The sequence below is a fragment of the Emys orbicularis genome, chromosome 5, assembly GCF_028017835.1.
Source record: "Emys orbicularis isolate rEmyOrb1 chromosome 5, rEmyOrb1.hap1, whole genome shotgun sequence".
NCBI classification, from domain to species: Eukaryota; Metazoa; Chordata; order Testudines; family Emydidae; genus Emys; species Emys orbicularis.
Genome location: NC_088687.1, coordinates 76,192,045 through 76,264,133, shown reverse-complemented (window position 1 = coordinate 76,264,133; position 72,089 = coordinate 76,192,045). Strand labels below are relative to the sequence as shown.

The following is a 72,089-nucleotide window of genomic DNA, read 5'->3' as shown; positions in this document are numbered from 1 at the left end:
CAAAGGTACACTCACCAGAGGTCCCTTGTGTGCCCTCAGGGTCTGGGAGCACACCTTGGGTGAGTTCGGGGGTTACTGGTTCCAGGTCCAGGGTGATAAACATATCCTGGCTGTTGGGGAAACCGGTTTCTCCGCTTCCTTGCTGTGAGCTATCTTCATTGTCTTCATCATCATCATCTTCCGCGTACCCCGAACCCGCTTCCCGGTTGCGTGTTTCTCCATTGACGGAGTCAAAGCACACGGTTGGGGTAGTGGTAACTGCACCCCCTAGAATGGCATGCAGCTCTGCGTAGAAGTGGCATGTTTGCGGCTCTGCCCCAGACCTTCTGTTTGCCTCTCTGGCTTTGTGGTAGGCTTGCCTTAGCTCCTTAATTTTCATGCGGCACTGCTGTGCGTCCCTGTTATGGCCTCTGTCCTTCATGGCCTTTGAGACCTTTTCTAATATTTTGCCATTTCGTTTACTGCTACGGAGTTCAGCTAGCACTGATTCGTCTCCCCATATGGCGAGCAGATCCCGTACCTCTCGTTCTGTCCATGCTGGAGCTCTTTTGCGATCCTGGGACTCCATCATGGTTATCTGTGCTGATGAGCTCTGCATGGTCACCTGTGCTCTCCACGCTGGGCAAACAGGAAATGAAATTCAAAAGTTCGCGGGGCTTTTCCTGTCTACCTGGTCAGTGCATCTGAGTTGAGAGTGCTGTCCAGAGCAGTCACAATGAAGCACTGTGGGATAGCTCCCGGAGGCCAATAACGTCGAATTCCGTCCACACTACCCCAAATCCGACCCGCAAAGGCCGATTTTAGCGCTAATCCCCTCGTCGGAGGTGGAGTAAAGAAACCGGTTTAAAGGGCCATTTAAGTCAAAAGAAAGGGCTTCGTCATGTGGACGTGTCCAGGCTTAATTCGATTTAATGCTGCTAAAGTCGACCTAAACTCGTAGTGTAGGCCAGGCCTAAGAGCTTGGAGCTCAGGCCCATAAACCCTCCCGTGGGATTCTACAAAACAATAAACAATACCCCAACACAGAAACCTTTCTCCTATTGCTCTGATACAGCAGATGTCACGTACAGGTGTGATGCCCAGGACCTACAACTCTTGGACTGATTTAGAGTCCTTGAGGAGGAACACTGGGGAGTCCAGACGACTGATGGTTCTCGTCGCTGGCGAGGAGACCCTCTGGGATGATGGACACCAGCAAATGCAGGATATAGGAATGACGATGACAGGATTCCTCTTCCTCAAACACACTGCGGGATAGATGTTGTTCTTCGATCTCAGCTCTGGAGCTCTGCGAAGACCCGACCGTGTACGAGCTGTCGCTGGAATGGACAGCCCCGCGCAGGCGCTGAACAAGTCCTTATAAAGCCTTTTTGGCGGGAAGAGTTCTGAGGTGATGGAACGCTTCTGAGGTGATGGAACACTGAGGGTTGGACTTGGCGGGAAAAACCGGTTCTGACTGGTTTGAGCTAGAGTCTTTGTGGTAAACAAGTCCCCTTTCAAAGATGGAGTTCAAAGTCAGAGTTCATATACTCCATTTTGAATTTCAGTTTAAAATCAGTGATTCACTTCAGTATTTTAAAAACATCTTATTAATAGCTAATTGAAACAGTACATTCCATCTAACAGTTTCAAGCATTTTTTTTCAATTTTTATCAATTCAAATGTTCACAGTTACAGGAATTCATGGTAACATTCAGATAACGGGAAAGGTCAGATAATTATTTGATGGCAGTAGACATTTAGATTCAAAATGTTAAATCTTTATAACCATTAAAACACAAGTTTTCAACACTACATATCAAAATATACAACATGAATATCCTTAAATCAAACTCTAAAGTTCTCAAGCAGCATTTTTCTTACTTTGCCATCTGCAAATTTCTGTTCTTATTGATGGAGTGTGTGTGGTTGCAATTGGCTTTTACTGACATTTCCCAATAAAAAAAAAAAAAATCCTTCCAAGCTATAAATAATCAATACTCAGGGTTGGCCCCCTCCAGCTTAACCCCTAAGATTTAGCCCACCTCTAGTAAGTATTATGCAAGATCAAACATTAGATTGTAAACAGGGTTAGGGACCCCATTTTACTTTTGTAAGGTGCCGTGCACATCTGTGGTTTTACAAAAGTAATAAATAAGATCCCAAGAATCATCACTGGCATGTTAGTCCAGGCAAAGTGGGGAATCACAAGGATTTTACCTTCCTGTTTGTTAACAGAAAGCATTTTCATGTTCTTTATTTTACTGTACTCCCCTCAATACAGCTTGTATCTTGGCACTTTTGTTACTTTATTTTTCATTCAGCAGATAATTCTCATTGTCAGCAGGACAAAGGCTTTACATATAAGGGCAAGATAAGGTCAGCACATGTCACTCTCTGCCATATTTAAACTCACATTATCATATTACATAGAAATCTGGTACTCAACTTCATAACAATAACAATCTTCACATATATCATTTAGCAAGAGGCATAAATCTGTCATCAGTGAGCAGCCAAAAGTAAACCTGCATAATCTATTGTAAAGGATCTAGCCTTAAAGAGCTCCCATACTTTCCCTCTGTAAACATCAATACCATATTCAATGGTTGTTTTCATAACTTAGTGAATTTTGGGAACAGAAATTCTGTGTGTTTATTTTTTTAAAATGTGCCTGCTACATATCAATAGAGGGTTCAGGCCTGATCCAAAGCTCATTGAAGTCAATGGAAAGGTTCCCATTGACTTCAAAAGGGACTTTGATTAATAGATTTTAAGGTCAGAAGGGATCATCTAGTCTGATTTGTTGCACAACACAGGCCATAGAACTTCACCAAGTACTTTCTGCATCAAACCCATAACTCCTGGTTGAGCCAGAGCATATCTGTTAGAAAGACATCCAGTCTTGATTTAAACTCTTCACATGGCAGAATTCAGCTTCTATCAGCTACAGCTAACACTTAATCATATTCAAAATATAATCAGAATTTAAGCTATGAAAAAAGATTTCACCACAAACTAAGGTAATTAACTCTTACCATTTTGAGGGAAGATTAACTGTACTTCTCTCAGACAAAGGCCCTGATCCTGCAGTCTGATCTATGCAGGTGGACTCGTGCACCCATGAGTCCCAGTGGTGGGCAGACAACTGCGCAGACAGATCCTACAGCAAGATTGTGTGTTCATGTGCAGGGATGATAAAGGTGAGAGAGTAATGCAAGTTTGCTGAATCCTCTGGCCTTAACCACAGTAGCATTATCAGCAATGCTTGTTCATACAATAATAAACACTTGGAAGGAAACAAAGACTTGGCAGCATCCAAGAATAACAACAAATATTATAAATCCACCTATAGTAGTCAAAGTACCCATTCTTTTTTTAGTGCCATTTAGAAAGATTGTGTGCCAGTTTTTTAAATTGATTTATTTATTATTATGATGTAAATTCTGAAATATGAAAGAGTGTGAGAAGTATAAAGGGGCTATTTCCATACACTGGAAACGGGCAAAGGAGGAGCAGACATAAACTAATCAGGTTCCCAAACACTGTCATATACATATGCATATATTGCAGTTTTAAATTATTATTGTTTATTGTTAAAAGCAGCCAGCTCAAAGAAGGTTGCCTTGACAAGAAAACAACTAAGACTATGTCTTCACTTCATACTAGCCGCAGGGCAAACAACTGAGGGGTTACTAACCCATGGTAGCATAATCCGTAAGAGCACAACCACATGTACTATGCCGTAATTCCCTATGGTCTGCACTGGCACCATATCAGGGTGTGACAAACAATACAGCTATCTGGGAGTGTATCCCAAGATGAATAGTGCCACACCTCACTGCGTCACCCCATGCTCACATTTGCAGGGTGTTATGGGACAACTTGTCTGCCTACTCTGAGGATTGTGGGAGGCTGTTTAATGGAGAGAACACTTGAGTAGATTCCTTGTGTGGGTATATAGCAAATACCAATCAAAAGAAGAATGGAAGTGAACTCAAATAACACAAAATAGAAGGATATGAGTCAAAGGAAAACAAAAATTAATTATAAGGTATTCTCTTAATGATCTGTATGGTAAGAAAAGTATGAGAAGAAAGTTCTTTTAAAACCTTGCACTTTCCTATATTTACCTAGCTTTAAATTTTTGAATGAGTCAGCCTTGAGAACATACTAACAAGGGGTCACTAGCTCCCACTAAAAATTCATCTGCAGACACTAATGTAATGTCAGAGAGGGGGAGAAACGTTTTGGATTGGAAGGTTTTAAAGAAGTAAGAGTTTCACTGTTCCAAGAGTTTCACTGTATCAAACAGCAGAGATGGATGAAGCTGGAGAAACACAAGCAGGCAAACTGCAAGCTGAACAGGGGTAAATAGATAATCCACGTCTGGTGAAAGCACAAATAGATGGCCAGATAGTACACAGGAATGGGTGCCTAGAGGACTTATGGAAAGGGATTGGAGAACAATCACATCTCAATTATTTTGATTGCCCATGGCTGCACATTTTTATCGCAGTTACTTTGGGGTAGCAATACACATTAACAGCCACTGTGAGCTGCCGATGGCTCAGGGAGTGGTGGCTACCTTGCTGTGTCATACAGATACAGGCAAGTTCATGTGTTAATGCAGAGCCTGTTGAGGAAAAAAATGCAGTTGAGCCTGAGGTAAGTCTGCAGTGAAGGCAAAGCCTAAGAACTTGTTTTCACTGCAGTTAGCTCAAGGTATAACTTGGCACTTGAGCGTGTTACTAGGGTCCCAGGAGGACACGACTTGCCAGTGCCACTGACTGTGCTGCCCCATCAGCGGCTTCACTGCTATCCTTACTTGAGCTATTTTTAATACAGCTAGATTCTAGCTAGCTCAGGTGTGTCTACATGTGCTGCAACCACACTTCCCGACTCCAGTGTGGACAAACCCTTGTTCTCCATATTGCCAAAACTTAGTTATGTGCTAAACTCTAAGCACGTGACTAGTGTTTTTAACTAGAGCTGGTTGGAATATTTGACTAAACGTATTCTTGTCTAAATATGCTGTTTTGTCAAAGCTGAAATGTTTTGAAGAGACTTATTGGGTTTTATGAAATTTTCAAGGAAAGGTTTCAGGTCATTTCCACTGTGTAAGAGCGAGACCTAAATCCAAAACCTCCCCTTTTTGCTCCAAAAACAGATGCTTTCACACAGTTCTGTCTCACAAAAACATTCCAAATAGTTTAATTTTGTTCCAATGTGGAATGAAAACAAATTTTGAAACCTCAAATGTTGCTGTGAAATGGAATTGTTGTCCTCCAGCTGGCCTCTATGTTTAACGTCAGTGTGACTAATAACGTTCTTCACTTTAAGCACATACATAAGTGTTTGCAGGATCCTATTCCTGTGTGGTTATGGGTGCCTTTAACAAGAACTGAAGGCAATGGTTAGCTCGGTGTATAGCAGGGGCTACCCAGTAGAGTTTAAGGTGTTTCAGTTTTAACATATGACGCCCTAAAAGGACTGGGACCATGCTGAGCCAGAGAGTCTCTCTTTCTTCAAGCAATACTGGAGCAGCTGAGGTGACTGAAATGCAGCTCCTTTGGTATAAGCAAGTAGCAGCTGCTGGCAAGCATTCTCTGTGAAGGCCTCTAAGCTTAGTATTCACCTTCCCCTGGCTCATCAAAGCCTGGATTTGTTGGCTTTCTACACACACTGGCAAAGAAAATGCACCTGACATATATATGGGGAGATGACAGGTTGAGGCTGGTCAGGCATGAGTGAGGCATTTATATTGTATTAATATTTCTCAGCGTGTGACTAGTTAGGAGATATGTATGGTTTATTGTATTTTGTTTTATTTGTAAATGTGCCGTAAGTTTTCATTATTGTTAAAGCACCTAGAACAACTGGAATGGCTGTTATTGACTAGCTATTATTAACTGGAATTAAAAATGAAACAAAGCAGTTAGTCATATACACACAATCCAGTTAATCAAAACGATGTAAATTGGAGGTGATTTTAAAATGAATGAAGCATATTTTCCTCTATTGAAAACATGTGGGGCAGAGTGGGAGGACTGAAATTAGTTGGTAAATTTAATCCAGTTCATTGTAGGTAGGTTGTAAAGACCAGAAACACCAAATATAGACTATCATTACAAAACTGAAACTGCCAAGTAGTCAGCCAGTCTCATAAGACAAATAGTTCCTAAAAAGGATTTCTATTAAACTTATCATCACCTTTTGTTCCTTACATGCAATTTCCAAGTGTAGTCATTTGGCATTTACCCTGAATCCTGACGATTGTCCTGCAAGTGATACAGTATATTGGTGACAACTTCTTACTACCAAGAATCCTGAACAGCCTGGTATCCTTTAAGTATTTTGTTACCTCTTCTTTCAGTATGTCTACACTGACAGCGGTGTGCTGAGCACAGACACTGCATGCCCAGCTATCATAGATATAAATCAGACATGCCAAACCCGTGAAAAAAAATGCAGAAATTGAGCTTGTTTTTGGCTTAATTGGCTTGTGAGTTGCTTGTTGGCTAATTTTTTTTTGCTTGTAGCTTGTTGCTTGTTTGGCTTGTTGCTTTTTTTGTTTGGTTGGTTGGTTTTTTTTGATTGGCTCCCGGCAAGCAGGAGCAAGGGGCAAGTGGGGGAGAGAGTCAGGGGTGCACAGCGGGCCCACCACAGTCCCAGACTGCATGCCCGGGGGGATCTAGTCACATAGAGTGTTGGGGTTCTTAGGGATTGGCTTGTTTTGAAATGGGATTAGCTTGATTTTTGGCTTATTGTGAAAGTCAGGGTGCTTATTTACTGTGTGAAATTTGGTAACTGTGATATAAATAGCGGTGTAGATGGTGAGGCACTGCTTAGGCAAGTAGAGTAGAGCTAGAGTGCCCTACATAGCTGAATCCTAGGGTATGCACGCTATATGGGCTCCCTACACACCCAAGAAGTGCATCCCACATCTACACTGTTATTTTTAACAGCAAAGTGTCCCACTGCCATCCCCCTGCTGGAGCCTTTCCCTGCTGCGTCCCTCCTGCCAGAACCTTTCAGTGTCTCAGGTAGCTACCCACTCTCAGGTGAGTGTGGATGCAGCCGGACTTTCACTGTGACATGTAGCTACATGTTCCCTGCGCACCACCACAAATGTAGACAGTTCTTAACCTCTCCCAGTTGGTCTGCATGAAATTCCCAAACAAGTGTAATTAGAACAGACTAGCTTCTCTGTTACCGTATGTCATTTACACCAGTGTAAAGTGAATACGTGGGTATAAAATTTTACCTAATCAGAATGACAGCGTTTGACAATTTAAACCAGCTGAGGATCTGCTCCATGGTTTGCCTAACAGCGCTAATCTTCTGCTCAGCAAAAGCTATACTAAATAGGCACAAGTCATGTCATTACACTTTCAAAACAAAATGTTATGACTTTCCATTTTGAAACTATATTTTGTTTTGAAATGTATTTAACCAAAAATAAAACAAAGGATAAAAAAACATTTTGTTTTATTTTGGGTTGAATGAAACATTTTGTTTTCAGTCAAAAACAACATTTCATTCAACCCAAAACATATTTTTTTTGGTTCAGCCACCAAATCGAAAAACCAGTTATTCACCCAGCTCCAATTCACATTTATAAAGAATGCATCCTCTGTGCTGCACGTGTCTCTTTCTCCCTGACTTTTTTGGCAAGCAGCTTGTCAGTCACTATCTTTGGTTTATTGGGTAGATAGTGTAGCCCCCTTTTTCCCATATCCATCAGTTATAATCTGTGCTCCATTCGGTCTTAAAAGTGTGACCCTGGATATTCTAACATTAGGCATCCTACAGATAACCCCCTCAGAGCTGACATGGCCATCTTATGAGGTGTCCCTTGCATATGTCTTCCACCAATTCAGAACTGTGTTCCTTATTTTCGACAGCTTCGTTCCTGTTTTTTCTCAACAGCTTTACAAATTCAAAAGGTCATCTGCTCTTTGTGCTATCTTAATGAATGTGCTTTTGCAAGCTAACGGTCTTGACTGGAGCTGTCTGCCTGAAGTCAGTTCAGTCTGTTTTTTAAGGATACAGAGTATATATATTTTTCATTCTCAGCATTAATCTACTCTATATCAAGCATGAATTCTGGACAGATTAATGCCGACCAGTAACAATTGTGATTGACTGTGCTTTACAGGCAAGTTTGAATACTCAAATCTAATTTGTTCCACATGATTGACCTTTTCCAGCCCCAATCCTTTTTGGATCTGTTTTGTGTGATGGGTTAGTGCAGAGCTATTTTAATCATAGCCATCATTTTTTAGTTGTTTTTGAAGGACATTTTCGTTTATTGGGATTTTTTTCTTTTAAAATAGATTTTTTTTAATGATATCTTCTTCTTCTTGTTCTCCCAAGTTGAGGTGGTGTGAGGATGTAAGTTCTGACTTGGCAGGATGGAATTTTATGTGATGCCAAGGAGACAATACAAATATGTCAGTACTAAAATAAGAAGCACAAGATATATATATACCGAGAGAGGGAGAGATCTTTGCTAATTATTCTCCCAATTCCCACCCTCATTAGTCTAGAAAAAGGGCAGATTTATTATAGCATTGTTTTCCTTACATCCAACATCTGTCCTTTTCCAGCCTGGGGTCACTAGCAAAAATAACGACTAATTCTGAGAATAACTGAACATTTCTTTCAAGGTGCTGAATGTATTTAATACACATGGAAACTCAACAACTTGCTGGATTGGGCCTTTAGAATATTCTGTGCAGAACTGTTCAGTTACTGAGAACACATTGATAAAGGCTGAATGTGGACTGAAAAAGTATTTTTCTATTTGGGAATGATGCACTTCCCTCACAGGAATATAAAATTTAGGGGTCGTATTTGATAAACAAAAATGAGTGAGTAATCAGGTGATTTTAAATGTAGTGCAATAAAAGGATCTGTATAGCAACTGTTGGTATACAGAGTGAGCACAGCTAAGCAAGCTGCTAGTAATGAACCAATTCAATAAACTGAGATGAATGATAAACTAAAATGTGCCAGAGGCAACAAAGACTATTTTTGGTAAACCTTCCATCTTCCAATTCCAAATGAAATATCTTGTTGGATTCATCCTGAGCTAATCATTTATCTCGGACTGTGTAGCTGTAAACAACCTGGTGTATTAGGCAACATATTTACATTATATTATTTTAGATTAATCACATTGTATTACGTCAGGATGACTATTAGGTTTAATTTCGAACTATTTTGCAACAGATTCACCGTGACTTTAACATGGTCTCATGCATTTTATATCATCATGCCCTAAATGATTCCCAACTATCAACCTATGGTAGGTAGAATTTATGTATGTCATATATATATATAAAAGCTGGGTTGCTCTGCTGTCCTAATCCAAATGATGTGCCTGATTATCAAGGGTGCCTGAAGGAGGGGAGAATAAGTGGTTTACCTCCCACCCTTGGTGTTAGGGGGCAAATTAGAATAGCTGCAAGGCTGCTATAACTTGCATCAGCTGAACCATCACCTTAGGTATGTTCAACTAATCCAGAATAGCCACAGTATTATACAATCTGATCCATGCTCCCACTAAACACTGGCGTGCTCATAATGCCCAGAAACCAGACACAGATGGAGTAGAATAGATACAACCATCTGTCACAGGGTGGCTGGGCCCTGTAAATCAAGTAGATCCAGTGTCCCTGTGCCAGGACAGGTGGGCTCATTTGGCAAATTAAGAGAGCAGAGCAGCTGCTGGGGGCTATAAAAGGTTAGAGAGTGAGCTAATTGAATGATAGAGACCTGGTGAATCAGTCAGAAAGAGCTGTCTGGGGAAAGCTGTGGAAAATAGAAAACTCTCTACAGGCCTTGGCTGGGAAGAGGATGTAATGGGTTAAGAGAAAGCATGTTTGGGATGTGGGAGAAGGTAGAAGGCAGGAGAACAGCAAGAGGGGTTTGCTGGCTAGCATCCCCATGCCCAAGAGTCAGGTCTTGAGAGGGCTGAAGGGCCAGGGCAGCAACAGAGCAAGGTATCTGATGGCTATAAGCAGCGAGTTGGAACAAGGACCAGAGAGGGCTGAAGACAGGGGAGCAGCAAAGGAGCTTTGCCACTGACATCTCAGGGGAAAACCAGGGGAACTGTGAGAGGGCCAAAGGGAGCGAGGGATTTTCCCCTTGTGAGTTTAGTCTCTAGCAGAGGCTGTGGAGGGTCCCTCAGGGAAGAGTGGGGTTATACCTAGATGAAAGGGCTGGAGTGACTGTCCTGGCAGAGGGACAGAGGAGGACTGACAGAGTGTCTGGGACACTGGAATGTAGTATGTGTTGCATAGGATGACCAGATCACGAGAGTGAAATATCAGGACACATTGGGCGAGCCGGGGGGACAGACACAGGTGCACAGCCCTGACTGGAGCCAAAGGCACACTGGTCCGCCTGGCCCTGTGCTACCAGCGTGCCCCTTCCTGTTGGGGGGGGGCCATGCTGCGCCACACAGCTCCCCTGCCCAGCACCCCCTGGATCCACTATGCCCAGAGCCCCCCTACAGCCCTTCTACCACATATGAACAGTGCTGTGCACACACACCCCGTCCAGCACCCCCCTGCCCACAGCTCCACCACAGCTGCCCAGCACCCCACACATAATCCCCCACTCGCTAGTTTCCCAATACACACAGATTTCCCCTCCCTCCCTTCCTCCCTCCCAGTGCCCTTCCCCACAACCCCACCACCACAACTACACAATGCCCCACAAAGACCCGCACTGCCCAGTGCCCTGAAACATACAGATCTCCCCCACTGCTCTGCACCCCTCAATAGGCCCCCACTGTCTAGCACCCCAAAACACACAAACCTCCCCCACTGCCCAGCTCCTTCCACACCCTCACAGCCCAGCGCCCCACACACACCTCGCAGACACTCCCTCCATCACACCCTGCCCCCTTCCCTGGCCGCACTCACCAGCCCTGCTGGGAGGTCTCTGGCTCCTAGGTTGAGAACAGCGAGGGGAGTCTCCAGACTCTCCACATGCTGCGCCCTCCACAAGCACGAGCTCCGTGGCTCCCATTGGCCGGGAAAAGCGCCAATGGGAGCTGCTGGAGCCGCGGAGTGGGGCTTGCAGGCGCCAGCAGCACGCAGAGCTCCCCCCCCCCACTAAGAGCCAGAGGGACCTGCCAGGGGACGAGGTACGGAGTCCCAGCGGTGCTTACCTGGGGCGACTCCTGTCCCAGGAAGCATCTAGGCTGACCAGATAGCAAGTGTCAAAAATCGGGACGGAGGTGGGGGGTAATAGGTGCCTATGTGAGAAAAAGACCCAAAAATCGTGCTGTCCCTATAAAATCAGGACATCTGGTCACCCTAGAAGACAGGGAAGATATTATATGGTCATGACTTGTTTATGAAACCCCCTGGCTCACTGCTGAGTCGGAGTAAGGAGTCAGCCAACATCCTGACAGCAAATTAGTGATGGTTCATGGCTCTGAATTCTGACTGGAGGAAGATCCATCCCTCCAAACTGGAGTTAGGCACAAGCTCCCTAAGAGACATCACAGAGACTCAGGATATTTCCTCATTTCATTTGTTTTCCTTTCTATACACACATACTAGAAGGGCAAAAAAAAAAAGAACTAATAGTTTAGTTGCTGAAAAATGCACTTTTGGTTGATCTAAATTTATTTGTAAATTTGTGTCAAGTTCAGAGAGTAGTTTTGATTGAACTGAAAAATCAAAACGTTTCAGTAATGTCATGCCAATTTACAGTCATTCACATGGATGGGGAATGCCAAGGTGCTGATGTGCAATCCACCATTGGCGGATACACGCTACTACCCAGGGCTTGTAATAACTTTTGCATTTGTTCATAAAACTGAAATCCCTCCATAGCAATATTAATAGACACAAAAATGGGTCCAGAAACTTACCCAACTCCAAGGTGACTTCTGCTTCTTCAGTTTCTGCTGCCGATTCTGCAGAAGGCCACTCTTCCATGGGTTGGGGAGGGCAACCATAAAACTCCTCTAAGTATGACCCCAGGATGTGCTACAACTGCTCCTGCAGCAAAACCTTCTCGGGGACTGGTTTCATCACCAGAATCACTGGCTCCCATCTATTTCCAGGATAGATTCTGGGGTCACCATCCTTGCTGACCAGGTCATTGTGCACAACTGTTGGCTCCATGCTAGGTGCAGTACCCAGCACCAGTCAAAGTACTCGTAAAATAGGCATGTTGATGGCAAATTCCCAGAGATGGAGTTCTAGTTTCTGTCTTTGCCACTTAATCCACTCACTGCATTGGTCACCAGCCCAGTAAATTTCCAGTGCTACCAGCTTCTTTGCTATTTGCTGTCAGGTGTAGTCATTCCCAGTACTCTTACTAAAATCTAATGTTTTACTTGCCTCTCACCAGAGATTGACCAAAAATTGACTGTGTTCCTGCAACCAGAAAGCAGCGTACTTAGGAAAGGACTTCTTCAAGTGAGTAGCCATTGCAAACACAGTGTGTGGGCTGAGTCCAGCATGACTGCATCCACACTGCAAAATGCTAGGGCTTGAACACTGGGTCCCAGCTAGTGTTGGGATTTTGTGGTTCCCAATGAGTCAGATGCTGGGCAGAATCAAGGGACTTCAATTCGATGCGATGCGATTCAATTCGATGCGATTCAATGTGATGCGATGCGATTCGATTCAATTCAACAAGGCTTTATTCAATGTGCACAAAGGGAGAGCCCCGGTACAAAAATCAGGCAGAGTCCCTCCAGCAAGGAGCCCCTCCCATTGTTATTTTATAGCACATGGCACTTACATAACAAGTTACATAACACAAACCTCTAACCAATCAGATTTAACCTTTCCATATTTGGATTTGTTCATCACATGCTTATACTTCGCCACTCCACATGTTGAGCTCACCCCCCTCCCCTTGGCCTTCTCTAGAATGTTCCTAGGCTGGTGAGCCACAGCATGCTTCCCTATGCATAAGCACCCTGCAAACCACATTTTATCCAAAATGAACACAAGCAAACCCTTCACTAGACTCAGACTTAGAGCCTCAGCCTCCGAGGGATCCTAGGACACGGAGTCTGAGTTTGAGAGATAAGTGTATAGACAGAAGGAGGGAGGTTAGGGTTTGAATCTGAGGCCAAGCTTACACTGCAGGGTAGAGATACTCAAAGATCAAGTGATTGGCCTAAGGTCACACGGTAAGTCTGTGTTTGAACTAGGAATAGGATAGAGAATAGGGAATAGATTATTTTTTAAAATCCATGGAATAAGTTTATAATAAAAGTAATAATTTTAAAAATTATCTTTACCTAGAGAAATACTTTAAAAAGCTAAAACATCAAAGAAATTGTCTTAATTTACCAGAGCTGGCTCCCAGCACAAGGATAACTTTAACACGCCTAACTGTGTGTAGCAATGTGTGTGCCTGTTTGAGTGTGTTTATCTTCCTCTGTGCAACCACTGCCTCAGTCAGGATGTTGGCTGATTCCTTACTCCAACTCACCAGTGAGCCAGACGCTGTTGAGCCGTACATTGAGTCTCACTATCTTAAACGGTACTTCTACAATTCCTTCCACCTCACTGAGTTTATGAAAACTTAGTTTCCTCATCTCCCTAGGTGTTAATCTTTGGTATTTATATATTTTCTTGGCCAATATTCCAAAGCAAGCCTACATCAGCATTTTTCTAAATGTAATTGCTCAACACACTAAATTTGATATAATGGAACACGAAACATCACTTTTTAAATTCTGCTTACATCACACAATTTTGTTCCAAAAGCAGTGTTTGCTGATGGAGGTGGTATTTTTAAATGAGAAAGCCAGTCTGCAAAATGCAAGTTGAAATTATGAATTTAGCAACGTTGGTGAAATAAAATGGAAACATTCGTACAGGTTCTTATTGGTTCTGGGGACTGAATCCAGATTTCAGAGTTCTGATTACAATAGAATCAGTTCTAACCTATTCAGATTTCTCCATGTTATAATGAAATAATAGAACAATGTAAAAAATAAAAATGGAAAGAGAATATACAATACCCCACACTAGAAAATAAAATGCTTTTATGATAACACTAAATAGAAATTGCAAACTTTTAGGATTAACTGTCATGAAGAGTACCATGGTACTATAAAACAATAGTCTGAGGCATTATAAAATGTTGCCTTAGGGCTCTTCTCCTCGCATCTTACTTGGATAAGCAGAATTGTAAGTGAAGCTTTTGAGACAGGCAGCTATTTCAAGGCCCTCCTCCCAGAATATTATTTATCTATTAGCTTTTATCCTATTATATACACAAACCTAAATTAAAATAATGTTAAGGTTGCAAAATAAACCCATGCAACTTTAATTTGGTCCCCTTGTGCATATTATGATAGTCTTTAATTATGTGGTCACATGCTACTTTTTCCAACAAACCCTGCAGTGACTATAGAATGTGTTACATTTTCTCAATGGATAGTGTATGGCATTCATTACTGCAGCAGTTGAATGCTTCAAAAACATAATCAATATATCTTCGCAACACCCCTGTGAGGTCAAGTGGTATTACTCTCCTCATTTTACACATGGGAAATGGAGACCAGTTCTTCAGGTTGGCACTGAACTGCCATAACCAAAATGCCTATGTTTCCCTAATCTCATTTTTGTCCTCACTAAACCATTAGCTGCAACTTTCAAAAAACAATTCAGCCTCAGGCTCGCCCATCGTGGAAAACTATACCCCGAAGGGATAAAGATGTTAAAGTTACAAGAAATTGAAAACAGGGTAACTTATAATGGGAAGTGTCAAGCAACCTTAATCCTAGGCATCACTACCAGCTCCACATAAACACTTCTAAACATATATGCTTTGTGTCTGCTTTAATAAGGATTTATACTTATAATACAAAAAACACTGTAAACATAAAGAAAACAGTTTGTATAAATAAAATTCAAGCTATTCAAGCCAATCCATTCATTGGTATTACTTCCTAGTAGTGGTTTTCTACAACCTTAGCCTACTTCTACCTCCTTTTTCTCTGTATGTACATTACACCCTCTATGTAAGATTTAAACACTTTGACTGCATCAGCTGCTCCTTGACTTGCCTCAGAATGTACTCATACAATAATAAGCCTGTGTTCATATTTTTTCTTTGAATTCAAGACAATGCTATTGATGAGAAAATGTATAAATATTTAAAAAATTATAGGTCAGGTCCTTAGGGTATAAATTGGCAAAGCTCAGCTGACTTCCATGGAGTTATACTGACAAACAAGCTGAATATCTGACCTAATATCTTTATAGTGAGACAAGGCAACATTTTAATGGTTACATGGAAAACTCATATAATCCAGCAAACCTTGCTGGTTTTCTTACTAATATATTTTTTTCCAATAGAAGTTTTATTACATTTCTAGTTTTTATATGGGTTGCCTCTCTGGACATTTTATAACTCTGAATTACCTGGATACATAATTCAAAATTTTCATTGCTAACCTGTACTTACATCAATAAAAATAATTTCCCAAAAGAACCGGAAAACTGCTCTGCCTTTTTTGTTTGTTTCCGCAATGTGGTCTAAGGCTGCCCTGTAAAGGTAAGTGCATAACATTATAACATAATATCTCAGTCAATCAGTTTTCTCTAGAAGGAAGTTATTCCTTTCATGTATGAACATATTCATTACCTCAACTTCTGTTCATTATAGAAGCATTTGCAGCCAAACCCCATATTTAACTCTAAACTAACATTGAAACGTTAAAATATCACTATAGCAAAAGCCATTGAGATAAAATTTACTTGTAAGCCATTTATAACTAAAAGACCACTCAGTCCAATCAGCCTACAAAATGGAGTAGTAATCACTACATCTTTTAAATCATTTTTTTTATCTGTTGCATAATAACTACAATAACAGGGCCTCAACCACCTCCCCTGATAATTAATTACAAAATGCGTCAGAGGGAATGAACAGAATAGGCAGGGCAATCTATCAAGGGATCCATCCTGTTCCCCAGGCCCAATTTCTGGCAGTCAGAGATTTAGGGACATCCAAAGCATGGCTAATACCCATCGATGGATCTATCCTCCATTAATTTATCTAATTTTTTTAACCCAGTTATACTTTTGACATTCACAACATCCTCTGGCAACAAGTTCCACAAGTTGACTGTGCATTGTATGAAGTACTTCCTTTTGTTTGTTTTAAACCCGCTGCATATTAATTTCATCCTCTACTCATTGGTTGTTCCGGGCTTTAAACTCAAATTATGCAGACCTATGGCTTCTAGCTCTAGTATTTCTCTTGGCTAGAGGAGCCTCTCTTAGACTTTGTGGATCATTTTCTTACTAATTTTACAGAGTTTATTGTGGCCCTAGATCCACATTTTTGTGGGGGGTAGGGAGTTCCGAAGGACCTTGGGAAGCCAGTTTTAATGGCACTGTATAGAAGTTTTTTGTATTGCATTACAAAGTCACTATGCCGGCATTGCTATGTCAGTGAGATTTTAGTTTTTATAATTTAGGGTTAAAAGATATCACTTCTCCACCAGAGAAAGACCCTTTCAGAAGTCTTTAATTCTATGAAGAAGTGACACCACCTGGTATGTTTTAGAATAATAGAAGTTTGAGTTGGAAAAGATCTATTAAGTCATAGTCTGTTGTCCAAAGAATATTGCTATTCTTATAATTTACTGGTATCTTATAGTTCAGTACAAGTAATTAAATCAGCTAGAAATCTCAGTCTATTCCTAATGTTCACATCACAAATGTCTCCACTGCCACATCTGGCAATTAATTAGTACCTTTTTGATAGTCACAACAGCTTACCATTTGTAAGTAAGGCCTGATCTATACACAGATTTTTGTTCCATTGTAATTATTTGAATTAGGGATATAATTGTATTGAAATAGTTGTACCAGTACAATCCCTAATGTGGATACAGTTATACCATTATAAAAGTGTTTATACCTGTATAGCCTATTCCTCTTCCCATAAGAGAGTTACCTTAGTTAAGCTGTACAACTTGTGTATGTAGATAAGGTCTATAGGGTGAAACGAAGTATTTCTTCATGGAGCTTAAAGTCTGGGACAACCAGTGAGTAGAGGATGGAAGTTTATCTTGTGTTTTAACAAAAAAAATAGTTGATTTGAGAACTTGTACTAGAAGTTCATAATTCAGTAAATGATTTGCTATTAGTCATTCTTTATTCACTAGTTTTAAAAGACCCAATCAACCAGAGAGCAGAAACAATACCACAAGTGATCTAGTACAAATTGTTAATTGTTGATGTAACAAGTTCACAAGCAATTTGTCTAAAATTGTTTATAAGTATTTGGCAATAATCAATTATTTTTGGCTTCTGATTTCACAGCATTCTGTAATAATCCTTTTTATAACAATTGTTCTCCTGAATCCCAGACATTTTTGGCTACATTTTATTGGGGCATTTGTAACAGAGATGCCAGTGAGTCTTCATTTTACCCTTGGTAATATAAGGAGTTATACTTCTTTAAGGTATGTAGAACTTAATTGATCTACACTGTTACATGAATCTGTGTTTAATTACTTACTAAAATGTACCTATTTCATAATTCTGTACAAATAACTAAGGAATTAACTGATTAAAAATACAACTTGAATCAGAAGGGTGCAGCCTATGAGTTGTTATGATGACACTTCAGGTTTCCAAGTTATTTACTAATTTCCTCTTAATCTTTAGGGTCTGCACTGATAGCAATACATTAAGTAACATTCACGTTAGGTCTTTAATCTTTAAACTGGTATTAGATATCTTTTGTTTTTAGTTTATTTATGTAGACACTAATTTTTGGAAATTCTCTGCATAATGAACACCTAGTGAACATTCTAGTTCCCAGTATCATTCTATGTTCTCTTTAGCAAACTTATATATTATAATTATACAACTAATCTATATTAAAGTACGTAAATAACTGTAGGAAAGAAATTTCTGGCCAGCCACAAACTTTTTGGTTTAACCAGGCAAAGCTTATAGTCAATATGTTAATATAATTTGCTTCATCCCCCATGCTTCTAAACATCCCTTGGAAGAGGTGTACAGAATAAAATAAAGGTACAGTCATATAAATAAATTCCATTCTAGCCAAATTGTCTTAAAGATTGGATAGCCACATTTAGCCAAATCCCTCCTGGTTGGTATAGGAGTCACATATAGTCACCATTTCATATACAGAGAACTTATAAAGTTCAACAGCAGGTCCACAACCAACTACACAAAGGGAACAACTCTGCATGCATGTGCTCCATACAGTTCCTTCCCTTCCCTACTTCCTTGCCCTTGTATTGTATCCAGACACAAGGTGGCAGGACCTGCTGCCTCCATCTGAGGGTAAAGATCCCTGGTGGGGAAGCCTGTATTCAGCCTCCATTCTATGGCCTTCCAGGATATCGTTAGTAGCTACTCAATGGAGCCATAATCATGGGCACATTGTTGTCATGTTTCACAACTTTCTCTAACACTTGCCCTCCGTGTGATGAAAGAAAGACTCTGACACATACCTACCTCCAGTGTACCAATCTGCAGCCCCTTTTCTGCATCTTGCAGAACCTGCTCCTCTATTTTGGATTCACTTTTCCCTTCATCTTTTTATTTTTGGACATGGCTCCACTAAGCCATCTCTAAGTCCAGGAAGTGGAAGCTTGACTATTGCTGGGCTTTCTCTGACTTTGGGGTCACTTTCCTCAGAATCAAATTTGCTCACATTTTGTGTGGAGATCCATTGTATGGCATCCACTGACTCTCTTGATATCTCCTCAGAGCAGGGGGCACTGTGCAGAGTTTTCTACTTGCTGGCCCCATTGAACCCTTTTGCTGCCCCTTTGACTCCCTTCCCATTCCTGTACTTTTTGAATTGTTCCAAGTTATTAGTTAACTCCCGTTCTTCTGACTGGCAAAACAGGAATTGTAAGAGTCATTAGCATGCAAATAGCCTTTGGCATTTCGAGTTGTGTGTAGGCCAGGATTTTTAAGCACGAAAAGTGTCAGAGTTCTCTATTTTACCCAAGACATATTTACAATGATAATATTATAAAATACATGTTTACATCTCATAGACACTACGCCACAAAGATTAGGTTGACAACCACAACTAAATTCATTTTTCAATTTCAATGGAAAAAACAGGATAGATACAGATTCTTAGACATAAATTTGTAAGTTAAAATCATGGTCTATGGTGAAATCCTAACATTACCATGAACAATGGAATGCATATATATATATATTTCAGAATATTTTTGTTTGGCATGGACGTTTAATTTGTAAATTTGTTAAATCAGTAAAACGTGTAACTACGATGAAAACTATCAGATCTTGGAAATCATATTTCTATCATTTGTAATATTTAATTATTCTGAGTGAATGTTCTGAGACATGAATAACCATGTAACATTCTTCTGCACCTTTAGCTCATAAATATTGTAATTATCAAACATTGTAAAACACTGCTTATGTTGGGGCTTTTAATTATATGCCGGATAGAGGATACTTTCTTTCATGACTTAATTCTTCCTTTGCTACATATGTAAGGAACCTCAATCCTGATCTTCCAGCTCCCATACAGCTATCTACTATTTTGTAAGACCTCTATTAACTAGTTATTCTGAGTGCCCAAACTGAGAGAGATACCTGCCATTTGGGCATCAGTGATGGGGTCTAAAACCCCCCTACTGGACATAGAGGCGGAAGTGGAGTCTCTCCTGTTTTCAAGAAAGCAGCTTGATCGTAACCCCACACAGCTGCCAGAACTGCCAGTCCTGGAGGTAGGCACCCACTGCTACAACCAATAGATGAAACAAGACCTGCTATAAAGGGGAGAGCACAAAGTAAAGGAAGGCAAAAAGGCCTGAGATAGCAAAGGGGTGACAGCCCTGCATCAGGCTCCCTCCAAGAAAACAGCCAAGAGACTGCAAGGCTTAAAATTGCAGTGCAGATAGACTTAATTGGAGGCGAGAGTCCAGGTACTGACCTGCACAAACAAAGAGGGCTAGTCAGGAGAAGCTGAGATCCCTAGAAAGGCTGCACCAAGAGGAAGTGACAACATCTTTCTAGAGTTATCTACCATCTTTTCTTACTGCCCACATTGTTGTGGCTGTTGACATGGACCCATATACTGCAGTGATTTAAGTGCCATGCAACCCCGCTGATTTTACTAAGGCTGCTTATGGTGAAAAACAGTTTGGAATTTGGCCTAGTCTCCATAGCCAAGCACACACTGCAGCAACTGTGTTGCAGCCTTTCCTTAGACATTGCTGGACCATCAATCCACTTGAATGTTGATTAAACAGAGATGTCACATTCTGAAGAGGTGACAGCAGAAAGGTGACTTAGGCTGTTTTATTGAGAATGCACTCACCACAACCTGAATGCAGGGTGGAGGGCTTTGGCTGGAAGAAAAGAGATTGTGGCTCTTTTAAGATTCCCCACTGCTTTTGAATTATGAGGAGTGGGAAAAGGGGGTATTTACCCAAGCCAAGGGTGGACTGGAAGAGGCTGGCTCAGGTGAGACAGTGACCCACCACACACAGAGGAAGGGAAGTTATTTATACCTTGTTCCCTACAGACAGAATCCTCTTTCATCACAGACCAGCAGCAGGTACTCATTCCAGGGTGGGTCCAGGTCCCTGATAAACTGTAGTTGGAAGTGGATTTAGGGGAAAGCATCCTTAAAGGAAGCTGGGAAAAGAGGATTGAGGTTCCTAGTGTCTGGTACAGAGGGGAATCAGCCCCCCTTTTCCCACCCTCCTTAGCCCCATACAAGGAGAGAGTGGTGGGGTGCCAGCAATGGGCAGGGATCAGGTTGGGAAGGGGGAGGTCTGATAGCAGCCATCCCAAATACATGGGAATGATTAAGGAAAGGATGATGATCTGCATGACTTATTGCTGGGTATTTCCCAGGTGAGTTAATAAAGTCACAGCTTGATTATAGCACATCCTCTTGCATCTTGTCTTTCTTGCTGCATGTTCAGGACAATGTACCGTTGAGTGGGGAGAGATGAATGTTTCAGAGACTGATTATAAAATAAACTTTCTCCTCTTTCCCCCACCACCTCTCCCCACACTTTGGACAAGAATTAAAACATGTGACACTCTGATGTCTGGTTCCTTGCATCCTACTAAAGCTGCAATGTGGAATTCAAAGCCACAGGAAAATGAAGAGGGGAAAAGATGATTGGAAGGAGTGAAAAAGGAGGTATTGGGGCAAAGAAAGGCAGGGAGGAAAGGAGATGTATAGTGCTAATGAAAATTTACAATGGGATCATGTGAAGGCAATAAAGAAAAATTATGTTCCTCGTTGTGGATGGTTTCTGTGTCCTGCTTTGCAGAAGGAGGCTAAAAGTCTTAATCTGATAACAAGAATATCTAAAAACATTCTTTTATTCTATTAAGCAACAGAGGGTCCTGTGGCACCTTTAAGACTAACAGAAGTATTGGAGCATAAGCTTTCGTGGGTGAATGCCCACTTCATCAGACCATGCTTTTGTGGGCATTCACCCACAAAAGCTTATGCTCCAATACTTCTGTTAGTCTTAAAGCTGCCACAGGACCCTCTGTTGCTTTTTACAGATTCAGACTAACATGGTTACCCCTCTGTTCTTTGAGTATTGTAATTATAAATATGTTTGAATGAAAGCTGCAGATTAACCATAAGGAATTACGTGCCTCTCAAAACATCCTGCCAAAATGTTTAATTATCAAAACAGTATAGGAATATCTTAATACCTTTCCATACTTGTGATTTTTGATAATAGTTCTTTGTGGTAGTTGCATGTTTAACTGACACATAATATGTAATGAATTTGCAAATGATGGTGTACATTCCAATAGAGATAAAGGTATGTGTGTGTGTCTGTATACATCCTTTGTTCATGCCAATGTTACCATTAAACTATGGAATGTGACTAACTTACATTAACTCATTCCTTTTTGAAAATTAAATGTTTGAGCTCCTTTCCCACAACAAATAAATAAAATTAGGAATATAAACCCTCATGCTTTAGGGCATAACTGGTGGGTGTCTATTACAGCTTTCCCCCTATTCCATTTTGTTTCTTACAGCTGTCCCCTTACTCCATTTTGTTTTTGTTCTCCTCCTGTGGCCGCCCCTCCCTGGCTGTTAAGTTGTTTACCAGGGCCACTGCCCTTCTCAAAGGGAGGGCCCCTTAAGTTGTTTACCAAGAGCCATTGCCCTTCTCAAAGGGATGGCAACTTGTGCTGCGTGCTAAGTGGGACTACTGCCCTGTTCAAAGGGTTGGTCCTGTTATCACCTTGTTAAACCTGGGCTCGGTGTAGGGTAGGCAATGTCCAGAGCTGCAAGACCTAATGTGTTTTTAAGATCCTGGGCATGAGTCATAGGCCTCATGTGCTTTTGAGTCCTGAGTGGGAACTCACGCCTATGGTCCAGGACTCTGCCCAGGCATGTCTCTATGCTCACCTGCAGTTTTTCCCTGTATCTCCTCCCCTGTGACAGAAGGAGCCTATCAGGATTACTGGTGGGGAAACTGCCTGAGATTGCCTTTAAGAACAGGCATTTTTGAAACAAAGATCAGAAAGGTTCCTGCATTGCTACCTGGTCTGATCAGTCAGGAGTTCTGGGGGGTCCTTTCTCCGCTCTCGTTTTATTTTTGAGCGTACCCCCGTTTTTAACCCCCCCCCCCCCCACGAAGAACGAATTGCTGCCTGAGAGACCTCCTGATTATCAATACTGTACCGAGACCTCCTTGCTTCTTCTGATGTTGTTGCTGCTTCTGCCTTTGCTGCTGCCTTGGGGACTGGTAAGAATCCCTCTGTGAAACTTTCTATACTTTTATTACTTTAGCTGCTGGCTCTGTTTCCCCAGCACACAGACTCAAGCTAAACCTTGGTCTGTGTCTTAAAACCTCTCTTAAACTCCTTGGTCTGTATCTATAATCTGTTTCTTGCTTTGCAGCGCCTTTGCTGCTAGAAATAAGCCTGTGCCTTCCTGGACTGTATCCTGGGCTGCCAGCTTGCAGCCACCACTAGTTAAATCCCCCTCCCCCCTTGGAGCTGTATCCTGGGCACACACCACTCTGCCCTCTGGAACTACCCCTAGTATAAGGTGCACCCATTAGGTTAGATTTTGTCCTTTAGTCTAGATAAGTTGTAATTTCATTTTGCATAGCTGTAGTTAAGTTAGGTTTAGAAAATTGCTTGCATTGTACCCTGTAAGTTAGGCTTAAAGAACTGTTGCATTGTGTTTTGTTACTTGCTAATTTGTGTAGTTTGGGTTAAGTTAAATCATAGATAAGATTTTGCTGTGTTTTGTATAATTGTCTCTCTGCTGTTTAAACTTGCAGCCTGTCTGCTCTCTGTGTCTCCCTGAGTTTAAATCTCCCTCTGCCTTTGGCCTCTGCTCCACCACATGCTCCTCTTCCCCCAACCTCACTTCTCTACCACTTTCTTCCCCTCTCTCTCTCTCTTTCTCTCTGCTGTTTAAACTTGCAGCCTGTCTGCTCTCTCTCTTTCTAGCATAAAACCCCATTGATTACCCCTTTTCTCTCTAACACACCTCACATTTTACATTTACACCACTGTGACACATTTTTTACCTAAAGTTGTTGGTTATTTAACACATTTTACCCATACTGTTAGTTGGTTATATGCTGCTGTGACACACTCTTTACATAGAAATTGTTAGCTACCTGTTACATTTATACTTCAGTGTTAATTGGTTACCAACTGTATTGTACCCCACTATTGAAACCCCCTATCCCATTTACTAAACGAAACCCCTCCCCAATTGTCTACTTTAACAAACCCCATACCCCTCACTATTGAATTTTCCCTGTTTTTGCATTTTCTTAATAAAGAAATTAATTGGCACCCCACCTGTGTGGTAATTGCTCCCCAAGATCCCATATACCTGCTGGCAGGGACATGGCATCACGAATAGGATCTTGGGGTAACAATTACTGCCCTCCCTGTCCCTGGAAAGAGGCCAAGACCTCTGGGACAGAGGAAGATCAGACCAATCACCTACAATACCACTTGCTGCAAAGTAAACAGCAGCCTGAGGCCCTAGAATGGGTCTGTACTATTGGCAAAGGCCAGAGCTCCAGGGTGTATACCACCCACCTGGGGCTCACGGATGTGGGGTGCCTCTTAACCTGCCACCCCACATTCAGGGCCAGCCCTGCTGATTCCAGCCTCCGGCCAGTCTGCACTAAGGCAGGAGAGCCAGCCACAGATTCAGATCCCACCCGCCTCTGGAGAGAGGTGGGAAGGGTCATGAAAGCCTGCGGGGGGGCCCCATCTAAGCTCGCCCCTGAACCTCGAATTTTGCAGGGGTCCCCCACCCACCAGATATTAACCGAACTGGTGCAGAAGCTGGATGAAATTCGAAAGCCCAAGAAACTGTGGCATGATGTATATAAGCCCCAAAAGGTAGCCACAGTTACCTATGAGATCCTGGCTCAGGCCCTTGATAAACTAATTGTTTTCCATGGGGCCCTAATGACCTTGGCCAAGGAGGCCACCAGCCAGCCTAACCAGGAGGGACCACCACTGACCCCTAGCCTGCCCAGTCCCAATGAATCCCCTGAAAAACCACCCCCATATACCCACCCAGAGGCCTCATCTCCCCTCAAGACAACCCCACTATACCCAGCCCTACCTTCAGCCCCTCCAGAGGCCCAAGCCCATGAACCTGCACCCACTGTCACCTCTGGTGAAGCCCTGCCAGTATCCATCAGTCGTATAAAGATTGATGACCAGGGCAACACCACACAGGTGACAGAACTCCGACCCCGCTCCAAAGCAGAGATGAAGGAGTTCATCTCAGAACCGCTAGGGGGGCCAATGAGCCACCACTACTGTGGCTAGGCCGCCTGGCTCTGGAAAATGGACAGGAGTTAGTGGATAGGGAAGAGGGCATAGTATTAGCCAGGACCAGTAGCTGGTCCAGGGGTCTCTCAGGGAGCCTGGTGATATCTAACACTGCATGGCCCCTGACTGCCCCAGCCCTGGCCTTCCTCCATTCACTGCACTCCCTTCAAGGGGTCCAAGTCCCCAGAGGAAGCGTCAAGGACATCTCTTCCCTGAGATGTGCCATCGCAGGGGGGTCCATCATGCTATGGTCCCCTACCCAACACCCTCTCGGACTTACTCAGGCCCAGATTAACCAGGTCAATGCCTTTAGGCATGTTATTGACCCCACCGAGATACCCATAGACGAAGCTGCCATTGACTTAGCCATGGATAACAGTACCACCCCTGACACTGGGGCAGTTCTGTGGCTAAGGGGGTATGCTGGGCGCCCCATTGGGTGACTCTATGAAGCCCTCGAGAAAATAAGATGGCCCTCAGCCCAAGCTCTACCCATCAGTCCACCCCCACCACACATCAGTCCACCCCCACCACACGCCAGTCCACCCCCACCACATACCAGTTCACAACCCAGGTCCCAATACTCACAGCATTCATTTACAGAACGCAAAATCTTTGGGTTCTTATTGTACAAGGGCCTCACTAAGGAGGTTGTACGTAAGCTCAATAGCGAGCAGCAAAGAGCCTTGGCCATAACTCTGGGATGGGAAGAGCGCCCAGAACCTTCCCAGCCAAAAAACGGGTAATGGCTGGGTGCTCGGAGGCGGCCAGCACCCGGCAAGGGGACCCCCGCCCCTATTATCCGCTAGTTTTTGACAAGGGTCTCGTCATCCCCTTTTTGCTGGACACGGGGGCACAGGTGTCCATTGTTCCTCCTCACGTCCCTCACACTCCCACAGGACACACCATTTATGTGCAAGGCCTCAACAGCACAGAACCCCGCCCAGAAGTAAAGGTACACGCATCCATAGGCCGCACACCAGTAACGTTCCGGGCCCTAGTGGGACCCATGCCACTCCTTGGGGTTCAGGAGCTACGGCGTTTTAAACTGGCCAAAGCCGTGCTCGATGCACTACCAGTCACCCTATTGGGTGCCAGTGCCCCCCACGAGCCTGAACTGCTCAACCCCACACCCTGGAAATACAGACCCATACCCACAGCCCCAGAAGGTCAACCACACATTGCCCAGCTCATTGAGACACTGCTTAAAGATAATAAGATTCGGCGTGTGTCAGCGAGCAAATACTTCTCCAGTGCATGGGGAATCCCAAAACCACACAAGACCAATGAGTATAGGATGGTTATAGATTATCGTGCTGCTAACAAACACATACGGTCGGTAGCATTCGCTGCCAAATGGGATATCCCCACTATAGAACGCATCCTACTGGATGACACTAACCAATGGGCCTGTACAATAGACCTAAAAGACATGTTTTACCAGATCCCCCTCTATGACCCCAAGGGACTGTTAAACTTCACTTACCAGGGAGCCCAGTATCAATGGCAAGCATGTCCCCAAGGGTACAAAAACTCACCTGCCTATGCCAGCGAAGCCCTAACCCGCACATTAGAGAAGGTACCATCCCTCCCCAACATTCACGTTATCTATTACGTGGATGACATTCTTATAACTGGCACCACACCAACTGAAGTACAAAAGGTCACTGAACAGGTTCAGGCCACTTTATCCACCGATGGGTGGAACCTCAGTTTGCCTAAAAGTGTCCTCACTGCTACTTCTACCTTTCAGTTTTTAGGTTTTACTGTAGAGAAGGGACAGCTACGCCACTCAACTTACCACCCACTCACAAATTCTTTCCCCCTGGGGGTAGCTCCCCCCAGACGTGAAGTGCAGCATGTGTTAGGTGTAATTAACTATCACAGACAGTTTCTCCCTGCTGCTTTGTTACCACAACTATCTGTTTTGCAGCGATATGCCAGGAATGTTAAAACCCCTTGGACACCAGAGGCCGAGCAGGCGGTGTCTTCCCTGGCTGCCTGGTTGGGCTCTGGGCCCACCTTGGCTCGATGGAATCCCACCAACCCTATTGAGATTACCCTCACTGTGTCCTCAGACCATGTGGCCGTGACTGTGTCCCAAGAGGACCTCCCTATCCACAATCAGGCCCGGAAGCTGTCAGGACCCGAATATCGTTATGGGCCTGTGGGCATTGCCATGCTTGCTGTCCAGTGTGCTCTCCCATGGGGTAAATCTGCCACAGGCACCCTAAAGGGGCCTCATGTGGAGCTTCTCCCATACCTCACCTTCACCCCGGCCCCCCAGTTCCAGGGAGCCCCTGCTACCTGGGAGCGACTTGTTTATCAGGCCCAAGAGGTATTTGGACATTGGGCCCTCAAGTCCTCCTCCACCACAGCTCCCACTGAGCCGGGGGTTATTGCCCAACTGAGTGCCTATGCCCCTTGGATTGTATCTGATGGGGGCACATCGCCTTCTCCCCGAGCAGGAATGCTGTGTGCTACCTGTAACACCCTCAAAGTTAAACCCTTAGATTTTTCCAGCTCAGCTCAGAAGGCCGAAGCAGAAGGCGTCCTGTTGGCAGCCTCTCACATTGTGGCAGCCCACCCAAAAACACGCGTGGTCCTGGGAGTGGACTCAAGCTACTGCGTGTCCATTCTGGTGGGAGAAGGACGGCCCACCGCTCATGAAGAAACATGGGCACAGATTACTCAACTGGCAGAGCAGTCCAAGCTGCCATGGTTTGTTACTCATTGTCCTTCACACAGGTCTGACAGTAACCCTCTTCATTCCAGCCTGGATCTACAACTCCGAGAATATAAGTGTAACACATCCCAGGTTAACATTATCTCTTGCAGCGATCCCTTCATCACCTGGCTCCATAAAGAGTGGGGGCACCTGCCTGCCCGTGCCCTACATCAACTGTTGACTAACCGAGGGAGACGAACGTCAAGCGTGTCTAGGCAGCAGTGCACCCAAGCTGTCCAAGGGTGTCTAAGCTGCCAACGGGCATGAGTCACTAACAAGCCTGTCTATGCTCATGGTGCTTATAGCCCTGAGCACTTTAGCCCGGGTAAAACCTGGCAGATGGACCTCATTGGCCCCCTCCCGGGGGCAAAACGGTATCCAAAGGGGCTTGTAATAGTTGACCTAGGGTCTCGCCAGTTAATGTGTTCTTCCCTCAGGCGATCTACTGCACCAGATGTTTCTGTAGCCCTTCTCCAGGTAATTGCTGCCTGGGGGGCACCCGAAGAAATCCAGACCGATGGAGGGCCACCGTTCACCAGTAAAGCTATAGACCAGACGGTGTCTCAGTGGGGGGTGCGTATTCACACCCACCTGCCATATCACCCCCAAAGCAACGGAGTCGTGGAGAGACGGATCGGAATGCTGAAGACCCAGATTCGGGCCATACTTGGCACCCCTGATTACAAGGGGTGGGACCGGGTCCTGCCTCAAGCCCTCATTTCCCTTAATGCAGCATACAGCCGATGGCCAAAGATCGCTCCTAAACCACGGGAACCTTGGAAACCTGCCTACAGTATTTCTCAGCCAGTGTGGGTCTCTATTCCCAATGCCCAGGGAACCTGCACTCCACTAGCAGCCACCATCATCACACCTGGCCGGTTCCCTAACACCTATCATATTCAAATAGATGGACGGGGCAAGCCTGACCTGGTCCACCACAACTGGCTTAGTGTTCGGTCATAACAGGCCCTAGATGGGCCACTTCTTCTTTTATATCTTCATAGGAATCAGTTGCCATGATTGCCGCCCCACCTCGAGAAAACCCCTGGTTGCCTGGTTGAGAGCCTACGCCCTACAGGAGGTCCTCATCGGGAACCTGTCAGATGTCCCCCCATCACACGATTGCGTTGCCTGTACAAGACCAGAGGCCTCAGAGGGAGGGTCCCCCTTCCTCTGGGAGTTCCTCCCCCTCACGAACCTTACTCCACAGCATCCAGCTTCAGCCTGCAACAACACAGACTGGGTTCATCGGCCTCTGTTCATGTGCAACACCACCAGCGACGCCCTCACTATCCTAGCTAACTACGCCGAGCAGAACCACCTTCTGATCCAGACCATCCTACAAAAAGACTTTTGTGTCGCCTTGGAGGACCTCGATCCTCGCTTTAAGGGACAATGTTGCCTGCGCCTTCAGCCTGGGTGGAACAACGTCTCAGCCGTGGCTGACCAACTATCCTCCTTTGCCGTCCAGATTCGTGAAGAGCGTAATAAGTGGGATTGGTGGCAAGCTCAGTGGTCCAGCTGGGGTCTGGGGTCCTGGGCTCAGTCCGCCAAGCAGTGGCTTATTACTGTTGCTATTGTTCTTGTAACCTTCTTGTTGGGGATAGCAGTGGTCAAGCAGCTGATTTGTAAGGTTGTGTCAGCCCTGCCTTTGCAGGTGAGGTATTCCTCCATCCCCTTGCACAGCAGCAAGTCACCACCTCCATACTACGAAGACGACAACTTGTAAAACCCCTTTTCCTTCCATTTTTTTTGGTCTTTGCATGGGACATTCCCCTCACAGCCCGTTCAGGTCGACCAGGGGGGCATGTCTGTTACAGCTTTCCCCCTATTCCATTTTGTTTCTTACAGCTGTCCCCTTACTCCATTTTGTTTTTGTTCTCCTCCTGTGGCCGCCCCTCCCTGGCTGTTAAGTTGTTTACCAGGGCCACTGCCCTTCTCAAAGGGAGGGCCCCTTAAGTTGTTTACCAAGAGCCATTGCCCTTCTCAAAGCGATGGCCACTTGTGCTGCGTGCTAAGTGGGACTACTGCCCTGTTCAAAGGGTTGGTCCTGTTATCACCTTGTTAAACCTGGGCTCGGTGTAGGGTAGGCAATGTCCAGAGCTGCAAGACCTAATGTGTTTTTAAGATCCTGGGCATGAGTCATAGGCCTCATGTGCTTTTGAGTCCTGAGGTGGGAACTCACGCCTATGGTCCAGGACTCTGCCCAGGCATGTCTCTATGCTCACCTGCAGTTTTTCCCTGTATCTCCTCCCCTGTGACAGAAGGAGCCTATCAGGATTACTGGTGGGGAAACTGCCTGAGATTGCCTTTAAGAACAGGCATTTTTGAAACAAAGATCAGAAAGGTTCCTGCATTGCTACCTGGTCTGATCAGTCAGGAGTTCTGGGGGGTCCTTTCTCCGCTCTCGTTTTATTTTTGAGCGTACCCCCGTTTTTAACCCCCCCCCCCACGAAGAACGAATTGCTGCCTGAGAGACCTCCTGATTATCAAGACCGTACCGAGCCCTCCTTGCTTCTTCTGATGTTGTTGCTGCTTCTGCCTTTGCTGCTGCCTTGGGGACTGGTAAGAATCCCTCTGTGAAACTTTCTATACTTTTATTACTTTAGCTGCTGGCTCTGTTTCCCCAGCACACAGACTCAAGTTAAACCTTGGTCTGTGTCTTAAAACCTCTCCTAAACTCCTTGGTCTGTATCTATAATCTGTTTCTTGCTTTGCAGCGCCTTTGCTGCTAGAAATAAGCCTGTGCCTTCCTGGACTGTATCCTGGGCTGCCAGCTTGCAGCCACCACTAGTTAAATCCCCCTCCCCCCTTGGAGCTGTATCCTGGGCACACACCACTCTGCCCTCTAGAACTACCCCTAGTATAAGGTGCACCCATTAGGTTAGATTTTGTCCTTTAGTCTAGATAAGTTGTAATTTCATTTTGCATAGCTGTAGTTAAGTTAGGTTTAGAAAATTGCTTGCATTGTACCCTGTAAGTTAGGCTTAAAGAACTGTTGCATTGTGTTTTGTTACTTGCTAATTTGTGTAGTTTTGGTTAAGTTAAATCATAGATAAGATTTTGCTGTGTTTTGTATAATTGTCTCTCTGCTGTTTAAACTTGCAGCCTGTCTGCTCTCTGTGTCTCCCTGAGTTTAAATCTCCCTCTGCTTTTGGCCTCTGCTCCACCACGTGCTCCTCTTCCCCCAACCTCACTTCTCTACCACTTTCTTCCCCTCTCTCTCTCTCTTTCTGTCTGCTGTTTAAACTTGCAGCCTGTCTGCTCTCTCTCTTTCTAGCATAAAACCCCATTGGTTACCCCTTTTCTCTCTAACACACCTCACATTTTACATTTACACCACTGTGACACATTTTTTACCTAAAGTTGTTGGTTATTTAACACATTTTACCCATACTGTTAGTTGGTTATATGCTGCTGTGACACACTCTTTACATAGAAATTGTTAGCTACCTGTTACATTTATACTTCAGTGTTAATTGGTTACCAACTGTATTGTACCCCACTATTGAAACCCCCTATCCCATTTACTAAAAGAAACCCCTCCCCAATTGTCTACTTTAACAAACCCCATACCCCTCACTATTGAATTTTCCCTGTTTTTGCATTTTCTTAATAAAGAAATTAATTGGCACCCCACCTGTGTGGTAATTGCTCCCCAAGATCCCATATACCTGCCGGCAGGGAAGTGGGGTTTAGGAAAAAGAGTGTGTTACAATTCATAATTGTCCCTAATGGAGTTTTTTCCACCTTTACGGTCTAATGTCAGGGTACAGATGGACCACTACCTGATTAGATATGACAAATCCTATTATTAAAACAGAATGCTGAATTCATAAAAGTTGCCATTTTAAGAGTCCTGGGGAAAAGGAAGTTTTGTGTTTATCTGCTAGAGCTCCAGTAAAAACACTAAATGCTGCAAAAAAACAAGCAGATGTTAGCCTGAGTAACCTTTAATGATAAATTGTTTATAAATAGTGTTTCCAAAGTAAAATGCATCTTTAGGGCAATATTTTGTCTTTTGTACCATTGGCCACATTGTGGTGAAGGAAGACCAAGCTATAACAAGGGCCCCAGGAATAATTCTAGCTAGCAAATGCTGCAGCAGCAATTCCATCACCTTTTGCATGACTGCAGCAAGTACACTCCTTGGTACTCAGTCAGCTCTGCCAGACATTGCAATGAGTCAGTTTTACCACTACATGGACCTTTTGGAGACTAACACCTCCTGTTGTTCTGACCAGAAACAGTCTCTCCAGACTCAAATGTATTGTGCCCATACCCTGTGCAAGAGTGTGGGGGGAGGGGGGAGAGGGGGGAGCTTCCTTACGTCATCTCTTCCCTCCCTACACACCCACACAGATGGGAAAAGTATAGCTCACTGGACTCAGCAGCATCATCCATACCCCAGTTTAGCATCTTTGGGTTAGTTTACTAAATTACTTTTCAACAACCTCCACCCATCATGTCCACAGCATTGTGCAGTTAGATGATTCTTTGGGATACTGTTATGCAAGAAGTGTGTGTAGTGGAATCTTCAACTGTCCCAGAAATGGTGGGACTTCAGCCAGGGTTCTTACAGAACCCAAAGGCCAGCTTTGGCTCGTTTCATGGGGTACTGTGAATCATGACCTTCAGGAAAATTAATGAAAACTTTCCAATCTAAAAGTTTAATTATCCTTGTTCTTGAAAATTTGAAGAAGAATTACAATAACATGACCATTTGGCTATTCAAGCAATGTAGCTGCCTGGATTATTCTTTCAGGGTTTTTTGTTTGTTTGTTTTTTTATGGTAATCAAAAACTTTTTTCCCCCCAGGTAACATGAAAGAAGTAGGTTTAAAGAGGGCACTACATGCACAGCAGAAGACAGACAGCTGTGAATGCAAGGAGGAAACCAAGAAGGCATGGAGGCTGGTGTCACTGGAATAGTGGAGGACCAAGGAAAAACGATGACAAGAGTTGTTAGAGATGGAAACTGGGCTAGTGCCTTGAAAGCAAGAGCAAAAAGATTAAACTTAATACACAGGGCAATAGGGAGCCCAAGGAGGGATTCAAAAAAGGGGGAGATGATGGTTATGGCCCCAGATGACTGACAAGGAAGATTATTTTAGCAACAGCATATTGGATTGGGTTTGACACACACCTCTTATGTCCTGCTTCAGAGTGGTGGACCACCTGGTTCTCGATGTGACAGTGGATTGTAGTAAGTGTATAATGACCATCACAAATTAATTCTGTCTTTTTGGTCACAGAGACTGATTTTATTTACATTATGGAGATCCAGAACATATCTGTTGTTCCATCAAGTGTATGCAGTGGCATGCAACAGCAATGTTGAAGTGTCCCTTTGTTCAATTCAGTGTGCACTTTTCTTTGTTTTGTCTTTGTTATTGAGCTTGTATGTTACCTGAAAATGAACACAGTAAAAGAAAACAGAATGTGTATCTCTAGGCAGCAAAGTCCAAAGTTCAAGTGGTATGTTTCAGATCATGTGCCAGTTGTGGTATTACTGTACCTTCGTTAATGGGGCATTTATTGATTTACAAATGCAATAAAGAATGGGCTGAGTCTTGATATTCCAAAGTTCAGTGATAGTATGGACTCTGAATGGTATCTCTATTACACAGTGACTTAGAAAGTCAACAATTATCACACCACAGTATTTAAATATTTCAGCTAAGTTTTATTTCAGACAGCATAATTAACTGATGTTTGCAACCCGAGCAATAATCTCAGAAAGAATCTTATTTGTTGTGGGACTGTCAGAGATGTCAGAACCACTAAAGACTAATTCACTAGACCAGCAACTGAAATTAAAACCAGGACAGGGATCTGCCAAAAGGCATGTTACCACACACCATTGCCTCAGCCATGAGAATCAGAGGTAAACAATTCTACCAGTGATTTGAACAATGTCACTGGGAATAGAGAACTGAGAACTCAAGGGGATGCCAGGAATATTAGTATCATTTAGCTATGACTGGCAGTGTGGCCACATGGTCTAACATGCTAGACTCAGTTTAAAGAGGCGAGATGGTCCAGTGCTTAGGGCCTTAGTCTCTGTGCCTCAGTTCCCCAGCAATAACATTGAAATAATTGTACTTTCCTACCTCACAAGGTTGTTGAGGAGATAAATACATTAAAATTGTGAGGTGCTTAGATATTATAGTGATGGGGGTCATATAAGTACAGTACCTAAAATAGATACGAATCCAAATTCTTATTAAGAAACCATCAGACTATTTTGGTATTTGTGGTACTGCACAGAAGCTGCATTTGCTTCCTTCAGGCATGTAATTTTAGAAGTACCTCTCCAAATTGCTCCTTAGTAAGTATACATTTTACTATGTGTGAGTGTGTGTAATATGGTCCATTCTTCAGAGTTTCCAATCTAAGTATAAAATGAGAGACAAGAAGTGGTTACAACACCAAGACAGGGGAGCACAAGGTAACAATGTAACAGTTCTGAAGGATTAGAAATCATCACAGCACATCAGATTCCATTTGTTGTCAAGATTTTTGTAGGCATCATGGCAGAGGAGAGTTTAAGGAGGGATATGAAGGAACATAATGAAGTGGTGCTGAGGCTGTTTACAGTAAGCTCCTTTCATGCATAAGAGGCAGCATGGAAGAACATGCAAAGACTCTTGAAAAAATTGATAAATGAGCAATCAAAATTATTGGTAGAGCAGAGACAGAAGTCAACATGTTGATAGTGTATAAGAGATGAAAGGCTGAAGATAAACAATGCCTTAAAATAAAGACAGTCATTTCTGTTCTACATGATGGAAAAAGCAGAGCCAGTGGAAGGATGCAAAGAGAGAGATGACATGGTCAAAATAATGAGTCAGGAAAATGATCTTTGCAGCAGCATTCTGAATGCAAAGTGGGGCAGTACGGCATTTGTCAAGGTCAGAGAGGAGGAACTGCAGGAACTGAGACATAAGGTGAAGGTCTGGATGAGTTTTAGCTATGTTGATGAAGAAGAAAGGCTGGCTCTTGGAGCACAGCAAGAAATGACAAGCTATAACCTGGAACTGTGGGGCTAAAGAGAGATGCCTACATTATATGCCTGAGGCAGGGGGAAGATAGTGGTAATGTCCACCGTAACTAAGAAAGGAGGTCTTGGAGGCAGGAAGGGAAATTAGGGGAAAGTTAGGAACTCTGTTTTGGCATGTCGAGGTTAATCTGGCAGCTGGACACCTACAGGTCAGAAAGAAAGGCAAAGATTTTAGCTTGACAGGAGACAGACATAGAGTAGAGAGTTAGATCTGTGAGCAGTCATCTTAAAGAAGATATTTCAATTCATGTTTGTGAATGAGGTCAACTATAAAGACAGAGCGTAGAGGAAGAAGAGGAGGGGGCCAAGTATGTAGCCTTGTAACCTTCTTGATCATTCATTATTTTTGAAAGTTCCTCCCCTTCAGAGCCAAACAATGTTTTCTTTATGCTCTTCTTTTTTAAACCAGAGAAGTTTGAGACATCATTTAAAACACAGATATCGCCCCAACCTTCCCTTTCAATGGATCACAGGATGTTAATAAGGGGCTTCTGAGAGCCCCCTCTACCATATCAGTGGTATGTAACAAATACGGATAACCCAGACCTGGCATTCATATAAATACCAAAAAGTGTGGGCCTGAACTATTTGTGAGTTTCCCTTTAATGAGACTGACAGAATATTATCAATTACAATTACACTAAAATCCTTATAACCCTAACAGAAATGAGTTATTCTGGTAAGCTGATCTGCTAATTTTAATCAAACATCCTAGCTTGTTAAATAGCCTTCTCACAGTCCTGATATACTCTGTGCCTTAGAACACAACATACATACATTAAAAACACAGTCTAAATTCATTGCTGTATGATCTGATAGTCAAGTCAATAGAACAGAGAGCTCCTTATAGTGTGTGTTGCCAAAATTGGAAGAGGGGAGGATGGGAGGGGTTCACATATTTTTGTTTTGCTTTTATTCCCAGCTGCCATACTACTGTACTGTTTAAAGATTGTGCCAACTATTGGGGGTTTAAAGGTTCTCCTGTAATTACATCAGGCAAAGAGAGGGCAGGGATACTTCAACACCAATACTCAACTGTTATCGAAAATCCTTCTTTACTCATTCAAGGCCTGACCCCAAGATTGAGGGCATTCAGCACCTTGCGGGATTAGCCCTTGTCAGAACCAATGTGCAGTGGTGCTCACATACAATGAAATTTTTTAAATATGCAATGAGGTTTTTAAAATATACTATTGGATATACTGCATAAAACCAGAATAGTGACTTTTAAAAATTAATTTAGGTAAAGACACCCATCATTCTCATTTACGGTACTAGTACTAAGATAATTTAATAGTTTGGCTTTTTAAAAAATTACAATTACATTCTAATAGAATATATCTCCTCAAATATTTGGCCAACCAAAAGGAGGCCCTATCTTCAACTCAATGGCATTTCCCCGTCTGTAGTGCTATAACTTTTGTTTATCACCAAAACCACCACTTGGTCACTCTGGTTATGGTGGTGAGACAGAGACCTCAGAGTTGGGTTTAGTGTGAGGCTTATATTAGAGAGTAGGGCACCAGAGATCTTCCTCTGCCTGCAGCACCAAGTGGGCACTCTGTGGGCCAGATTTTAATGGAAATCTGCTGCCCAGCTGGGCCTTCCCTTCACCACTCTGGCCAACTACTACCATGCAGACCCCTCATCCCCACTCTAGCAACACGCTCCCCCAGCTGGGTCCCTTGTCCCCAATCCATCCGACACCCTAACTAGAGTCCTCACCCCACCCCACATCCAGATTGATGTTGGTGAAAATGGGAAAACTGGAGCCTGCTTTTTTGACTTTCACCAAAATCATAGAGTTCTGACCATGGGCAGGAGTCAGGGAGGGGGCCAAGGGGCTCAGCTAGGTGTACAGCTCAGCCTATATAAACAAAGTACTAGACCCTCTATATACATAAGAAATGTGTGTGCCAGCTACAAAATTATTCTGATTTTGTATCGATCTATATATTAAAAAAGCATAAAATATATTGGATTTAATCCTTAATGCCTGCACACCCAAACCTCCCATTGGAGTCAATGGGACTACAGGAATGCAAGCAATTCACTCCTGGTGTAAATACTTTGATTTACATGGAGTTACACCAAGCACAAATTTGCCTCCATGTTTCCCTCTTCTTACTGAAACTACTTTGGTTGGCTTTGTAGCACTTTATTTATTTAGAAGTATGTTATTTCAGGTTTGCTTGTTGTTAATTTTACATTTTTAACTCTTCAGGCAGCTGTGTCTTCTGTGGAGAGGCAGACAGTACTTTATAAATAAAGTTCCTTTAATAAAACCTGGCTTATATTTTGTGATAGATTATGGCAGATTTAATTACACTTTTTAAAAGTATCTTATTATTTACCTTAGTAACCTGATAGTTCGAGCATTTCTAGAAAGCAGTGGCAGAGACATGATGACCACGGGGAGGTATGAACACACATGAGATTCCCCCAGCTGTTAGAAAGGGGGGGGGGGGGGGAGAGGAGAGACTGATGGCACGGGACCCAGCAATGCACTTAGGAGTCTGAGGAGAGACTCCACGCTTGTTATTGTTTCGGGATCTGAAACTTGTTCCAATTCTTTAGCCTGCTGCTGATACAAATTGGGCCAAGCAAAACGCATAAAACCTGAGCAGTTGCCAACAGCCCTTATCAAAAGTCCCCTAACTTGTTCTCACGCCATTTGTCCAGACGCAAAGGGGAAGAAAAGAGGCAGGACCTGTCCCCAGAGTCTGCAGCTCGCGCTTTGTTTGTTTGGGAAACAAACGTAACAGCGAGAGGGGGAAGCTGAGCGTGCAAAGCGCCCCTGCTGGCCCCTGTCAACCTGGGGTTCCTGGGAAGTGACCTGAGCCACCCCACAGACACGCCCTGGGCGGGTGTCAGCGCTGTCCCAGGAGAAGGGAAAGGGGCCGCAGCAGGCGTCAGGAGGAGGAGGGGGAGGGAGGAAGTGAACTACGGGGCAGGTGACACCGAGTTAGGTTCCCCATCCCCAGTGTGCTTGGCAGCTTCCTTCTCGCCTGCTGCCCACGGAGGCACGGCTGCGAGGGAAGATAAAGGAGATAGGGACTCTATAAATACCCAGCGCTAGAGCTCGCGTCCCAGAGCCCTGCGAACCCAGGCGAGGGACGGACAGACACCGGCGCAGCGCTCAACCTTTAGCAAGCAGCGACCATGCACGTGAATGGCAAGGTGGCTCTGGTGACTGGCGCGGCGCAGGGCATAGGCAGAGCCTTTGTCCAGGCACTGCTGGAGGAGGGCGCGAAGGTAAGCGCGTGTGTCCCTGGCGCAGCACCCGGGGGCTGCATGCGGGGCGCCGGGGGACACCCCGCCATCCCTGAGCCACTCTCACCTTCTTAGGGGGTCGCTTCCACAGAGGCTGCTGCTGCCTTCGAGGAAGCCAACAGCCCCTTCCTCAGTTTCCTTGCACGCTGTAGTTACCTGCTGCTCTCCCGGCTTCGGGCCCCTTCCCGGGCAAGTTTTCCTTCCCGCGAAGCGTGCAGCTGGGGTGTGCAGGTTGGAGCAAGAGGGGCCTTAGACACGTCTCTTCCTCGGCTGGGAGAGGGCTGTATGGTATGTTCCTCTAACTTTTCCTTGCCTGTGTTCATTCCTCTCACGTGCATCACCCCCGCCCTCCTCCTGGCACAGGTGGCTCTCGTGGATCGGAACCTCAAAGCCGGTGAGGAGAGCAAAGCTGCCCTGGATGAGCAGTTTGAAGCTCAGAGGACTCTTTTCATTCAGTGCGATGTTACAGATCAGGAGCAACTGCAAGGTAAGGAGGGGGATCTGTCAGCATTCTACACTATCATAACATGCAGCAACCTGAACAAACCTGGGCTACTGAACCTATAACTGTGCAATTAAGGTTTCTGGAGGGCAGCCTATTTCTGATCCCTTACAAGCCTGACTCAAGTAGGATCTGTTTCTCACTCTGCAAATGTGAAATACTACTACCAGTGTGTGCCTTTGGCTTTAGGACTTGGCACATAGTAAAGAAAGGATAAAGAAGTCACTGAGTGTTTTGTGATACTTTTGTATGAAAGCCTCTGCATAAGATACGGGTTATTTAATGAGTAATGTATTAAAAAACTTTAAAGTACAGTGTTTAATAAAGTAGAGTATTTACTTAATAAAGTATTTAAAGTGTTTAATAAAGCTTCATGGCAGACTCAAAAATGCATCTTTCTTCTCAACATGAAAGTGATAAGTTTCTGCTCTGAGTGATCTGCAATAGATACTTTGCAGTACAATGGAACTAGTCTGAATTTAGGTTGCTATTGTTCAGATCAGAATCTGGCCTTAAATTCTGAGGATAAAGAATACAGCTTTTTAAATTTTAACTTAAACCATTGCAGATAAAAAGCAGTCAACTCCTGTGATTTGTGATTTTGTGCATGTCCTCATTCAGGAATAAACCTCTCTACTGAGCTCTGGATAATATTTACTTTTTATGCAGCATTTCACAACAGATCTCACAAACGTTTCATAACAACATCCCATGACTGTTTGCACAGATTCATTCAGAGGTAGTGAGTTAGGTTAAAAAAACAACAACGTGGGTCACTTATATGAATGCTCTTTCCATGGAAAAAGATGTCAGACTTAATATAAACACATAGTTTCTGTCTTCTGCCTCATAAATTCTATCAACTGCACCTTTATCACATGATAGTCCTCACAGAAGCAATGTGTGATTATTTTAATTCTTTCTTCATAAAACTTCAGCCATTTGCAGCTTGTCCAGAATGCATCAATCTGATTGTTCACTTGTATAAGCGACCATAGCTACACTGTGCCTATCCCCAACTTTTTTTATACTGGTTGTCTATGAAGTAGATCAATTAATTTAAATTGGCTCTGTTAGTTTTAAATTCCTTAGCGGCTACCTACTCTGTAAGCTTTTTTACTGACAGTGGTCCTCATACTACAATTTGTTCAGTGTGGGCAAATCCTTATGTCGCTTCACCGGAGTTCTGTATGGACATGTGACTGCCCCTATGAAACAGGTTGCAGAATGAGGAACACAGTCTGCAGCCACACTGTGCACACTGTTCAGGGTCCCAGTATCACATCTGCAGTCAGGTCACGGTCATGCTTTTTGCTGTGCATGGCCCAACAGTGTGGACCACTCTCTGCACAGTCATCTGTTTTATTTTGTCCCAACCTACTTTTGAAAAAATCACCTTAAAACCATTTTTCTCCGCAAAGCAGTTTTGGAATGATCAGCCTTGATCCATATTTATACACACCTTCCACTCCTTTTCATATCCCCTTTTTTTAAGTTGGATCCTCTCATTTGTTTTAATGTGCTTATGTTTTCAGAGGGTGGTATTTTATATTCTGTACAGTGCCAAGAACATGGGCCAGATAGATGTATATGCAAAATAAATACAATAATTATAAATTACTAATGATCATAATACTAACAAGATTCTTTTGTTTCATATGGACATGTAACAAGGCAGGCCTTCTCCCCACCTCTCAAAAGACATAGTCTCTCTTCAGCAGTTTTATTGTCCAAAAAAACCAAAACCAGTTCTTCAGCTCACGCTGGCTTTTACTCACAGATACTTTTCCCCTTTACCTCTCAGGCTCTCACTGCCTCCTCTCCCAGGTGTGTCTGTCAGTTTTGCTGTTCCTGCTCATGTGTCCTGTTCCCTGAGCACAGCCACCCAGGGCTTTTCTCCCTGGAGGCCCTTTTTCTAAACAGTTCCTTTCAGATTCTCCCTGTCTCCCGTTAGGGGACTCTACCAGCCCTAATTCACCAGGTCTCTTCCTTTCCCAGGCCCAGGTACCCTCTTTTAAAGCCTAATCTGGATCATCTGACCCAGCACAAGGTGCACTGACCCTACTCCCTCTTAAAAGGCTAATGCCACCCTGTGACTGCACCCTAAACAGCTGTGATCACTGTGGCCTGACAAACCTGTTGCCAGCAATAGACTACATAAACTTATCAACGTTTTTTTCAACACATCAATATGAACAGTTGAAAAGTATTTGGCTCTTTTCCTAGTGTGGTCAAGATGATTTGTATAGTTATAGATACACAAATCATTAAGAATAAGCCAAAAGTATTTTGTTTTTGTTATTTTAAGACAGAAGACTTCAAATGCTATGTGTCAAGGACAGCGTTATTGAAGAGCTTCTGTAGAGCGCAGGATGAAAAACAAGTGAAGCATAAAGCCAAATTCTGAAATTGAGATCAAATTAAGGGCCTGATCCTGCATCCCCAAAACTGCATTGATTCCCTGAGTAACCAGTTCTGCTCCCACTGAAGTCAAAGAATTTCAGTTAACTTTGATAGTGCAGGATTGGGCCCCTAAGGAAGTAAGGGAAACATGGTTAGAGAATGTTAGGTTCAGAGACTGAAGAACAAAATAGGCAATAAACTTAACACAAAACAGAAAAGCATGAAACCGAAAATAGAGGCCTTAAAATATCAAAGCATTATAGTGGAGGATAATATCATCACTAACTCTGAAAGGTAAGGGAGGTTAGATGAATGCAATCTTTACTTTTAGCTGTTTTAACAGATACAATGCTCTTGTGTTTAAAAACAACTATTGTACCATATTCTGACCCCTTCTAAAATTGCCATGCAGTGTTCTGGCAGCCTTAGCTGAATACCTGGTGATTCCCCTAACTAGGGGAATCCTGAGTGACACAAACGTCATGCTGTTGGCATTATACCCATTCTAGTGTAAGGGTGTGGCCAGAGAAAAGGAGGTATGGCAAAAGTTCTGTTGTAATTTTGAGCATTTCTGTCAGCCACAATGGCCTGGTGTCTCAAGAATATCTTTCAGGGAATCTGATGTGGTCTGGGTTTTCATTTCATCAAATTATTTTTATTACAACAATATTTTCATTCAATATATTTTTGCTATGTAGTATTTGTTTGATGTTTGCTACAGACAAACAATTCAATGGAACAAGTGTTCAATATGACGAACAATTCTTGGAGGAAAGAAAAAGTAAAATGCGCAGAGACACTACTCAAAACTGTTCTTTTGTTCAAAGAAAATGTTAATGACACTTTTTCAGTGTTTTATGATAAAGCTCTTAAGAACACTAAATTGCTGGGAAATATGCACACATTGCTGTTGAGTCAGATTCTGACAGTACAGACATCTGTGCACTTTCTTTTTTAAATGTATTTTTCTCTGAGTATTTTGCAACCCTGAAAAAACAGGCACCCCAAAAGTGTTGTAAGCTTTTTATTCTGAAATAATTGCCCCCTCTAGGGACCCACAAAAGGTGTCTATAAGCCACTTTTGGAATTCCCTATCTACATAGGTTGAGCTGAGCATAGAGGTCCTGAGGATCTGGCCCAATAATTTTAATTCTGACTGATGTATAGAAACTCTGTGGAGGCAATTTGTCAACAATAGAAGGAATGAGATTGAATCTGAGAGGTTATGAGTCAGTAACTTTATATATAGGATGCACATCAATTACTCCTAGATAGGTACAATTCATCAAGGAATATGGTGAATTATTGATAGTTTAAAGATTTACAATATTTATTAATTACATCGAGTAAGGATATACTCATTCTTAAAATAATTGGAATTCAAATTCAATCATGAGTTTTTCAGACTGTAAAGTTTTTCTTTAAAATAAAAGATACATAGAGGGAATCAGATCCTGAATTCCTTGAATACCCAAACTAATGCAAGATCAAGCAATAAAGACTTGATTTCAGAAGGTGCTGAGTGAAAAGGTCGTACTATTCTAGTTCCATTAACAATCTTAAATAGAGTTACTATTAATACTTGTTAAATAGTTAGACAAGTGTTGTATTTGTTAAACATTAACAAAGTATGTGTTTAACATTAACTGTTTTAAAAAAAAAAGATGAATTAACATACTTTGGTAGGGTAACAAATATCATGCTTTGCGTTCCATTTGTAACATTTAAAATATATGGAAAACAAGACAGCTAAGGAATTTTCTCCCTTGGATTTTACTGTAGGTGCTTTTAAAAAAACAATTGAACGTTTTGGAAGGCTGGATGTTGTGGTTAATAATGCTGGAGTGAATAATGAAAAGGACTGGGAAAGCACTATACAAATTAATTTGGTAAGCATTATCTGTTTTAAAATGTTCATACTGTTTTACCTAAAGCTGAGATTTTCAAAGAGGCCTAAGGGAGTTAGGCACTCAACTCTAATTTAATTTTCCTGTTTGAAAATCCCAGCCTATAATGCTGATTACACCTAAGGTAAAGTTTAGGAAGAAATTATATGCTGTGGATTTGTGAGAGACTGTTTTTGGTTCATTGGTTTTTGTTTACACTCAACATGTATGTCCTCCTGGAGAACATCTAAAGAAACAAATTTACCATTTGAAAAGTGTGTTTCAAAAACAGTGCTTAAATCATGTTTAGACGCACCAGTGCTCTACAGTTAAGTCTCTTTCATGGATCATCATGCTTCTTCACATTAAAAGTCCTATGTACGCGCATACATATACACCCTACCTTCCAGTGACATGAGTGCCATTCATGGACAGTGTATGGCATGGCCCTACGTATACATACATGAGTCACTATAGATAATTATACTAGCACATAAGCAAGTATTTTAATTGTAATACTAATCTCTCATACTGATATATCTTAACAGTTAAGAATAAAATAAATCAATAATGCTATGACAATCATTAATTGTCCTGTAGCTGTACATTATTAATGTTAATGATTGCTAAATATTTACTGGTTATATAGAGTTATGGACTTTAGTTCCTTTTCTTTTCTCTACTTTTTCTGTGTTGTACATGCAGAGAAATAGTCTTCCCTTAAGACCCACACACCAGACCTTAAATCTAGTCTTTTGCTATTTGTACATACACATTTCCCACTGATTGTTCCATATATAGATGGAAAGCAGACTGCTGGAACTGGTAATCAGTCATACAACTCTGAAAAAAGAATAAATTAAAATATTATTGGTAATAACCATGTTTTATAGTAATAGTGTGGTTAAATTATTTTTATCCAAGTATATTACATTACGCTACTAGATTCTAGTGACTATCATAATGGCATGCAAGGCCTAATCCCGCAGACTATATGGTACCTGCAGCATACTGAACTATGAAAAGAGTGAAAAGTCATGGCTGCTGTTGCTGGTAGACAAGCCTATCCAAGGTAGCAGTTGTCTTGTAGCAGAGAGAAATAAATATATACAAAAAAGTTCTGTAGAAGTAAGTTTCTCATGGAATAGAAAGTTCATGAGCTCTCCGCCTCTCATACTTCACAACTCATTTCTCACATTCTTCACTCCAGTTGAATCTTTGCAGCTTGTAAACCTGGCTACAAATATAGATATGGAGATATATAGAATAATAACATTCCTGACGGATGAGGATCTTTGATCCCTGAAAAGCCATTATTTCAGGCTGAAAGCAACCACAACAAAAGTTATATTGGTCTACATTACCAACAAACCACTAATGTCATTAATTGTTTATTCTTTGCCTCTCTATATTAGATGTGTGAGAAAAATGTGTTATGGAGAGTGGATCTGTTTAAACCCTCCTAATGCTAATCAGTCAGAAGGTAACCTGGAATAAAAAGATAGTTTGAAATAGTAGTAAGCCTCTGAAAATTCCAAAGTGAACAAACATGTATGAAAATAGGAATGTTGTGCATAAAAGTTGGAGAATGAATCACTTATAAACAAGATCAACATAAAATAACTTATTGGCCCATATTTAAAACTAGAATATACACAATAGACCTACTTTAGTCTCAGTCTTCACTGGAGTCCATTTCTATGCAAATGATTAAGACACATCAACTGTTATTGAGGCTCAGCTGGCATACACATGAGAAATAAGTTGCCTGCTATTAAAAGATTTGTTTAATCTAAGGCTACAGATTTCATTTTCTAAAGGCATATATATATATGCTCCAAGTTCTTCACATATGAAATATTTTCACCATTACCCATGAGTTGGAGCACATTCTTTCAGCTCAAGAGCAGCTGTCCAGCTGAAACCCTGTAAATTCAGTGACTTTGCAAAAGAGGTCTTTCACACATGCATTCCTGGCTTCTCACATGACATGATGCCACAACTTGTTTGTTAATACATGACTACCATTCCAATGCCATCCCAACTTCCCATTGCCAAAGAATGTAAGTGGGGGTTCACTTCTTGGAGGTTCGCTTCTCAGTCACCATTTCTGGGTGGTTCTGTTTTCAAGCCACATAGCTTGGAGATCTGAACACCAAAAGAGCTGTCAGTCAGGAAGGACTTACTTTATGGCCTGACCTTTCAAATTCTGACTATCATTCCATTATTCAGGAAAGACCTGCTTCCATGTTAGGATTCAGTGCCCCTCTGTACATCACTCCCATGAACCCTAATGCCAAACATAGTAATTTGCACCTGCAAACAGGGCAGCAACAGGAAGTTTGGAAGAGGGGTTAATATAGAGTTTGCATGGGATTATAGCCATGAAAGATATTTTTATGTCAGTCTTCCAATGAAGGATAAATATGCAAAAAATAATTTCAATCATCATTTCTTAGGATAATGACTTTTTATACATGAGGATGTTTTAAATTAGATCAAAACACATTCGGTATGAAACAAAATTACATGGACACTCTGTTAGAATTTGGCAACTCACTAATAGAGCAAGATACGAGATCTAAAAGTACAGGGCTAGGTTATGGATTTTACAGCCAGAGGTGCACTGGAAAGGGTGAAGAGTGGCCATGCTAAAGCAGAAGTCGCAGAAGGATTGCTAGCTAGAAATATCTTCTGGGAGCCTGAGGGAGTGCATGCTGCTGGGCAGCTCTAGTGGCTAGTATAGGTGGAGAGCAAGGTCATTGCCCAACCTCACCACCTCCTTTCTTGTCTCATTTCATATGGTTAGTGTTGGCATTGGGACTCTTCAATGGATTGTATCTAATTCCTATATAGGGGAACTAGATGTTGATGGGGGAGACTCCTTGAGCCCTCTTTACTGATATGTTAATATCAAAAACAGATTAATCCACAGACATTTTGGTAGAAGTGGCAGCAGAAGTTATTTTGCATAATTTGAGTATGCTGATTCTGAAACAAATTTGCTGAAGCTACCTTTTAAATCATTGTGTCTCCAAAAGAGAAAACAAAAAAGTGTCCAAAAATGAAGTATTTCTACAGTTAGTCTTCTAGGCCCAGATTCACAAAGGGACTTAGATGTTACACCACCTGCCTTTTAGGCACCTAGTCCCTCTCCCCACCCCACCCAGTCCACACTGGAATCTACAAAGCCTGAGTTAAGCTACTAGGCTCCCTATACAATACATGGGGAGAGAAAAGTGCCTAAGAATGGGATCCACAAAAGCTAGCATGCTAAGTGAGGAGCTGCTTAAGTTAGCCAATGGCAGATGCCAATGAGAGGGATGTGTCCTAAGCCCTGCCCTGCTCAGGGACTGAGGTGCACATACCCAGGCTGGAGAAAGGTGTCTATTCTACAGCTGGGAACCCTCTCCTGGAGTCAGGCACCTAAGACATTTCTTGCAAAAGTGGCAATGATACAGGCTGAACTCCACACAAAGCAGTTGTGCAGGGAGGGAGCAAGGAGGAGATGCCTGCTCCTTATAACCTTTCACCCAGAATGCAGGAGACCCTGGTTCAATTCCCTCTTTGCCAGAGGTGAAGGGATTTGAACAGGTGAGTGCCCTCACTATCAGACTAAAGAGTCATTCTCACTCTCTCTGGCTCAATGTATAAATAATTAAATATGCAAAGTGGAACAGCTTAAACTGGAGAGATAGGGAGACTCACATCAGAATATCCCATAGCTCAGTGGCACTCACCTGTGAGGTGAGGAAACTCTGGTTCAAAATCTCATCTTCTAATCTGGCAAGGGGGAGAATTGAACCTCTTTGTGCCCTAATCCATGTGAGTTCCCTAACTTCAGGTCTAAAGGAGGCTGCCTCCTTTCCCCACTCCCTCCCATTTTGTGTGGAGTTAGGCATGCTCTAAGCCTAACTACTGGATCAGGCCCCACACACAATATAGGTGAGGAAATACCTCTCTTCACCTGGTTTGAGGATCACATTGGGGTTTAAGCACAAGATAAGTGTCTGGCCACCTAGCTGAGTCAGCAGTACATATGCCCAGAGGCAGAAATTTAGGCCTCTAAAGGGACTTCTACAGTGAAAATTAGGTGCCTACCAAGCAGGAGTTTTATGGATTTCAGTGGTACCTAAATCTGGGGGCCTTACTGACTTTTTTACTTTATGTAGTAAAGTATAGTCAGTACCAATTAAGTCTGTGCCCTGCAGAAGCTTTCAAGCCCTTCAGGATGGATGCCACTGAATTCCAATGTGTTCCTGACAAAAATATCAGGGAAAGTAGACTTTTAAATGATATGGACTGTACTATAGCGAGTTCTAGAAAGCTCATACTATAGGTGCAAAATCAATTATGATTTTGAAAAAAAACAGATCAGCATGAAAAACAGACTAACATCACATCTACAGTTTAAATTACATTCTTGTTCTCTTTGATTCCTACAAGTCTATCCACACTAGTTTTTGCACCAGACTGGTCTGTCTCAATACAGGCTCAGCTGAGATCCCAGGATAGGGTTCCCAGCTTAAATCTTATTTAATAAACTTACTTTCTTTTCCATGGCACTGTAATCAAATACCATTTTTAACATACTGAACTATATATATATATATAAATAACTCCATCCACTCCTGTTTCAAGCTCTTATGAATCATGCTAGGAGATTAACCGCCAGGATATTTTGCACTGTGAACTGATGACGGTAGCTCACAAGAAGAAATGATGAACCAACAGATTGGTGCAGAGTCAGTATAGACAGACACACATGGTCTGAGTTTAAAAAACAGCCTGTAATTATGCCTTCACACAATTGACTGTGCCTTTATTTTTATGCTAGCAGTTAACTCAGAGTATAAATGATTGTAGTTGGCCATCTAACTACCTAATTTGGAGATACAAAATCAAGTAGTCAGACAGATAACTATCATTTGTGTCCACAATTAATTGTGCACATAAAAATAAGGATGCATTTAATCATGGTCATAACAATTTGCCAGTAAGTTTAGAGGCTTGATTGGGGTCCATTTAGAAATTTTGCTCAATAAATGCAGACACTGATTATCCGTCAGCCATAAGTCTTCAAGATATTTAATTTTGCCTTATGATAGAGGAAGAGGCAACGGTTGTTGGTGTGAGCAAACCTGCTTATGTAAAGACATTTGGTGATCTAATTGATCAAATTACATCTTTGTTATCGCTGTACACTAAAGCAGATATCTTTTATATGTGTTTTACTAAGAGGAATTTATCAAGATATGCAATAGGCAGATGCATCAGAACCACACAACTAATTGATATGTCATAGAAGGAGGGACAGTATGTACCCTCATTCCAAAATTGGTTAAACTTCCTAGGATTACTCAAAATTAAAGTAGACTGAGACTTTGCCATGTTATCATCTGAAGAGATACTTACCATACTTAATAAGGATGCTGTATTTGTAATGAATTTTTTTTTCTGATGAACAAGAGATGTCATCACAAAGTTCTATCACTTCTCAGTACAATGAATAAAGACAAAACATTAGCACTTTCAGGTCAGTTGTTTCTTCAAGACACGCTAATTAAAGCCTTCTTCAAGAAACTGCCACCTGGATCTGAGACATCACTTCCATGCCCTAACAAGGTACATTACTGGGCACAATATGCCAGAACATAACGTGATCTCCATGGAAGGCTCTTTACAGTTAAATCAAAAAATTCACTAGTTTAGAGGTAGGCAAAGTCCCTGTGGAGACAAAAAGCAAAGAGGTTTAAGTGCAAAACGTATGCGATATGTCATGTGCAGTGTATGAATATGATGTTTCAAATCTAGTTCCTAAAACATAGATAACCAGATACTTTGCCGTGCACTTTCACGTAAGACAGGTTTGCTACCAGGCAATGATCTGGATGCAAGTTCTCTTCCCTATACCAGACTTCTAGCATCAATTATAATACTGTATGTTGAAAGTGAAATGAATAGTTTACAGTTTGATGGCTCATAGATTAACTAATGTTTCATTCTCAAAAGCATTAAACTCATCCACAAAACCATATTTTAAAATGGAAAAACTATTTAAAATTATAAGCAGGATACATTAACTATGATTACTTGTTAAAACTGGAATCATGTACTTTATTTTCTTTCTTTGACATCATTTTCAGTTTAAGCAGCCAACAATTTATTTAACAAAAATCATATATTTTAACAAAACAACACTGAGCAAATAGAAACACTGGAACTGCCACACTGGATCAAACTATTGACTGTCATATCAAGTACTCGAATGGTAGCCAGCATTGTGTGCTTAACAGGAAGTGGAATAAAACTCTATAATACACTCAGGCAATTGTGGAATGTTGTATATAAGATGAACAGGGATGAGTAAGAGTGTTGACTAATGGTTTGATCAAGAATTTGGAGCTGGGAATCCTGGCTTATCTTTTCAATTTTGATATTCATTTGTTATGTGACTTTGGGTATGTCACTTATCTAATTTCTTTCTGTAAGGTGTTTCTAGAGCACCCATTACCATAGTTTCTGAGCACCAGGATGTAAACTCCCTTTGCTTCAATTTATCTTCATCTTTGAGAGTAAAGGCAAGAAGCTTGATCTAGATGTAGAAAGAGTGGCAGCCAATGAAAAGATTCCTGTGGCAGTGAATTCCATAGATTAACTCTACTCAGTGCAACTGTTTCCCTTTTAATAGTTCTACAAAGACTTTTTTACTTTAACTGGAAAAAAAGAAAAAAAAAACCACCCAACACTAAGGGTTAAATCATTTCCCTCTGAAGTCAACAAAAATAGCTACATTGATTTCAATTACAGTTGTATTGAGCTTCAGTCATCTTGACAGAAAAAGTGCTTTGTTTTGGAGTACTGAGTTAGGGAGTCTAATAACGATTCAACTCTCTCAACATACATGATATGTGAGTAGGGAATGCCAACATAAGCTTGCCACTGTACAATTTTTGGATCTTTATTCAACCTCTAGACACGTCAGCTTCCCTTTGAAGACATAGTCATAGCCACAAATACATTACGCATGTAAAGCTGTACGTTGTCTTGGGCTAGAAAAGACCCATAAAATATCATAAAAAGTGATTACATGTGTTAACCTCAAATTTATGAATCATTCTGGTAGGAAAATAATGTTTGTTCATTACTTTAAATTATGGATAGTAGACTCTTAATATTTTTAGTTACCATGCATATTAAACATTAATTCACTTTTCTGACTTGTGAGAACAAGAGTTATGAGCAGTATTATATAATGCTACTTTATAATAATTAGACAAGAGCATAAACAAATAAGATAAAGAGGCCAGGGCTGTAATAAAATGTTCAGCTGAAATATTTGCCATTAAAAAGAAATCTTAAAATTAATTTATCACCACTTTTAATTTTTAATATTTTAGAATATATAGTTATCCTTTTCTGAACATTTCTAAACTTAATTAACTAAGAAAAAGTGTGTGTATGTTTGGGAGGAGAAGGAAGTCTAAGAGGGGAAGGAAGAAACCTGATGCCTTACTCCACTAAAGATTTGAAAACTAATTTAGTCAGATTTCTTGAAAAATATATATTTAGGAATTCTTGTTCCCATATTTCACTGCATGTTTTACATATATTTCACTGGCAGCATTAGAAAGCTCAAATATTGCAGTTGCCTAAGAACAGTTATTAGAAAGAGGCAAAATTTAAATACATACATAGAATTTGTTCAGGCATGTAAGAGTCTCATTATTACTGGGCAGAACTTGAGAGGCTAGCAGACATCAGTAGATCGGTCATTTTACATTTTTTTTCGTCTCATTTATATAAACTATTTATACAAAGGTAAAAATTGTCTGAGAATTGAGATTGGTGAAGTTTTCTCCATTTCTAAATTGAAGCCTGGTTAGTGTCACAGTCACTCAGGGCTTGATCCTATAAAGAACTTAAATAGCTTGGTCCTGCAGATAGAAGAATGGAATAGTGCTTATCTAACTCTTGATCATATGAGCTACAAAAAAAAATAAGCCACTTTGCTCAGTAACTTTGTGGATCTGCAGTTTAAAGAGGTGTAACTGATAGCATTGACAGAATATTTGATTCAGTCTCTAGTTCTGGGGTTTCCCTTAACCTATTTACACCCTGGTGCAGAATGTATTTAATAATAAATACAGTCCCTTGAAGGCAACTGGGTTATTATTTTCAAGGAAAATCAAAATTTACTGGTCATTTAAATGCCTTTAAATCCTCAAGTTACAGACTCCACTTCACCAAATGACATTTATGGGGGCAGGAGAGGGAGCTCCCCTCACTTTGACATTCATATGCTTCCTGTCTTATGAGTCAGGGTTTTGCTGGGTGTATTTCAATGAAGCATGTCACAGCTTTGCCCATTCATCAATCCTGACAGATTCTGTCTACTTAAGATACTTATATGGCCCCCCATTACTGTAGTAGTTAAACACCTCACACTCTAACATATTTATCCTTACAACACCCTTGTGAGCTAGGAAAGTGCTATTATTCCCCAGATGGAGAACTGAGGCACAGAGAGACTAAGTGACTTGCCCAATGCCACACATCTAGGGTGGAGTAGGGAATTGAATTCCTGTTTCCCAAGACCCAGGCTACCACCCTAACCATTGGCTCTCTCTTTGGGGGACTATTTTAGACCCATTGCCCAGCTCTGTGGGAGCTGGAATCACGGAGGCCGTCTCCAGACTCGGCTCTGCCATTGTTGTTGGCCCTGCTATTGCTTCTCTTCCCAAAGCCTCAGCTCTACTAAAAAATCCCAACTTCACACAGACAGCACAAGGTACTCTACCACCTCCCCATCCACCCATACATTCATCCTATAAACTCTATGCTCTGAGGTCTTCTGACTGGAAACGAGGATGAGATGTTCTACTAGAATACACCCCTAGCTGCTATGATCTCTCCCACTTCCTGTTAAATCTTCCAGTTCCCCAGGAGATTCAAGCATGCAAGAAAAACAGGAGACTTGGCAGGTCAGCCATTTCCCAGTTACTGCTAAAGATTCTGAGTTTAGAATGCCACCCATGGCCCAGCATTCATAGAGTCATAGACTTCAAGGTCAGAAGGGACCATTATGACTGTCTAGCCTGACCTCCTGCACAACGCAGGCCGAGAATCTCACCCACCACCTCCTGCAACAAACCCCTAACCTATGTCTGAGCCATTGAAGTCCTCAAATCAAGGTTTAAAGACTTCAAGGTGCAGAGAATCCTCCAGCAAATGACCAGGCAAAAAAAAAAAAACAAAAAAAAAAAAAAAAAAAAAAAAAACAGGGCCTCTGCCAATCTGCCCTGGAGGAAAATTCCTTCCCAACCCCAAATATGGCGATCAGCTAAACCCTGAGCATGTGGGCAAGACTCACCAACCAGACACCCAGGAAAGAATTCTCTGTAGTAACTCAGATCCCACCCCATCTAACATCCCCTCACAGGCCATTGGGCATAATAACCGCTAATAGTCAAAGATCAATTAATTGCCAAAATCAATCTATCAAGCTTAGTCTTGAAGCCAGATATGTCTTTTGCCCCCACTGCTTCCCTTGGAAGGCTGTTCCGGAACTTCACTCCTCTGATGGTTAGAAACCTTCATCTAACCAATTCATAAATTCAAACCAATGCATAAATAAAAACTCCAGTGGGCTGACTTCAGCTGCAATTTCTCTCCCCTCTTCTGAAAGCTAGAATAGTGTCAAGTGTTTGGAACCCTTATTAATAAAAAATACTTTTAAGAACTACACATCACACTGGGGATTGTGGAAGGAATCTTGAATTAATGCTCTCATCAATTCAAATATCCTAGCCAAATGCAAGACAAAGATTATTTTACAGACCTGGTTGAGCTCCTTAGTGTACGGTCACCAGTCTGTTGTAGTGGGACCCAGCCACACTTTCAGGTGCTGACCTCCTTTCTAGCACCTCTCCTTGTGATGTGGGACTCCACAGCCCAACTGCCTTAGGCCCTGAAACCAGGGCTGAACCCTCCCGAGCTTCCCCAGTCACTTATGCAGACTCCACTCCCATGGGTGCACTGGATTATAGTTTAACTCTTTGAGGACCACGTGCCAGATAAAGTAAGGAACAGTCTTTGCACAGGGGTTTCTAAGAGACAATAAGTTTTACTTTTAAAGCATACAAGAATTACAGATCTTTAGAAAAAACAACAAAAAAGTCTATATAATATTTCCATGCTCACCCCTTCTTGTGAGCCCTTTGGCCCACTCCATCTGTCAGGCAAGTAGGCCACTCCTGGCCTTTGCCTGCAGCAGTCCTTCAGTTTTTGGTCTATGGTCAGCTAGTAAAAGTAAGAGTGAGAGAGAGAGATCCTTTCCTTAAATATGGTTTCCAATCCTTTGCTATGCAACTCCCAGACCAGCTTCAAAGCTGCAGTCAGGTGGTTAAAGTCCCACCTTCCCCTGGAGACAAAGTGGGAAACCAAATCTTTTATCCAATCAATTGTTCTGACCACCACCATTGATAACTCATGTTAGTTGCTTCAAGAAGGTGCCAGGCATGCAATAAGTTTCCGTATTCTCTCTCCAGCCAGTCACATCTACACATTCAAAATGCAAGTTACAATCTTCAAAATGGTGATTACATCAAAGGAAAGTCACAATTTCATAGCCTTGTGCTTGACTGATGAAATGAACCCTTTTTCTTTTTTTTTAAATGATGCTTTCTGAAAAAAATTAAATGGCATAGGCAAAGATTTAGATCCTTTCTGGAATCAAGCCAACAGCCTAATAGTTAATAAGAGAGAAATCACCCTTGCAATTCAGTAGCTCACTAGTACTCTCCCATAGTAAGTCAATGCTCCAGATAGGATCAGGCCCATGAAGAGAAAACTATTTATTTTAAAGTGATTGTGATTGCCCCCATTGAAATCAATTACAGCAGGATCAGACCATATGCATAAAAAGAAATCTGCAAGCTCTGAAAATAATCATATCTGTGACTCACATTCCATTGTGGATCATGGAAGAACACATAAGAAAAAGGCATGCAGATTTACCTCAGTAATTGTACATTAAGCATGTGATCTTACTGGTTTATGGACCCTCAGTTTATGCTAACAGTGACTAATGTTGAAGCAAATGCTACACTGAGAGGCAAGTTGTTTATAGTGTAATGAGAAACTGTTTAAACCCTGCTTCCTAGAATGTAGTATTGAAGCCCAAACCCTGACAGGATCAAGCCTCCCCCCGCACACACCCCGCCCTGGAGAACAGCAACATGTTGTTTTCCCCCCTCAGCTGACTTATGCAGTGCAGGTCTTACAAGCAGCATTTAGTTTCAAGCCTCACAGGTACCTCATGCATTATTCATTTATTTTATGTATAGCTCATGAAGTATGATGGCAATCAAGCAACAAAGAAAATATGAAAGTCAAACAACCAAGGTTCAAATTCCAGTTCTCCAGTAACTTGCTTTATGAACTTGCCCAAATCAATTGTTTTCTCTTAACATAGGGTAGATTGTTTTTGACACTTATATAAAAAGTGTCAGGAGAGGTAAGGAGATAAAGGGGTCTATACATTTTTCCAAACACATCAGTTGCCTTTTCATCTTTGTAACAATGTAATAGTCATCTCCAGTGTTACAGGAATGCAGGAAATCATTTCTCAACATGAAATACTAGCTTTTCTAGGTAAGAAGGTGTGGTGTTTTACTGCTACAAGGAGATAGAGCAATAAGATTGAATCCCTGTATCATTAGAAATGCCTTATATATTGAGTTAATAGTAAACAAATAGAATAGCTGATAATGAGGTTTGAAGTAGTCAGTGAAAATGAACACATTTTTGCACTGGTGCATATAGATCATACTAGGAAGTTCATAATGATATAGAAATAGCATGTGCATTTGAATTAAAGGTGATAAGTATGTCAACGTGTCTAAGTGTTACACAACGTTGAATAGGCATTTTGCTAGAGCCAGGAGAAATGTGTCAGGCTTTGCTTAGATACAGCATGTCAGAATATTTTCTGTTTATCATATAGCTAAAACTATAAAGCCACTGGAGGGGAAGAAGATTACAAGAGGAGGCTAAGAGTTTGTAACTTTTGTTTTTGAACTTGTCATTTACACATAAATGACCAGTCAGCATGTTAACTAGGGTCATTAGTCATAATATATGGTAGGGATTTGAGTCCTCCAACAGCTACATTGAGGTGTTTTGCCTCAGTGTGCAATTATTTACTTTGCAAAATAATGGCATGCTGTCAGGGATTTACTTTTGTCTTTATTAGCTTTGGTATGCATGAAGTACTCTCATCCAATTCTATCATTGGGATTGCAGAGGTAAACTAATATTACATTAAGACAAATTTCTACACTCATGATTATAACTTTGCTGGACAGTAGCATGGTAAATACGCTTTCTATTGGCAGCTGGTGGAGTGCAATTGTTTTTATTGGCAGTATACTCAGACCTGTGATAGTGTAATGATGAGTGTCCTCATTATTCATTATAAATCAATGTGTATATTTAAGTAAGAAAACTATCACCACCACTATGGAGATGGTGGGTTTTGCTGGCAAGCAGTGAGGTTACTTTCAGAGCTGCTACCGATAGTGGGTCTTGGTAGGGGACAAGTGCTGATGTTTCAGCTTTGTTAATTTTCACTTTACCTGCATTTAATAACTGTTCGGTTTCTAATTTGAAAAGTTTGCTGTTCTTTGTTGTTGAAATTTTCATGCAGAATATCCAAGCTGCTGACTACAATTGTAAATGGATTATTTATCACAAGTCACTTCTTCAAGGGCAACTGTAAAAGGGTTTGCGCCGGGGCTCGACCCTTCAGGACAGGAGGGGAGCCACACCGACTCCCTACTGCACGAATTAAATAGTCCGTTAGCTCAGGACTCAGCCCCGCTGGTCCAGGGGGCTGAGGAAACCACAGTCAAGAACCCAGGCCCTCTGGAACAGGGGCTGGGCAGGCAGGCAGTCACTAAGCTCAGGCCCTCGGTAGCAGGGGCTGAGCACAAGCAGTCAATAAGCTCAGGCCTCTGTAGCAGGGGCTGAGCACACAGGCAGTTTAGGAGCTCTGGCCCTGGGTCAGGGCGGAGCACAAACAGGCAATTGGCCTAGGCAGGTAAGGGGCTCAGGTTCCTACCTGCGTTGGGTGAGGGGGAAGCCTGCCACCCGTGTGTAGGGGTGGCAGGGGGGGGACACAGGCCCACCCACTCCACTGTGTCCCAGCCCGGGGCCCTAGCAGCGATTAGTGTCGCTGCCGGTCAGTGGGGTATCCTGACCGAAACACACTGCCATGGGCTCATAGGCCTCTGTAGCCTGACTGGGGTCGGCTACCCCCGGGCTACTTCCATTTTCCCCCTCAGGGCCTACCTCGTCTGTGGCATCGGCTGCGGTCCAGTCCATCAGTGGGGACTCCTCTCGGCCGGGGCTTGGCGGCAGGTCTGGTAGCTCTGTAGGGAAATCCGGCCACTGATCCTCGGGCGGTTCCTCCGGATAACAACAGGGCGGGAAGGATTCTGGCGGGGCCTCCCCTTCAGGGTTGCTGTGGGGGAGTTCCACGGGCGCCTCCCAGCGACGGGAGCGGACGGGCTCCGGCGGCTCCTCTTCGTAATGGGCTCGGGGCAGCTCCGGCCAGCTAGGGCATCCACCTCGGGCTTCCGAGGTATCCTGGCGGGGAGCTCCCGACCGCACGTCTGCTCCCTGCGGTGGCCGGCGCCTGACTGAGCTCTGGCTGCTGGCCTTTATACTTCCTGTCCCGCCCCTTGACTTCCGGGGGGCGGGGACAGGTGGCGGTGGCTCCGCCCACTTGGGTGTTTGTGCCGGGGCTCCCTCTTCAGGACAGGAGGGGAGCCACACCGACTCACTACAGCAACATACTTTATCTTTTGACATGATTTCTGCTGCATGTAGTGGATTAGCAGATATACATTAAAGCAATTGGAACAAATACAGGTTTTTAGTGAAAATTCAGATAAATGCATTAATTTAAGAATTATCAGTAATTAAGAGTAAGGGTCAACATTTCTTTCTCAAAGTATGTAATAAGAATTACCAAACCAGAAGGCACTTCTCTCCTCACATGCTCCCATTAGTCCTACATCAGTGCACTGAAGGTCATATTACAGAAAAATATTTATACTTGGCTGGCTTGGAGGTAATTTCAGAAATATCCTTTTGCCTTATTATCCAAAACTGGAAGCTATGTTGTACAGAAATGTGAAGGTTGTTCTTTGGCTGTTTGGCTTGCCATCAACCATATTTTATAGTATCATGAAGTAATATCTGGGAGACTTTCCTCCAAAACGCAACCGAAGTGTTTCTGGCTGATACCAAAAGTGGGAGTTCAAAGTTGCATTTCATAAGGGATGAAGTATGAGGGGAGCATTAGGCTGTAGAGTGACATACACCTCTACCCCAATATAACGCGACCCGATATAATACGAATTTGGATATAACGCGGTAAAGCAGTGCTCCGGGGGGCGGGGCTGCGCACTCTGGCGGATCAAAGCAAGTTTGATATAAGGCGGTTTCACCTATAATGCGGTAAGATTTTTTGGCTCCCGAGGACAGCGTTATATCGAGGTAAAGGTGTACCAGCAATAGTGGAGAGTACAACACAAAGGCGAAACAAATACTCTCTCTATTTAAAGCACATGCTTTTCTGCAAGGAGTTTCTTTTTCTGGCCTACTTACAGGATGTGTCTTCATTGCAGCGTTAACTTGAGTAATCAGCACCTGGGTGTGAGCCCCTGGGTTGGCTTATCCCAGGTGTGAGCAGCCACAATGCAAAGCCATACTCCCAGTGTTTTCACTCAGCTGCATCCACTCTGGTGCTGCACTCACTTGTGTGCATCACTAGGACTTGTGGGGGCAGTATCCCATGGTTATTTGTGTTAGTCAGCTGAGACACCCTGATTCTTTCCCAGTGAATTGTGGGACAATTTCTCTGTCATTCTGGTCACATGCAGGGAATTGTGGGAAGGCATTGGAAGACCATCAGCACTCGAGTGGCTTAGCCTTTGTCCACATTTCAAAATGAGTGGGCTACCAACCCAAGTGTGAGCAGCATTCTGAGTGGGCTTCTTCCCCCAAATGGGGCATCTAGCTCAGGTGTAAAGCCCCATTACACATAGGGGAGGGGTTGTTGTCTGTGGATGTGAGCCAGGTTAGTGACAACACTTGAGTCAGAGCCTAAGTTAACTCTGCAGTGAAGACAAGCCCTCACATTTAGGATCGAGATTTTCCTCAGCTTGGTCTAAAGGCAAGAGTCACTTCCAAACACTTGCTGGCTTGCTTCAGCCAAGAGAAATATTAATAGTATTAATTTAATCTAGGAAGATTTGCAATCTGGTGATGTTAATAAAGCAGTCAGCTATTTAGGGTCTCCCTGCCGTATGGTTGGGACTTGGTCTGGAAGTCACCTGGCTCTATTACTTCCTTGAAGTAGGGAAGGAAGGGATGGGGGGGGAGGAAGAGCACTTCCTCAAAAAGTCCCAAGCTATTTCCCTTTCCTATTTGTTTATTTCATTTAATTATCCCAGGTGGGATTCTCCCTTTCCACCCTGTAGGTGGAGCAGCTTCTCTAGGACAGGATAGGTCCTCTATCTGATTCTCTATGGGTAGGGCCCTACCAAATTCATGGCTGTGAAAAAAGCGTAACGGACCATGAAATCTGGTCTCCCCCATGAAATCTGTATAGTATAGGGTAAAAGTACACAAAAGACCAGATTTCATGGGGGAGACCAGATTTCATGGTCCGTTTCGCTTTTTTCACGGCCATGAATTTGGTAGGGGAAAAAAATCAATTATTTTATACTTGAGTGCCTCACATGCTCCTGGGCACTGTAAAAAGTACGTATGATAGAATACAAGACTTGATCCTGCAGTCTTCTCACATGGCAAAACTCCTATTAAAGTGAACCAGAGTTTTTCCTGTATAAGTATAGCAGGATCTGGATCATGATTTCTACATGACATTTTATAGTGCACGGCTAAATATATCTACTGCATTTAGTGTTTATAGCTGAAGAATAAAAACATATACAAATACCTCACCTTTAAAATCATTCCAGTTTGGTATTTGTAATTTAGATAACATTACTGAACTAGTACAAAGTAGTTAATGTTCTCATATTTTAAGAGGTCCCCCCCCCCAATTTAACTGGCCACTCCTTACAACAGGTTTAGTCAGAGGCTGACTGGTTTTGACTTTACATTTCTATTATTTTGGGGGCTTTCCATCCTCCCCATTTACAGCTAGTTGTGAAAACCTTACCTGCTCAGCACTCTCAATGAATTCACTAGGAGTTACATATGTAGAGGGATTGCAGGACTGGCTGCTTCGTCGTTTGAACTTCTTAATTTAAGTGGGGTCCTGTAAAGAGTGCTAGACACAAATAATATTTATAAAACGTCTCATTTAAAAAGTGAAATAATCTTCCTCACTATAAGGCATCCCTTTTGTTTGACTAACTAAATGGAATTGGGAAAATGAAAAATCACCTAAGTTAGGATTCAATTTTAGGAAAAACTGGAGGTCAAAGGGAGATCTAGACAAAAGTCGGCATTTTTATTGTATTTAATTAAAAGGAAATAGTTCTAAAACTTATCACTAAAGCAGTAATGGTGAAGTTCTGTACTGGCATGGGCAGTTCTTCAACTGGGACCTTATCCTGGAACTCTTCTACAAGTTTAAGTGACTTCTGACTGCAAGAGGAGTGCAGTAACGGATCTCAGTGAGACAGAATTAGGCAAGGCCTGAGTGTATCAGTTTTCCTTCCCTCCAATCCCTCTGGAAAAAGCAAACACTCTCCCATGCAGCCTGTAACTAGCTTATATAAAACATTATACCATCACCATCCTTTTGTTTATATATTTTTATGTTTTACCTTATAGATCTTCTTTGGGTCTCCCAGTATGCCTTGTTCTTTGATCCTTGAACGTATAGTCTTTTGGGACGGATCTTCTCCTATAGAAGCCAATGGTAAAACTTCCATTGACTTTAATGGAAGAGAATGAGGACTTTAAATTCTGAATTTTTCAGGACAGGGACTATGTCACTGAGCCAAATCCTGGAATGTGCTAAACATATGAAACTCCCATTGGACCAGGGCTCAGGACCTCTCGAGGATTCAGTCAGTTACTTGTATATTCTTCAATGCAAAACACACCATCTGTGCATAAAAAAATAATAGTAATGAATCCCAAGTCCAAAGAAAAGTTTAATTTATTGATCACTTTCATTCGCAAGCGAAACACTTGTATAGCATATCAATAATTAAGCATAGTTTGTTTCAGCGCTGTTATTGTTATGTCAACTGCAGCAGTTCTTCTTTAATGCTACCCACTGTGAGTTATCTATGTTATAACTTAAAATTATAAATAAAAGCCTCACTGCTCAAGAAGAAGAAAAAAGGAAATAAATTCTAAATTTGTCCCCTTTATATTTCATATATCAGACTTCTGTGATCAGAGGAACATACATTGGTCTGGAATACATGAGAAAAGGAAATGGAGGGGTAATTATTAATATATCATCTCTGGCAGGTAAGAAAATCTTATATCTAAATCCTTGCTGGTACTTTTTAAAATAAATTAATCCATATTTATTCCTTATTCTTTTCTTCTTTTTTCATGATCTTTTTGTTGTTTCTTCATACTTGTACATCATCTACTTATCTTGCAGTGACCTCCACAATGAATAGAGAAGGGCTACTATTTTTCCCAGCCGAGTTGGGCTATGTAATTGTACACTCAGTAATTTCCTGCACTATTAGTCTCAGATCCCACAATGATGCGTATGGTATAAATATCTAATTTTTTAATCTTCCCTTCAAGGTTACCAAATGATTGTAGATTAAGTGAACATCAGCTAAGCTTAATTCATGATACTTCACTAATATTTTATCTTGCAAAGCCAAAAATGGTATTTGAAGCATACTGTGTGTATGAAAGGATAGTCTTCAATATTTATAGACCCAAAGAGGAAACATTTACATTCTGAGTTTTTTTTCCAAACTGTTTAATTTTTGTAGCATAAATAGATCAATGGGAATTAAATTTAGAGGGCAGGGAAGTACCAGAAAATCCTCTATAATGGGCCAAAAATCCATGAGCGAGAGGGAAGCTGAGCAAAAGAAGCTGTCTCTCTCCTTCCTCTAACCCTTTGGTAGCCCCATTAGGTTGTACTAGCACGGTTGATACTAAAGGGAGTGGCTGGATGAGAAGTGGTCCTCCTCGCATCATCCTTTAGCAGACATGTGGGGAATACTTGCAGGAATTAATAGCGACCCTGTGAGCATTGATTCCAGCCCAGTCCCACTTAATACTTTCAAACCATGTGGTGAGAACTTGAGGGTAAGAAAACAATCTTGTCTTTTATATATAGATTGTAAACTATTTTGGACAGGGACTGTCTTTTTGTTGCGATTGTACAGCATCTAGTACAATGAGATCCTGGTCTGTAACTAGGGGTCCTAGGAGCTACTGCAACACAAATAATTAAATGAGGAGGCACTGAGTATAGAGTAGAGGAGGAGGAGGTACTGAGTGAGTATAGGGAGTAGTGTGATTGGATACCCCGAGTTCCCCTGCATATCAGGATATCTGCAAGCCGAGAAAACCAAGTCACCCCAATTATATTATGCATTGGAGCTTTGTGACTTTAAACTCAGTTTTACACACACACACACACACACACACACACACACACACAGCCTCACATGAGTTTTTCCATTAAATGTCTTCAGGTAGCCCTAACTCAGCATTGATAATACAGCCTGATCCAATGCCTATTGAAGTCAATGAGATTTTTTCCATCAATTGCAACAAATGTTGGATCAGGCCCAAAATATCAACTGCTTTTGTAACACAAGGAACCATCAGCGCTAGTGAAAGATTAAACAGTTTCACACAGTATATAAACATATAAAAAAGAGGGCAAAGGTAGAGTACTGCATTGTGGGGCCTGAGTCAGCAGTACCGATATGAGTCTTGCCTCCAGGCTTGCAGGATCTGAACTTTTCCTAGTGCATTACAACATGATTTGATTTTTAACATCTAGTAACGCAGCCCTCTCAGGTTTTAATAAGCTTTAACAAATGTCTTTTTAATTAATCTATTAAAGTTTTATTTATTTACTTTTACATTTTTTTAAATGTGATCATTGTGCTCTAATGGTTATGACTATCTCTTTAAAAAACAAAGTGTACTTTGCTTTCTTTACTTTTACATAGCATGAGTTTAGCAATTGTTTCCAAGGGCATCAGAAAAAGCAGATTATAAGAGTTGACACAGGCTTTTTTTATTCCTATTTGTATATTGTGATTATACTTTCTTTTCTAAGACTCTAATCCTGCAGTGACTGCACACATAAAACTCCCCATTAAGTAGTTGTTTAGCACTCACTAGAGTGAGTTTCTGGTTTGTTTGTTTGTTTTTCCAGTTTTTTCAGCAAACTTAGCTTCTGTTGACCATTAACAAACCTGTTTCTCTATCTCTTTTGTTTTTCTTTTCAATTCTCTGTAAGTATGTTTTCATCAGACAGGCTCCACACATAGCAAACCTCTGTCTCACATTGTGTGCAATAAGAATAGTCATTTAATGCTTATATAACATTCTATGTTCAACGTCCTGTACACACACTAACTAATTAGGCTTTAGTTCTATTGGAGTTTTGCCACTGATTTTAATTAGAGAAGGTTCAAATCCTAGAGCTCAGTCCTGCAAGGTGAAGTCAATGGTACTACTCACATTCTTTACAGTAAGTGCTTTGCTGGATTGGGGCCAGAGTGCCTTGTTCCATACCACCCCTCTGTGAGGTAGGTATGAGTTAGGAAATAGAGGCAGCAAAAGACTGATTTGCCTAAGGCCACACAGCAAGTTTTTGGCACAAGAGGGATTAGAACTGAAAAGTACCTGACTACTAACCCTCTGCTTATCCCTGAGCATGCTGCCTCTCAAGGCTATAAAGCTTCTGATAACTTTCAAAGGAGTTATGCAGTCATATAAAAAGAGGAAGTTATACCACTAAGCCTCTGAGACAATGGGAGTTTTGTGTGTGTAGTTGCAGAACTGGCCTCATAGAAGAGAGCTTGCCACAGGTTTCTAAATGAATGCATTATCATAAATATCACTTGACATTTAAGGAGAGTAAGACAGGTTAACCCCTCTTGTAGGATACTGTTAGAGTATAGTTTTGAGGGTTGTGATTTCTGTATAAATTGGTTTTATATCCACATAGAGAAAATTGAAACAATGTTAAGTGTAACTGCTAAGGTTGACAACAAAAACTGAAGAGGATGGTTGGGTGGGTTTCTGTTGTTGGCTGGGTTTTTGTTGTTTTGTAATTTTGGCAGATGTTATGTTTTCATGAAGCTATAGTATAAACTAGGCCCTTTGAGCCATCTGGATTCTGAAAGGAAAAAGCAAAATAATTTATAGAGGACTTAAAAGTAGGTACAATAATTAGTGTAAGAACATACTGACTTGTTAGAGTCCTAGAATAGAACGTTAGAAGGGACCACCAGATCATCCAGTCTGACTTCCTGTATATCACAAGCCACCAACACCACCCAGCAGCACCCACACACTAAACCCAACAACCAAAATGAGACCAATGTATTACAGCATACAGGAGACTAGACTATTATGTGCCACAGGCAGTGAACAGGAGAGATCAAGGTGCACCCGTGCCTGAGGCGCTTGCAATAGAAGGGAAATGATTAAGTGAGGTATACGCAGATGATCCCTGCAAGTGAGCCACACTCCAGGGTGCAGGGTCCACAAGTTGCCAACATGGTGCTTTTTCCATAGGATGTTTCTCCAGAAGACAATGCATTGGGTATTTCAGAAAGCACACAAATGTAGGCCCCGATCCTGCAAACATTTACACATGCTGAACTTTGCTATCATAAAGTGATTTCAATGGAAGACTCATGGAAGTAAAGTTAAACATGTATGTGTGTGGTTGCAGTAGTGGGATTTTAGGGTCAATACCTTAAAAAGAACTGTGATACTCTCAGACAAGAAAGGAAAAAAAGGGTTGTGCTGACCAGAAGTCAGGATAGGAGCTCTGGGAAACACGAGCTAACATGAATGGGTTAGACACTTTGATTTTGCTGCTTGTAAAATGTCCTGGAAGGAATGCAGCAAGGGACTTCTGCAAAGCTGGTGTCTATTTGGGGTAAACAGGAACCCCTACAATAAAGTCTACACAGGGAGAGTGAACTGTGTTCAAACCAGAGCCTCTAGTGAACCCTCTCTCTCTCTCTCTCTCTCTCTCTCTCATCATTCAGCCCATAGCACAGCTACAAATTCATCAACTCTTTAATTTGTTTCCTTTGTTAGACCTCTGTTGGTCCAAAAGAGATTTTGACCTTCAGATCATACTGCAAGTTCATTCTGTTTTTCAGCTTTTTGTCTGAGGAGGAGGAGGAGGGCCATTCAGTTTTGACTTGAGGCTTGGAAATTCTACTTTTTAAGTTGGCATTACAACAATCATTCACTTTTTAAAAATGATTGTTATACATGTTTCTATAGGCTTTGATAAGCATCTTTTATAAAATACACACAAACAAACATGGCAAAAAGTCTGTTATAATGGAAAAATTGGTCAACATGTTACAATAATACTTAACAGTTTGCTTCTAAATAAATTTCATCATTTTCTCAAAACCTGTCCTTGATCATTTTCACAAAAAGTATTTTATAATCAGTGCAAATTTAGTAAGGCAAAAGTAAGTGGGTGACATACAAGGACCCATTCAAACTTAATATACAACACATTGAATATATATACTTACCGTGGTATTCTGATAATGATCTCTAACAGTATATTCTTGGCACCAACCACTACCTTCTGATGAGCTCACAGCTCCCACTGAAATCAAGAGTAACCATGTGAGACTACATAATTTGGCTCTTACTCTTTGCAACATTCTAAGCCATAACAACTTTAAGATTATGAGTAAAAAGAATCACATTTTATCTCAGGATGGCTAACAATGCAGCCACGGGGAAAAGGGGGGATGAAAGGCCAACTACATGCTAATAAATCGTATTTAAAAAGAAATCCCTATCCATGGGGGAAATATACCTAGGAGGAAATGCTTAATTAATTAGTTAATATTGTGTATTCAACAAACCTGTTCAATAGACTGAAAGAAAGTGGTAATATCAACAAATGCAACTCTGACATACAGCCTTCATCTTCAATGCTAATTTCCCAATTTGTGGATCATGAAATTTAATTAAAACTATTGACCATCACAAATGAACAAACAGATTTACACCACTACCTCGATATAACATGACCCGATATAACACGAATTCAGATATAACGTGGTAAAGCAGTGCTCGGGGGGGGAGGGGCTGCGCACTCCGGTGGATCAAAGCAAGTTCAATATAACGCGGTTTCATCTATAACGCAGTAAGATTTTTTGGCTCCCGAGGACAGCGTTATATCTAGGTAGAGATGTAGTTAGAAGTCTCACTTCACATCTAAAATGGTAATGAGTGATCTGGACACCCTAACAAAGGGACTAGAGTATAAACCAAGGAGAGGAGCTGCCTCTTTGTCAGCTTGCCAAGAAATCAGGAAGAGAGAAAATGAAAGGAAAAATTGCTCTGACTTGTAGGGTTAGTGAAACTGTCTTGACATCTAAGTGAGGCATTGTGCCATCTTCCACTTCATTCTCAGCTAGGTATGCTTTTTAAATTTATTTTCTGATTTTTATCTGTTCTCTCTCTCTCTCTCTCTCTCAAATAAACAGTAGTTGGCTTAAATAACCTCTAAGTCCTTCTTCTGGATTCATAACGCATCCTGTCTTGTATCTGCCTTTTCAACTGTAAATTCATTAGGATTGTCTTTATCTTTATGTTATTTACAGTACATTGTGGTATGTAACAAGTCCTCTGCCCGGCCTTCTTCCTGGGGCCTACTGGCTGCCCCAATAAAGCACAGAGAGGCTTTTCCTTCTTCAGCACCCGTGGCTTTATTTACAGACTTCTCCCACCACCAGTGATATACTATATACAATTTGCAGGCCTTACAGTCTCCACTTCTACCCAGAACCTGCTCTCAGCCCAGAGACTGACCTTCCCCTGGCCATCCCCCCTTCCTTCTGGCTGCCAGCCAGCCTTTATAGCCCTCAGGCCCACAGGTGCAGCCAGTTCTAAAGGCCAGGCACCAGACTTCTCCCCAGCCCCAATCTATTTCCCCTGATTGGGGCTGGCTGAGCAGGGGCTAATTAGGTGCCTCTGCACTAGCACCCTGCTACATAGTATTAAAAAAAAAAAAAAGTTAGATGTGTTGGGTAATCTTGTCTTTTTGTTCTTTTCTGGAGTTTTTTTTTTTTTTGGCTGATCTTTTACTCTCTTTCCTTTTCCCCAGTTTGACGTCAAAATTACAGCTAGAATTAAGAACGTTTAATAATGACTGCTACATTTGATTGTGCATTTGTTATAATTTCAACAGGTGTTGTGTATATTCAACTCTCTTTTCATTTTTCAAGGACTCATGCCTGCTGCACACCAACCAGTGTACTGTGCTACAAAGCATGGCATAATTGGATTCACCCGGTCTATAGCTGTGAGTATATGTAGCCAAAAACACTATCAGCAATTCCTTGAGAACAAGCTTATTTTCTCAGGTTCCCGCTCTATAGCAATGCAAGTGAAACCAGTGCCTACAAAAGTGCTGTGTGGGCTTTTGTTTTGTTTTAATAAAAGCTTTTAAGGTGGTAGCTGGAGACTCCTTCATTTCACAGGGATAACACCAAGGAGGTAATAACGGAGGTGTATATGGGGTTTGTGATCAATACAAGCTTTGGGCAATCTTCTTCTTAGGTTAAGGGCAATGAGGGTGATATAGAGAGAGGATAAAGACAATCAGTCAAATAGACAACCTTGGACAAATCATTTCAGTTTCTCCATCTGTAAATTAGGGATGATATTTATGTAATAAGTGGGTGCTGCAATACAAATTGGTATGTGGGGGAAATGATTTGAATATGAAAAGTGCTCCCCATTATTAAGGCTGACTCAGGTGTTCTGATTACTTAGCATTGGTGTGGTAGTAACAATGAAAGGCTCCAATTCAGGATAGAGCCTATGCTGGCTGTTGTACAAACATATAAGAAGGAGCAGTCCCTGTCACAAGAAACTTCTTGTCTAATTTATGGCAAGATACCAGTAGAGGGAAAGGGCTTGAAGGAAGTCTGAGGATAACAAGATCATGTATTTGCATAGACCAGTTATGTGCACAATTTGAGGATAGCCTCTTCACATGAGATTTCTAGTCAAATTTCCAGCCCAAAGAAGCTGAGATATATTTGGATAAGCATGCAGACTTTTAAAATGTTTTCCCAAACCTCTGAATCTTCTAAAGTTAACTAATGCAGATCAGTTTGGGAATAGGAGTCATATATCACACCTTGGCCACAGTCTGCACATGACAGTATATAATTTAATTTTTTGCAGGATTTAAAAAATTATAATATAATTCCAACAACAAAAAGTGTGGTAAAATGAGAGCATATGCTACCTCCTAATGAACACAAGAAAATAAAACACTGGAGAAACACAATAGGACTTAAAATACTTACCAGATAACGGAAAAGAAGGTGCAGCCTGACACAGGCGGGTGAAAATTAGAACTTTTAGGACTCTAGTTGATTGTGCCAGACTTAGGAGGCCAGCTCCTAAAGAAGATTCTGGATAAGGCTCCAATAAAAATGGTAAACCTCAGATTAAACAATTTAGTGGTGAACAGGCAGTCAAAAAGAAAGTCATTCCAGGGCAAGGGACGGAATCCCAATTTTCTGTGGTGAGGGAGGTGAGTGGAAAATATTCAAAAGTTTAGGGCTGGAATTTGGTGTGGTTTGAGATAATCATGTTATTTTGTTTTCTTATGAAAAAGTTTTTTATATATTAGAAAAAAAAAACAAGGTTTGCTGGGGTTACTTTTAGGATGTCAATTGCTTCTTCTGTATAACATTATATTATTATACCAACCATAGTGCTGATAGTTGTAGCTGACATTGCTGATGAGAAAAGATTTTAAAAAAAATCTGTTTTAAGGAAAGAAAATGTTCAGATTTCTGTCAGAATAATCCTCAGCAAAATATGGGGTGTATGCAAGGTCTTGACTTGCTAAAGAATATATTGTTCAAACTTTTCCTGAAACATTCAAGCATTAATACCACCACCATTTCTTTAGCTGGTAATGATGCCAAGAAATCTTGGGGTACATGCTGAATTTTTGCTAGTAACCTGAGGTAGTCTTCTCCAGGAGCTATTAGTATAATTGTTCACCTGACTTTATAGATTAAGGAATAAAATCTAGAATGTAATCAAGACTCATGTGCATTGATGCGAGTGACACTCCTTTTTATGGCCTTCATCCTCTTCATGTTGACCTCGCCCAACCATGAACCAAATTAATTTCTGCTTTGAGCACCAATTTTGTGTAAAACAGAAATTATATATATATATATATATATATATATATATAAAAAATAATCAGACAGACAGACACACACACACACCCCTATCATAAAAGGCCATAAATAAGACCAGGATCAATACCCAGTCTGCCACCCTCACAACCCTCTTATGCTTTTTGCCAACATCAACCATTGATAAATAAAGGGCTAATATGCTACTGTTAGTTTTGCTGATTGTGTCAAGCAACATGTTTACTAGCCTTTGTAGAGGTTCACAAAATGCTGAAAATGAACACAATGTGTCTGACACTTTTGTAGATGGCGGCTCAAATGGGAAATTATGGCGTGCGACTAAATACAATTTGTCCAGGTTTCGTTAACACACCAATTCTTCAGTCTATTGATAAAGAAGAGAATATGGGACAATATTATGAATACAAGGAGGAGATCAAAGATATGATGAAGTTCTATGGTGTTATGGAGTAAGTGAAGCTACACATAATATTCTTTTGTCTTCTATAGCTGAAGGGAAAGTAAGTAGTAGTACCACAGGCAGCTGATCCACAGCAGGCAGCGTAACCAATGTCTGTACTGTATTTCTGCACAAACCACACGTGAGACAAAAGAGAAGGCAACTGAAAGAAAGGGACTCAACCATGTTATTGTTGTTGTCCCTTTTCAACCCAAGCAGCTAATCAAATTTCAGGGCCTTGGTGTTGTTCCAGGTGGAAGTAGAAATTGATTGAGTCTGATATTTTCTTTGATGAAATCTTATTTATTTACAAAGAATGTACAAAGTTCTGTGTCTCTGAACACAAAAGGAATCAAATAGCAGGAAACAGCTTCTTTTCCTCACAGCAGCAAGAGCACTCTTCTCAGCCTGCACCCCTAACTCAAAAATCTTTCCCCAGGTTTCTTCCAGTGTCAAACACCATGCTTTCAGCTGCTCCTTCAGGCTGTCACTCTGAGTCTGCCAGTTTTCTGCCTTCTCAATTGCTATGCTTCTTCCTTCCCACCTAATCAAAGCCAAACCCCTCCAGCCCACTCAGTCTAAACTCCTGGGAGGATTCACTATCCTCTTTTGCCTTAGGTGGAGCAAAGGTTATGGTTAATTCATCCTGACAGTTTGTTAACAGAATGGTAAGTTCACACCCAGTCTCAAAGATGATTGTGATTCATGCAGTCACCAGTACCTCAAAGCATAACACCATATTGGTTTGCCCATGCTTTTTCAGAGGTTACTTGCTTTCACTGAGTAGCATTGAAGTTTTACATTCAGTATTGCAAATTACAGAGGGCAAAATTCTCCTCTCTAATTTGCACTGCTCTCCAGTTAATGTCAATGGAAGCATGTTTGGGGAAACAAATACAGAATACACAACAGAGGAGATCTGCAGTGTAGTGGAGTGAACTTTGATAGGAAACTAAGTGGCAACCAAACATCTGAAGTATTTACCAATGACTAGACCTATAAGGGCTCATTTGCAAAGTTGCAGTTGTATATTTTTTGCATATCCAAATTATGATGACCCCATATCCTTCCAGAAATGCTCTTGCTACTTCGTTATATTTCCAAAAGACTTGGAAGTAGATCTATGCAAATTGTAGATAGTTCATTTTGCAAGCGTTTATGCAAACCTTTATTTATATTTGGTTTAGTACATACTTTTTCCACAATCTCCAGTGCATTATGCTATCAAACTAAGATAACCAAGAAGGTATTCTGTGCCATGTCTGATTTTCAAAATGGAAAAACATTTATTTTTCTGTAGCCCATCGCTAATTGCCAAAGGACTGTTAATGATCATTGAAGATGATGCTTTAAATGGAGAGGTTATGAAGATTACAGCATCCAAGGGGATTCATTTTCAAGAATATAGTGCACTTCCTTTTCAATCAGGAAGGCTATAAATATTATTCTGTTATCTTGGCTCTAAATTAATGTAAAAATGTGTTTTAAACAATTTTTTTTAAAAGACAAATGTTGTTTGTGTCCAAAGAATGACATGATTTGAACTCTTTAATGCAATAATGTACAGTTGTGTAGTAATATGATTTCTTACTTTGAGTTTAAAAGCTACTGTTAATATTCTTTATTTGGTAGAATAAGCATATTGCTCAAAAGATATTCAATGATGCAGTAATAAGGGTCAGATTCTGCCCATTGGTAATTATATGCTTGTGGCAGGCTGTTCCCCTCCTGACCTAGTATGGCACTGCAGGCACCCCTTGCTTCAGTTGCCCTTCTGTCAGGATTCTTAGGAACGTCACACAGCTCAAAAGGGCATAAGACAAAATTCCCTTACTGGGATTCTACTTTATTAAATACAAATAAACTTGAAATAGAAAATCTCCCCTGGGCTTCAGAAATCACACAGCCCTCCTCCTTGGGGCTTGTTCCCTCTCAGTCCTGGCCTCTCTGGTCTGTAGTCTCTCCCACTGGGTTCAGGGTTGCACAGCCCTCCTCCTTGGGGCCTATGTTTTTCTGGGAGCTTCCCCCCCCCGACACCTTCTCTTTGTGCCCACCATTGTGCAATTGAGCCCTGATGACCTTTATAGGGCCCAGGTGCTGGTTATTCAATTAACTGCCTAGACAAGCCATTACATATTGATGTAAAAACATTTACCAAGAATATATTCTCACTTTGACTTCCAATTCTTTTAAAACTTAAAAGAATTAATGAATGAACAGTAAATGGCTAAATATTTAGCAGCAAGGGGTAACTATAGGACATCTGATGAGAATAAGGGTGCACTGCTGGCTCACATGGATACTTCCAAAATGGAAGAAGAACAGTACTTGCACATCTTCCAGACATTTTGCACCTTCACAGCTTTTGATATTGCACCTTCCCTTGGGCAAAATGGCCATTAACTTCACTGCAAGGTTGGACAAATTGAGAGCATGATCAGACCTTTATTATATATTTATCTAATTTGTGTAATAAATTGTGGATGAAGATAATACTGTTAACTATGATAGGAGCAATTCATTAAGATACTGTCTGACTATGGAACAGATGTTTTTAGGCATACTGGGCAAATTTACTAATAGTGTAAACTAGCACCACTTGATTCTCTTTAATGAGTTGTGCCTGTTTACAAATTGGGCTCACAATCCTCAAATTTGATTGTACTTTGCTATTAGCTGGTAGCCAGAGATGTCTTGTAGGTCTATTTACAATAGTTTTAGGTTCTTTTATATGACCAAGTAGACAGAATAGCCTATGTCTATTTTCCATGTGTAAAAATGTGTTGCATCTTTTTTCTGTGCTGCCTGTAGAAATATTACCATAGTACTAGCAACTTCCCATCTTCTTTTGGTTATATGGTAACACAAGTCATGCCAGACATAAAATCCATATTTATAGGATAGTGCAAAGTTGAAGTGCAAGTATCAGTGAAAAAACTATTTTAAAATGAAAAATGACCTATTGCAAATAATCACCAAAGTCTGTATTCTTGTACTTTCTATGGATAATTGGGGGCGGGGAGGAGGAAATCACTCTCTAATTAGGGAGGAAAACATCTTTGTTTTTGGAAGGTTTTCTGAGCACATCTGCTTCTTAATTGCACTCAAAGACAAAAAACGAAATATGAGCAATAGAAATTCCAATTACTTTTATTTACAAATTAGAAAAATGGATTTTAAAGACTAGGAACAACTAGAGGGATCTGTTAAATGAACTTGTCTTTTTGATATAGCATTGTCCTGTATTTGTTTTGCCTGTAATTAATTATATTTTGTGTGTTTGACTTTTTTTAAAATATGTACTTCTCAATTAAATAAAAAATAATTTAAAGTTCTATTGGAGTATTTCTTCTTTATAAATGGAGTTTTGAAAGAAGAGCTAAGAATGAAGAAATAAAGAGCTGAGAAAAGGGGGGAGAAAAAGATCAAGCATGTATCCCCACTTCCTCTCCTCTCTTTTTTTCCTTTTCCCTTCTGGCTATGTCAAAACTGGCAGTTCAGCATTTTTGAAG

The 72,089-nt window shown here is 41.6% G+C and overlaps 1 protein-coding gene across 1 annotated transcript; it reads left to right on the top strand.

Moving 5' to 3' along the window:
* Positions 1-37,776: 37,776 nt before the first annotated feature.
* HPGD (15-hydroxyprostaglandin dehydrogenase) lies at positions 37,777-70,016 on the top strand. Its single transcript, XM_065405627.1, has 7 exons — positions 37,777-37,869; positions 38,251-38,374; positions 42,575-42,681; positions 60,120-60,207; positions 66,174-66,250; positions 68,424-68,587; positions 69,878-70,016. Exons 1-7 carry the CDS (start codon positions 37,777-37,779, stop codon positions 70,014-70,016), a joined length of 792 nt encoding a protein of 263 aa, XP_065261699.1.
* Positions 70,017-72,089: the final 2,073 nt, after the last annotated feature.

What these genes read in the sequence shown, in the direction of transcription:
- HPGD (XM_065405627.1), top strand. Translation starts at nt 37,777, where the DNA reads ATGCACGTGAATGGCAAGGTGGCTCTGGTGACTGGCGCGGCGCAGGGC. An exon ending in TGCTGGAGGAGGGCGCGAAG is followed by an intron (nt 37,870 to 38,250) that starts GTAAGCGCGTGT and finishes CTCCTGGCACAG; the next exon opens with GTGGCTCTCGTGGATCGGAA. An exon ending in GATTCACCCGGTCTATAGCT is followed by an intron (nt 66,251 to 68,423) that starts GTGAGTATATGT and finishes ACACTTTTGTAG; the next exon opens with ATGGCGGCTCAAATGGGAAA.